The sequence below is a fragment of the Solanum dulcamara genome, chromosome 2, assembly GCF_947179165.1.
Source record: "Solanum dulcamara chromosome 2, daSolDulc1.2, whole genome shotgun sequence".
Taxonomy (NCBI): domain Eukaryota; kingdom Viridiplantae; phylum Streptophyta; class Magnoliopsida; order Solanales; family Solanaceae; genus Solanum; species Solanum dulcamara.
This window is the reverse complement of record NC_077238.1, coordinates 79,877,378-79,948,600: the sequence shown is the minus strand read 5'-3', so window position 1 is coordinate 79,948,600 and position 71,223 is coordinate 79,877,378. Positions and strand designations below refer to the sequence as shown.

General features: G+C 32.7%; 7 protein-coding genes and 1 long non-coding RNA gene across 8 annotated transcripts; 5 read left to right on the top strand and 3 right to left on the bottom strand.

Moving 5' to 3' along the window:
- The first annotated feature begins 8,922 nt into the window (after positions 1-8,922).
- Positions 8,923-10,355, top strand: LOC129878304 (F-box/kelch-repeat protein At3g23880-like). Its single transcript, XM_055953450.1, has one exon. It carries the CDS (start codon positions 9,014-9,016, stop codon positions 10,103-10,105), a length of 1,092 nt encoding a protein of 363 aa, XP_055809425.1. The 5' UTR covers positions 8,923-9,013; the 3' UTR covers positions 10,106-10,355.
- A 2,512-nt stretch (positions 10,356-12,867) lies between these two features.
- Positions 12,868-14,308, bottom strand: LOC129878288 (putative F-box protein PP2-B12). Its single transcript, XM_055953449.1, has 3 exons — positions 14,201-14,308; positions 13,692-13,777; positions 12,868-13,563 (listed from the first exon to the last, which is right to left on the bottom strand). Exons 1-3 carry the CDS (start codon positions 14,201-14,203, stop codon positions 13,155-13,157), a joined length of 498 nt encoding a protein of 165 aa, XP_055809424.1. The 5' UTR covers positions 14,204-14,308; the 3' UTR covers positions 12,868-13,154.
- Positions 14,309-27,534: 13,226 nt separating this feature from the next.
- On the top strand, positions 27,535-35,299 carry LOC129880952 (pleiotropic drug resistance protein 1-like). The gene is made up of 20 exons (XM_055955229.1): positions 27,535-28,134; positions 28,627-28,747; positions 28,851-29,024; positions 29,123-29,282; positions 29,567-29,643; positions 29,775-29,828; positions 29,936-30,328; positions 30,631-30,912; positions 31,016-31,332; positions 31,414-31,574; positions 31,958-32,061; positions 32,144-32,300; positions 32,374-32,546; positions 32,638-32,970; positions 33,087-33,377; positions 33,471-33,554; positions 33,639-34,000; positions 34,095-34,266; positions 34,508-34,762; positions 34,855-35,299. Exons 1-20 carry the CDS (start codon positions 27,767-27,769, stop codon positions 35,110-35,112), a joined length of 4,296 nt encoding a protein of 1,431 aa, XP_055811204.1. The 5' UTR covers positions 27,535-27,766; the 3' UTR covers positions 35,113-35,299.
- Positions 35,300-35,660: 361 nt separating this feature from the next.
- Positions 35,661-44,175, top strand: LOC129880950 (pleiotropic drug resistance protein 1-like). Its single transcript, XM_055955228.1, has 20 exons — positions 35,661-36,139; positions 36,627-36,747; positions 37,052-37,225; positions 37,908-38,067; positions 38,440-38,516; positions 38,609-38,662; positions 38,806-39,198; positions 39,949-40,230; positions 40,329-40,645; positions 40,731-40,891; positions 40,974-41,077; positions 41,160-41,316; positions 41,445-41,608; positions 41,702-42,034; positions 42,141-42,431; positions 42,523-42,606; positions 42,690-43,051; positions 43,136-43,307; positions 43,408-43,662; positions 43,749-44,175. The coding sequence occupies exons 1-20, from the start codon at positions 35,820-35,822 to the stop codon at positions 44,004-44,006; spliced, it is 4,239 nt and encodes a 1,412-aa protein (XP_055811203.1). The 5' UTR covers positions 35,661-35,819; the 3' UTR covers positions 44,007-44,175.
- LOC129880951 (uncharacterized) lies at positions 43,580-45,565 on the bottom strand. Its single transcript, XR_008765510.1, has 3 exons — positions 44,741-45,565; positions 43,776-43,961; positions 43,580-43,660 (listed from the first exon to the last, which is right to left on the bottom strand). It is a non-coding gene; the product is annotated as an uncharacterized LOC129880951 (long non-coding RNA).
- Positions 45,566-46,751: 1,186 nt separating this feature from the next.
- On the top strand, positions 46,752-48,598 carry LOC129873626 (pleiotropic drug resistance protein 1-like). The gene is made up of 7 exons (XM_055948759.1): positions 46,752-46,862; positions 46,949-47,026; positions 47,118-47,201; positions 47,285-47,646; positions 47,730-47,901; positions 48,003-48,257; positions 48,341-48,598. Exons 1-7 carry the CDS (start codon positions 46,752-46,754, stop codon positions 48,596-48,598), a joined length of 1,320 nt encoding a protein of 439 aa, XP_055804734.1.
- Positions 48,599-49,718: 1,120 nt separating this feature from the next.
- Positions 49,719-62,099, bottom strand: LOC129880949 (methionine--tRNA ligase, cytoplasmic-like). Its single transcript, XM_055955226.1, has 17 exons — positions 61,840-62,099; positions 61,626-61,770; positions 57,550-57,703; positions 56,924-57,079; positions 56,333-56,563; positions 56,035-56,178; positions 55,634-55,724; positions 55,387-55,493; positions 55,127-55,241; positions 54,469-54,587; positions 54,208-54,273; positions 53,872-54,000; positions 53,635-53,778; positions 53,416-53,545; positions 51,630-51,868; positions 51,449-51,550; positions 49,719-50,132 (listed from the first exon to the last, which is right to left on the bottom strand). Exons 1-17 carry the CDS (start codon positions 61,955-61,957, stop codon positions 49,902-49,904), a joined length of 2,421 nt encoding a protein of 806 aa, XP_055811201.1. The 5' UTR covers positions 61,958-62,099; the 3' UTR covers positions 49,719-49,901.
- Positions 62,100-64,019: 1,920 nt separating this feature from the next.
- On the top strand, positions 64,020-69,273 carry LOC129878272 (cellulose synthase-like protein D1). Its single transcript, XM_055953448.1, has 6 exons — positions 64,020-64,612; positions 65,041-65,470; positions 66,414-66,791; positions 67,137-67,512; positions 67,592-67,988; positions 68,312-69,273. Exons 1-6 carry the CDS (start codon positions 64,020-64,022, stop codon positions 69,255-69,257), a joined length of 3,120 nt encoding a protein of 1,039 aa, XP_055809423.1. The 3' UTR covers positions 69,258-69,273.
- Positions 69,274-71,223: the final 1,950 nt, after the last annotated feature.

Here is a 71,223-nt window from a genome sequence, read left to right as displayed (position 1 = left end):
GGTGCACCCTCATCTCTACATGAAGGTCTGCCTCTAATTAATTACGAGTTCATATTTACTATTTAAAATAAATTAGTGATTTTTTACACATAATTCTATGCTTTGCAGCGAAAAGTACTAAATTTAGATAAACCTGATACCTCAAAGCTCCATCCAGTACCCTTGCATCACTGCATCGTGATCTTCTTCTTCATTTTAGGGTTCATGAATTCTTGAACCAATATTAGTTCAAATTAAGTATAACAACTATTGTACTATTATTTTTAATTTTGGTTGGACAGAACCCTAAGGTAGGCTACCTACGTATCCAACATAAACCAGACTTATGCTATGCAACGTAATTCATATCCTTCATAGTATTTAAGATTAACCTTAAAAACATCAGATAACGATTAACAATCCATAAGTAAAATATGCATAGATATTTTTACTAGAACCAAATCAAAAAGGATTTATTATCTATATCCATACGCATATATATTATTTTTTTAACAAGGGAAATAGTGATAGCAGCATGTTAACAACACCTCTTCCTTAGTAGCATAATAAACAAGAGAGGCAAATTATTGTAAGTAGTAGTTTTAGGTCATGGTGCTTTAACTAACATACATCATTTTCACATCCATTATGAATAGGATTTGCACCACTTGGAACATCATGAGTATTCACCATATATTGTTGATCACTTGATATTTTGTGAGGATAATTAATTACGATTGTGGATTTTTTATTTGATGATGATAACGAATCATGATTCAAAAAATCGTCAGGACGAGTAGCTGAAGTCATCCATGGATAATTCAAGAGTAGTCCGAGGAAGAAAAGAGAAAGAACAAGAGTTTGTGATTTGATAAATATGGTTGATTTTTCCATGATTGAAGTTGAATTATTAACCAAAAATCTTAGAAAAACTCTAGGGATGAAGATTAGTGAAGAAAGTGATTTGCTAGGTGACAATGTTAGTGGATAAAGACTCAAATTTATAGGACAAGCAAATTAATTTGGTTAGTATGACAAGTAACGTAACTTGTCATGTTTTCAAAGCAATAAATGTTGTAAATATGTAGAGTTGCAAAATTTAGTAATTTAAAGAAAAGTATATGAATGCAAAAATAAAATAAAAATGCAAGGCATTAATTTGTCTTTTATATACATATCTATCATTTAATCATAGTTAAGTAATATATATTCTCGCTTTATCTATTATTATTGAGATTAAATTATTTGATTTGATAAAAATATCGATTATTTGAGTAATAATATCCCATGTATATCTACGTATCCCCGTTAGCATAACCGTGTGCATCTCTCTTTCTCTACTTGTACATCTGAATGTTTAATCAATCAATCCAAATTACCTTTCATCTTTCTCAATATATTTTTGTATTAGCTTTGTCCAGGTGTTCCCAATAAATTTTAACCACACCTATTTTAAAAAAAACGACTATATAGAATTGTTCAATTAATCTCTTGTAAATAAAATTGCTAGGCTAATCGATTGGTTGTTATAAATTTTCGTATAATTTTTGAATATCTAAATTCTAAATTATAATTTTCAAATATTAAAATAATCTCATTCAATTTTTTAAATTCCCCCCACCCCCCTCCAACCCCACCAATCGATCAATTTGTAAAGCTAGCACAAGTAGTGGGTAGGGCTGCTTATCGGACGGATTGAGCGGATAATTTCACTTAACGGTTTGGCCTATAGGATCTCGATTTTTAAATTTACTAATCCGCTAGCCAACCTATAAGATATTAGTTGGTTCCGTAACGGATTAAAAATTATCGGACGGTTATTGGCGGTGTATCGGCTAACCTCTAATTAATTTTTATTGTACACTTTTTTTCAATGAACGCACCTTAAAAAGAGATGACTTCTTTTCACTATTTTAAATGCAGTGAGCCAGAAACTTCTTTACGCCTTTACCTCTTTTAAACCTTAATACTTTTTTGAGTTTGTTGACTTGCTCTCTCTTCTTGAAGGCAAAATATATAATTATAGAAAAGTAAATATGTTTTTCTGGTTTTACGGCTTTAGCCTTTCGGAGTCAGGACTAACAAAGAAAAAATATATAATTACTCTTATATATTATGGTAAAATATTAAGTGAGGCTAATATACCTAAAATAAAAGTGTAAGTATGGTAATTCTTAACGGGTCATCGGTTTACCTTATAAGAAAATTGAATAATCCGCCTCCACACTAATAAGCCGTTAATTATAAAACTTTAATCCGTTCTCCAACCATTTATTCGATAACCCAATACCAATAAGCCAGTAAGCCAATTTTGCGATTGACTTATTGGTTACGGTTCGATTTTGAACACCCCTAATAGTGGGTGACTAATAATCTACATTAGCTTCAAAAATTAAATAAAGTAACTCTCGAAAAGCAAAACATGATAATTCATAATATAGGACGGAGAGAGTACTTTATTTGGTGACTTCCCTAGTTTTAGGGCATTATTTTACTATTTAGTAATTGTTGATCTTCTTCCCTATCTTTCCATGACTTTAAGAAGACTCAAAAGTCAATAAATTAACCCTTAAGAACTTCTTTTTTCCTTTTGGTTAAATTTATATTAGTATCAAATATTCCAAATATGAAATTGAGTATAGACTTTTAGGAATACAACAATTAATTATGAGTTAATTAACACCCATAAAATACAAAACCATTTGATCAACGGTTGTTTATAGGACACTGTTTAAGTTAATAGTCTGTTTTTTAAAAGTATTATATTATAGCACTTTGTTATATCACTCATGACGTATCATTTACATTAAAGTGTTAGGTATAAGTAGGGCTGTTCACAGTTTTGGTTAAAACCAAAACCAAACCGAAAATTTAACCAAACCGAATAAAAAAACCGACATTCAGTTTGGTTTGGTTTGGTTTGGTTTTAAATTTGAATAACCGATAATATTTGGTTTGGTTATGGTTATAGAAAAAAATAACCGAATAAATAACCAAACCAAACCGATAATTATATACTTAAAATTTATAATTATTTATATGTATAATATTAGTTTTTCATAAATAATTAAAGATATTTTATACGTTTTAATTATTAATTTAATATTAATATACTTATTTTTAAGGCCCAACAATCTAAACCCAACTCTCAAGCCCAATTATAAATTCTAATAAACACTAAACAGCGGTCCAAGTCCAACAATCCAAGCTCATTAGCTCAACTCTCGAGCCCAATTCTAAATCCTAAATTCTAAATCCTAAATTTCTAATAAGCACTAAGCACTTGAGCAGTAGGCAGCAACATAAAGTAAAAGTTAAAACTTTAAAACCCTAGTATCTGTTTTCCTTTTACATTTTTGTTCCTCTCACGTTGGTTTCTCACAAAGTCACAGACTCACAGTCATAGACTAACAGTGAAGGCTCAAGAGCAACCTCAACTCCTCAACCCCAAGTATAAGATTGTCAAATTTTGAGAAGGTTTGTAAGGAGTTTTTCAAATTTTAAATTGATTTTAAGTTGTTTTCTTTTTTTTCCGAATGTTTAAGTTGTTTCATTTTTTGTTTTGAACCTCTGTGGGTCGTGAGGAAAAAAGAGCTTCATAAGAATTTGAAGAATGTAGAGAGAGAATATTTGAATTATCTCGGCTAGTCATAAACTGAATAACCGAATCAAACCGAACCAAACCGACAATAACCAAACCCGTGGTTATTATTTTACTTGGTTTGGTTATGGTTTTAGACATTTAATAACCGATTAAATTGGTTTGGTTATGGTTTTAATCAATAACCGACCCAAACCGAACCATGAACACCCCTAGGTATAAGTTTAATATATCAATCTATTCTAATTTTTGTGACATATTTAAGAGTGGACATGATATGTATAGAATTACCATAGTAAAAACAAAAATTTTGATATTGTGTTTCGATATTATGATATTTGATATATATATATATATATATATATATATATAGATAGATAGATAGATAGATAGATAGATAGATATATTAATACAAATAAATTAGTATTAGATATAAAATTAATTATTTAGATGTTGGAACATTTACAACTCTATCTTTATTGAAATGTCATTTTTGTGTAATTGATTAATAAATGAAATTGCTTATATATTTTTTTTGAATATTTCTACATGTTTAAGGTGCTAAAATGATATACTCGAGATTTTTCTTGAAAAAACGAATTCATAATTCTTTATTATATGAGTATATGTAAATCGAAATTGAACAAACTATGTGATTATCGATTTATCATATAAAAAGATGTCAAAATCAAAATTAAAAATATCTAACCATATTGAATTAATTTAATATTATAATTATATAATATTTTAAAAACCAAAAATTATAATTGCCGAACTGAAACTTTCAATACCATATTAACCATACAATGCCTACCCCTAGAGACATACTTGTCTTTTTGGCCGGTTAAATAAAAAAGTGATACATTTCTAAATATGGAAACAATTAACTTTACATTTTACCCTTCATAAAAAGTTTTTATAACTATATAACTAATCATGCTATTTTAAGATGAGAAGTAACAAAATTTTTTATAGACACACAAATATTATGATATATTTAAGGCCATAAATATTAAAATTATACTTTTTTTTTTGCTTTTGTCATACCGAATTGAAGTTGAGGCATTCTCCTAATTCAAATCACACCTCTCTATCCCACAAAAATAGAAAATAAAATATGCGTATAGCCTACTCTACATAGATCTCACCTTGTAAGATTACATTGGATATATATTTGATGTTGTAGTTCTTGATTTCTTGATCGAGAATTTTGTTTTTCAAATGATCACTCAATTTGATAGATTTTAAATAATTTAAATTAAATTACTTTTTTGTTTTGTTTTATTTTGTTGTGATCACCTCTTAAATTAATTTTGACGTTGAGTATTTAGTGGACAATTATTTTTACGGAAAAGGGTCAAAACTATTCTTCGACTATTCGAAATAGAGCACATATACCCTTAAATTATATTCTGACTCAAAAATACTCTTCACGTCATACTATTGGATTAAAAATACCCTTCACATCATACTATTGACTCACTTATACCCCTCTGTTTGACGGAATGAAATGTGGCATCTCGTGTGTATTAATTTACGCCACATAGGATCTCCAAATAAGCACCCCACCACACCCCATCAATTAAAAGACCCAAACCCATCCTTGACTCCCGTAGTTATGGTTTTTGACTCTCATAGTTATGACTGCCACAATTAATTTGCAGCAGTTTTTAAGCAACTTTCGTAATAATTTGCGGCAGTCAGGTACCCCTGCTTGTTGGCCTGACTTTAGGAAGAACACTTCAGCTACTTCCCAAGCATCTATTGATTACGTTGAACGTACGATTATGTTGCTCTGCAGCTAACTTCCAGCTTGACTGCACCCATCTTCCTCCTAGAAAAGCACCTTCTTGATCAGGTAGCAGATTTGCTTAATTATCACTTTGGAAAATTAAACCTATCACCCTTTGTTAGCTATGTCTACTGGATGAAAACTATAGTTTAGCAAATTAAATAGCTAATTAATAGTTTGCTTAAAACTGCTACAAATTAATTGTGACAGCCATAACTACGAGAGTCAAGAAAACCATAACTACGAGAGTCAAGGATGAATTTTGATCTTTTAATTGATGAGGTAGGGTGGGGTGCTTATGTGGAGATCTTACGTGGCGTAAATTAATACATATGAGATGCCACATTTCATTCCGTCAAACGGAGGGTAGAAGTGAGCCAATAGTATGACATGAAAGATATTTTTGAGCCAATAGTATGAAGGAAAGGGTAGTTTTGATCCCTTTCCGTTATTTTTATATGGTAGCAAAATTAGATTTTTTTTATTTTTTCTTGGTATCGAATATTTGTCTCAATTTTATTGTTCACCTCATGCGAAAGGGGTGTTGGAGTCTCCATCGATTGTAGAAGGGTAAATTTGTCTTCTTACATACGTGATTTTGAGCAATTCTCACTCGTTAAGCTATCTTTTGAAGTTAACATAAAGTCCGAATCCCATTTTTCTTTACCTAAACATTTGTATATATAAAATTTAAAGAACTCTATAAAAACAAATATTAATGGTCATATAATTCTATAAATTAATAGATAAATATATATATAGAGAGAGATGGTTTAGTTCGAGTTATTTCCTTGAATACCGAACCAAATGAAATACTGTTGATTTTTTAAATTTAAACTAAACTAAATCAGTAAAAAAATGTGCTGATTTTTTAAGTTGATTTGATTTAATTTCATTTTTTCAGTTCTCTTAAACATTATTTGATTTACATTGGATCGATCCTGAACGACAACAACAATAATAACATATTTAATATAATTAATATTTAAAAAAATTAAAATATACGTAAAAAAAAATTATGAGATAGAAAAATCATTTTCAATTTAGAGTGAACCTACCCTAGTCAACTTTTCGAAAGCAAGATGATTTGAACAAACTTATTTGAAAATTTTGTGATGTTTAGTATCTTCTTAAAATTATTCAACAATATAATAATTATTTACAAAACTGAAATTACATACTCTGAATCTGATAAAATAATCTTGACCATTCCTCTTTCTTTTTTCTTTTGAAAAATTCATCAATAATCAATCACATGACGTCCATGCTGGCGTCACATAGAATTACTATATAAATTTCTACTTTTTTAAAACTTGGAAATTAAGATAAATGACGTAAATCGTACAAGACACTATTAATAGCAGGTGTATATCGGTCGGTTCGGTTTGATTTTATGTATTATTAATTTTTAAATATGCTAAATCAATAACCAAATCAATAAGATATTTCTTATCGATTTTCGATTTATCGGTTGTTGGTCCTTAGCGATTCGGTTTTTGAATTAATCAATAAGAAAATACTCATAAAACAAATATATAATTTCTCCAATAATTTGACGCGACAGAACAATAATATAACTTTACATAATGCTAATAAAATAGAAACACTAGTAACTAACATGAAAAGAAATATACAAGTGCAAGACAAATTAAAGAACTAAAATAATAATGTGAATTAAAGGCTAAAGGACAAAAATAACAACCTATAAGGTACTGATATTAATATTTAATATTTATGTAGGAATAATGTAGTAAATTACTATAGCTTTAGTGGGTTATCAGTTTACCCAATAACCCAATATTAAAACCAATATCGAACCGATAACTCGATAAATTTTTTTATGAAATCAATTAAAATCCGTTAATTTAATAACCCAATAGTAATAAACTAATAGCATTTTTTTCGATTCGATTTGTCGATCGATTCGATTTTTGCATACTCTTAATTAATAGTCAAGATTATAAATATTGTACAGAGAAATTGCTTGACAATCCCATCAAAGACTACTTAATAAAATTCATTTGACCTCTTTTACTTATTATCTGTTAATTTGTTATTCTAATCTTTATTTTTTTATTTTTCACTCGATGTTCAGAGTATGTGGAGCCTCAACTAAATTTGAATTGCGCATTGTAGGGCCCATTTGGGGTGACGCTTTCAACATAATTTTTTTTATTTTCAGGGCTCGAACTCAAGACTCTAATTAAGGGTGAAATAGTGTCATCACTTCACCACAACTCATGTTGGTTGTTATTCTTGTCTATTATTTCTCATTATGTTCATTGGCATTTCAATTAGCATCAAGAACGCGTTATTTGGTCATTATAATTTATGGACCCTTAAACTTTCATTATAAATTCAATTGTTATTTTGATACACTGATTTACGGGTAAACATAAATTAGGTCGATTAATTTTGATTTTTGGTAACTTTTTGGCAAAAAATAAAATAAAAATCCAATTATTGTCTAATTTTGCATGTCATCAATTATGTGACGTCCATGAGGGCGTCAGGAAGGTGTGCTGATAAAAAAGGTCGACTCTTTTAAGAAATTTATTTTAGTGTATGTCAATGTCAAACTTTTATTTAAAAAATAAAAAATAAAAAATTTCATTTTAAACTTTTTGTTTCACCTCTAATAAGATATTTTAAAGTAATACAAAATTTATGGCTTATCATAAATAATAAGTTTTATAATTTTTACAGTCAAACACTGATATAAATTGAAAGTAAAAAAATAATAATTTCCATAACATAAGCAGAAAAAACAAATTTCATAATTTACTTTTATGAATGATTGTATGGTGTGCCTGGATACTCTGGAAGAGTTAAATATATGCAATGAGTTTAATTATTTGAATATTATTATTATTAAAAGTATCATTTTTTGTTAAAAAGAAAAAGCCTGGCGTTCTGCAATTCCATTAAAAATAGGAATATAAGAAAATTCTGACCAAAAAAATTATATCACATGGTAATTTATGGGGTTAGTTGGAATGATTTGACTTTTTAAATTTAAATAGGTTACAAAAAATAATAATTTAACATTCATCTAATCTGTTTAAAATTCAAAAGTTGATTGAGGCATAAAATGATCTTATAATAATTAACTATTTTATAGTGTGTTAAATTTTTTAAAAATATTTTAATAATTTGTAAAAGGTTTATGAGCATATTTTCTTGTGAAATATGTTAATAACTTATTTTAAATTTCGAGTACTTTTATTAAAGTGCATACTTATCTCTACTACCTACTCTATTCTCTAATTGCACATAATATTATAAATTTATTCTTCAGATAATTGATCCATGACATTATAAAACATCGAAAATGAAAAAATATATCCAAACATTATATTATAAAATAAAATAATATGATATAATATAATAAAGGTAAGTTTAGATATAACTGATAAAAGTATTGTAATATGATCAAAAACTAAAACTATAAAAATAGATTCTTACAGAAAGATAAGATTGAACATAATAATCCTTGTAGTCCAATTTTTTCTTGGAACGCATAACAATCATTCCAATAATTACATGTCCGATTTTGCCTATGGACAAATATGCCGTAATCATCCCTCCATTATAAATACCTTAGTAGGTTTCTCAATGAGAGTCACCAACTCATATAAAAAATGTCCCAACAAATGTCTTATCTCCCAATTGAAGTTATCTTTGAAATTCTCCTAAGATTACCTGTCAAATCCATCATCAAATTCAAGACTGTTTCGAAATCCTGGCTTTCTTTACTATCATCTCCCCAGTTCGTCAATACTCATCTCATTTTTTCAAGAAACAACCACAAAAATATCCCCCCAAAACTCCTTTTATCAACCCCTAACCAAAATTTATCTAAAAAAATATATACCCTTTTTCCAGCTCTTTCTAAAACTTTCGTCCGTGTTGATCTTAATTATCTTGTAAAATCCCCTTGTTGTCTTACGCGCTTTATCGGTTCTTGTGATGGGTTGATCTGTTTATCAGTAGAAAATTCACTTATTTTATGGAACCCCTCTACTAGAAAATGGAAAAAACTTCCAAAAGAACCTGTTTTTATGAATCAAGATTATTGTTGTACGTATGGTTTTGGTTATGATGAGTTCAATGATGATTATAAATTGGTTTTAGTCTATAGTTCTAAAATCAAGAATATTGGTAATAATGAGTTTAAGGTTTATAGTTTAAAGACTAATTCTTGGAAAAGAATTAAAGCGTTTGTTAATGGTTATGTTTATAGCAATTCTGGCGTTCTTTTGAATGGTATTATTCATTGGGATTCGCGCCCACATTGCGATTTCAACGTCGATAACTCGAAAATTGTCTACTTTGATTTGGTAAATGAAAAACAGGGGAAGCTAGATTTACCTAGCTATGATGAAAATGAGTATGTTCATTGGGATTTAATGTCTTCTAAAGAATCTTTATTTGGATTTTGTCATTGTGAATGTCAAGGCGCGGTGGATATATGGATAATGAAGGAGTATGGCGTTAAAGAATCTTGGAATAAATTTGCGTCAGTTCCTTATTATGTAGTTCCAGGGATTTTTTATTCGCCCCTGTTTATGAATGAGGATGGTGAAGTATTATTGAGAGACGGGGAACGATTGGTGCTATTTAATATAAGAAAGAATATTTACAAGGATCTTCAGATTCATATACTTGATAATACTCGTCGTAGAATTGATATGGTTACGTATAACGAAAGTCTAGTTTCACCTGTGTTTTGATGATGAAGATGGATGTAAGAGCTTTTGCAAGTTCTCCTCGTGTTTTATTGAGCCGTCGTTGCTATTACGTTCTACAGGGATTTGGCATCGTCTTCATACGTCTCCTAATGCAACGTTTTAGATTGACTTATCAAAAAATGTACTTTTGTTGTGTATGTTTGTACTCTGATATATGAATTATCAATTTCAAATGCAAAAATATTTTGTGTCTTTGGACATGTTTCAGTTCTGCTATGCTGAGAAATTCTTATTTTTACTTTTACCTTTATATTCAAAATATGTATCTTGCGTTGGTTGAGCTATTGCAATTCTCTTTACTTGAGGTTTGGGCGATAAATTTTGAGTTATAATAATCATTGTTTGTCAAGCCCATAAATGAAGTTAGAGGGTTATGGTGCAATGGTAAATATTCCTTCATCCTTAAGCAGATGTTTCGAATTCGAGTCTCCTTGCGTATGGAGTTATCTTTGTTAAAGAGCGTTTTATCCCTCGATGTGGGACTTTTCTGCGTGAATTCAGATTTAGTCGGGCTCCAATATAGGTATCGGACACCGGGTGGGAAACAAAAAAAAATTTATCCTCTTGCACCTTATTGTTTCAAAATAGTTTTCAGATTTTACTTTTCGAGAATTAATTTAATTGATTTCTTAAATAAATTTAATTAGATTAATTTGATATCTAAAATTAAAATTTAGATATTCAAAAACTATAGCTACAAAAACAATTATAAATTATAATTTTTTTATATCAATATGATTAAAAAATATGCTTCAAAATGTTCGTCAATGTTTTTCTAATTGAATTACTATTATGCGCAAGATCCTCAAGAATGAGGAGAAGGATGAAAAACATACATTGAGGATATTTATAGTTAACTAATTGGAAAAATTACCTAATTATACTCTTTTATTTACCATATTTTCCATTACTCCCATCCATTTCATAGAATTTCAAAAAATTCTCTTTCCATCCGGATACATTAATTCAGTAATCTGGAAATATTAATTCAGTAATCTGGATATATTAATTCTGATTCATAAATTATTTCTATGTTCAATGTATCATGCTTTAAATGTTACCTGCTAATACATAAAACCCTAATTAATGTATCCGAATTACTAAATTAATGCATTCAAATTACCACGTTTTAAAGGAATTTCTGTAAATAAAAAAATGATAGAAAAAAAATGATAATTAATCTTTTATGCGATGTGATTTAGGGTAAGTTATACTAACTAATTTAACTATCTAATTACATGTGCCATATTAGTTTATTGGACCATAATTTACATTGGGCCTTACACTTTCATTATCGAGAAACTACCTTATTAGATATATATTATATATTAATTTTATATATATATTCAAATAATTACCTATCTTACCGCTAATTAAGAATTTCTATCATATATTGAAGAAGATACACCTAGATATATGTATTTTTGCTACCAGATACATTGAAAATAGGGAGAGAGGCGAGCGAGATGGGGAGAGTGTGAGATAGTCATGTATCCCAGATACAAGCGAATCACACTAGATACATGTATCTGTATGTATCTGGTGTGTGTCACTTTAGATATATAGGAGAGTGGCGAACGAGGAGAGGGAGATGAGCAAGATTTGTCCATGTATCCCAAATACATGCAAATCCACTTGGATACAATGTATCTAGAATAATTACACCTAATTTTGACCCCATGTATCTCGAGATACATGTATCTGGACGTTCCAAAATCTGATGAGATTTGTAATATTGCCAACTAAAGTGTATCTAAGTATTAACTTCTAAACTAGTGGGATTTCTGTTGGTTTCCCATCATTCTATCCAACAATGGAGTTTAGCGAGAGTAGAGTATACACAAATTTTATCTTTATCTCGATGCAGATAAAAAAGTTGTTTCCAAAGACCCGACTCATTAAGAGGCAATGTACACAATGATTTTATGAGTCCTAACATCCAACCATTTCTTACAAAAAGCACAATGATCATTGTTCATGTAACACAAGTTCATGTAAGATTATTACATCAGAGGTACATTAGCATAACTGGATGGCGGATGCTTCAAGAAAAACATGACAATGCCTACCAATTTATCATGAAAGTATAGGAGATAAAAGAACCTTTGTGTTATTGTCCTATAAATATAAGTTGTCTTTCTCCATGTGTTAATAGGGAATTAATAAATCAATTGAATTCCAAGATGCTCCATGAAGTGCTTTTTCGGAGTTACACTTCCGCTTGTCCATATTTCGATAAAAAGTATCTTGTGTTCTTTATTTCCATACCCATAAATATGAATATTATGATTGGTGTTTTGTACAAGCATGGATACAATAACTATAGGATAACTTCCATATGGAAACTAAGTGTCCTTTTTTTAAAAGATATCTACGATTACTCTCTATTTGTAATCTAATACCATAATCAATTGGTTTTTTTAAACTAGCTATATTTTGTATATTATCAACGATTTCTACATAAAGGGGCCAGTTGATATCTTGAACAGTTACATATTCACGACCCTTGACATGACAAATAGACACGCCAGAAATCTTATATAGATTACTAAATTCTCAATATAATTTATTTCAAAGTCATGTACTAATTCTTGAATGTCCGTTATGAGCATGCATCAGCCTTCTTAGGCTTTATTATTAGCTAAAAAGATAGTAAAAAATTGTACCACGCAATTCATCTTTCTTCTTGAGTTGTATAGGTGCACAAATTAACACTTAATTTTAAAAAAAAACACAGAAAAACCTTCAAAAGCTCTTATTTCTGATTTGAAATTAGATAGAAAACACAAAGGACTTCAAGCTTACTCTTACACAAAAATAGAGACTTAAAAGAAGTCATAAACAACACAAAAGACAAACAAACCGAACACAACTAGGTGAGGAATTAAATTTTTACTGACAAAGTAAAAATTATCGATCACCTGAACTACTAAGATCCCCCAATAGCTAACATCATCACATTGAAAATAATACTTAAACATAGAGACATGACATTAGTCCCAAATAACAATAGTACTAGATGGATCTCAATTTAATTTGGACGAATATCAATCCCCTTAACAATAATCCCAGATTTCCAATTAGGATTTTTGTTCTCCATCAACCTCATTTCAACTTCACCATCTTCTCCAAAGTTGTTGAAAAATTCACCTAGCTTTATTTCCATCCATCCATCGCTTCGCGGATACGCGAATTTGCCACGTTCTCCTTCATGTCCCTTCACCTTTGAGATAAAAACGGTGTAGCCTTCTTCATCCGTGCCCTCGGCTTTTTCCTTCACGAATCTCACCGATGCAATAGCCCTTTCAAGTTCGCAATGATTATCTTTCAGCTTGAACACCAAATATGCCGAATAACTAGTTTTTCGAGCGAGTCGACTTGTGTCTATCTTTCCTCGAATGTCGAGCCAACAAACGTTCAGAAGCTCAACTACTTCTACACTGCATAACCTTGCTGTATTAATTTATTTCTATATATATAGATAGAATCTATAAATTTAAATTCTGAATTCGCCTCTAATTTTTTTTTTCTTTATTTTTTGTGAGGAAGGGGGAGGGGGGTTACGTACCCGGAGTTGTGAATATAGTTCCAAGTCCAATGCTGAGGATTGTCCGCCCATTCAATTGAAAGCTCTCTTGCACCTAACCACGCACTCTTGATATTTAAAACACACTAATTAGAACAAACATTGGAGGAAAGATCACATAAATCTTGATAATCCATTTATTCTTTTTGTTTTAATTTGTTGGTCTGATTTTAACGTAGTACAGAGTTTAATAAAATAAAAAAGACTTTTAAATCTTGTGGTATTAAATTAAATATATATATAGATCTATGTACAAAAATGTTTGTTAATCTTATGATCTTAAACATCATGTAATGTGTAAAATTAAAATTAAAAAGTTGTCTAAAAAAGAAAGAAATATTTTTTAAACATATTAGAAAAAAAAATAGGACAAACAAATTGAAACATACAGAATAGTTTACCAAACTCAATGGAACTTGTAAAGAATCCTTAATTCAAATAACAAGACATTAGTGGTCATAAAATTCAAACGCCAAACTCCCATTACTTACCATCTCTCTTTATTGTTGCTATAAGATATGGTTTCAATGTATGAAATCCCTTTGCAATACATATGCTTGTTATATATAGGGGAAAGAGAAGGTTGTTGAACTACCTAGTTATGGTATTTGCTTAGTTATTAAGCTAATATAGAGTACCATCCAATTAAGTCATGCTTTGTAACAAGTGATGCCAGTTCACATTGAAAACACACAATTACTAGCTTTTTTATTGTCCCATTCAACATACTCCAAAAAAAGACAAAATAAATGAAGTATGTACTGTTAGGTTCGTTCATTTTTATTTGTTCAGTTTAGATTTTACACGCATTTTAAGATTGAAATAACACTCCATTCCTCTCAATTTATATGATGTAGTTTGACTTGATATAAATTTTAAGAAAGACATTTGAAACTAGTGATCTAAAATAAGTCATAAATGTTTGTGCGACTATAAATAATTTCATTAAGAGTAAAATTAGTATTTTAAAATTAAATTATTACAAAATAAAAACGTGTTTTTCTTTTTGGAACTGACTAAAAAAAAGTGATGAGTCATATAAAATTATAAATTGTGACAGAGGGAGTGATTGATATGAGTATGTTATCATAATATATATTCACTCCCTATTCATATTATTTGATGTATAGTATTAAGTCTTGAAATAATTTGGGGAATAAGTAATTAATGCTAAGAGGTAAAACATGAAAACAATTATATTTATCAAATCCAATAAAAGTCGCAATATATTTAATCGATTTAGTTTAATTTTTGATTTAAATCGGTTTACGACCAAACAATACGCACCCTTAGGTAAGAATGAGGTGCATTGGATGATGGGGAGGAGTCGATCAATATAATTTTTTTTCTATTTTCACAATAAAGCATATGGTCATTCATTCATAGAATCTATATTTTTATTATTATTATTTTTAAAAAGAATTGTGAATAAGTAGATTAGACTCCTAGATTCATCGAATCTATATAAACACTAGTTGAGGATAAATTTTACTGTCCAATTAAAATTCTATATTTAAGGATTAGTTTATTTTATTAACAAAAAGGCCTCTAGATACTCTATCTAGTGGTATAAATTTATTTTTTTAAAAACGTGAATTAAAAAGACGATAAAAATAACAGTGTGAAGATCCTAGCAAAAAAAAAGTCAAATTTTATATGAAAAACTCGATTTATAATTAATCTACATACATTTTACATAAGTTATTCAATTTGGTTTCCTTGTAACTACATTAATTAGGACAATAACAAAAATAAAACAAAAATATAGGTGACGAAAAACGTATAGTATAATTAAATCAATATATTAATGAGAATCAAAGAGACAATAACATAACCAATATAAAGGACGAAAAGCCAGTTGCTAGTTGACCCAATTTCTAACTCCAGTCCAATTAGCTTTATCATAACTTTTATAAAAACCACGATCTCGAATAGACAATAACAAAAATAAAAGGGTATTTTACTTAAATTTCATACTGAAAAAGCTTAATTATAATTTTTTCTGACTTTTTGGGTAATTATCCGAATTTTCTCTTCTTTTTTTTCAAATTTCTGATACATACGAATGACGCTGATACATCGCGATTTGATACATAAGTCCTTTTCATGATACATCGCTAGTTGATACAAACCAAACATTGTAATATCAATAAAACTTATAAATCAGTTTATAACACCTAATATATCATGAACACAACAAAAATAACAGTAAAACTTATGTTTTACTGATACATTTTGTATTTGGTTTGTATCAACTCGCGATGTATAATGAAAAGGACTTATGTATCAAATTGCGATGTATCAGCATCATTCCTATATATCAGAAGAGGAATTTTTGAAATTTTTACAAATGGTAGGGAATAATTGAAAATATAGGAATATAAGGTGTGTAATTTGGTAATTTTTTCAAAATAAAAGAAAAATGTAAGTGACAAAAAAAAAGTAGTATAAAACCAATATATTAATGTGAATCAAAGAGACAATAATATAAATCAGCAATCCCCTTGACTCATACACAAATTACATAATCCTAATAATGACTTATAGAGCAAATTCAAAATTTCAATCTTGACATGATAAAGGACGAAAACTTAGTTACTAGACGACCCAATCGGTAACTCCAGTCCAAGTAGCTTTATCATAACTCTTATAAATACCGCTATCTCGAAAAGAAAAATAGACAATGGGTTGGCCTTTGTCTTCCTTAAGTGGATCATATGCATTAAACCAAGCATAAAATACACCCCATTCAGCATAACATACATATATATCATTAATAATACCAGCATCAAATGGAAAATCTTGACCTAGTACTAAAGTTACACTAAGCAAAGGGAGCACATGTTGTAATTTACAAGTAACTTGCATAGTTGGTGTATGAGTAGGAGGCAAGTTGTTAATGAGGTGAACAATTGGTGTGGGGTTATCACCAAAAGAAAATGAGAATTGAGACAAAAATAAAGACACAATAAGAATGAGAACAGAAAAAGTATTAGAAGCCATATTGTTTTGTTTATTTTTTGTTACACTATTGATGCCCTTTTTATAGTTTAGATTTTCTAGTGTTTGACTGTACTAAATTCAAATTTGATTTTGTGTGGGAAATTTTTTTAATGTTTGATAAGTATAATATTAATTCAGTCTTGACTTTGTGTAATTTAGGACAAACTTTTAAGAGTTGTTTCCTTTTTATAGATTAGATTTTCCATTGTAGTGTATAATAGCAATGTGATAAAATATTTTTCCTTTAATAATTGAGCAAATTAGTAAGATTAATTAATCACTATTCTTTCTAGTCCATACTAAGTGAATCATTGTGTATGATACACCCATTAAGAAAAATATTAAGTGAATTGTTGTCCATATTAAGCGAATCGTTGTGTATGATACATCCATTAAGAAAAATATTTAAGGACATAAATTAAAGGTTACTTTCCACTTATACCCTTTTGATTATTTTCAAATTAATCTCCTAGAAAAGGTAAAGTAGTTAAAAACCTCATTAAATAAATGGTAAATATGAAGCAAAAAAAGTCTCAACAATTTTCTTTAACTTTGAATAATTCACTTATTTAGAACTATGAAAAAAGTGTCGACAATTCACTTAATATAAACTAAAGGAGTATTTAATTAAGATACATTTCTGCATTAATGATTTTACACTATATATTAAATTCAAAATATATTAACGCAACCAAATATTAAAGGTAGGTAGAAATTGGATTAATTCTATAATTTGGGTACATTAATTTAAGTGCAGTCCAACTTCAATTGGGTTGAACACTTGAACTAGTGATGTGGGTTGACAAAATAAGTGTGTTTTATTAATTCAAGTCCAATTTTCATTTGTGCAGAGAAGCAGATATAGAATTTGAAATTTATAAGTTTTTATAATAATATTAAATTAGTACATAATAATAATTAACTTGATAATTAAATGTTTAATAATTTTTTTAAATGAGGTTTGAATTTGTTAAAGTGCTCCTAATGAGTAGTGGCAAAATTAATTCCGACCAATTCACAAATAAATAAAGGTAAAAATAATTAAGAAAACACACACATAGGCAATTAGGCATAATGCAAAGAGATAAACTTTAGATAAAGATGATTAGACTCAATTAAGCCTATTCTTTAGGATAACCTAATAAAGCAACAAAAAATAATAACTTTTTAAATAAGAAATATCTGAATAGAAACCACTCTCGATGTTGAAATGTAAAAGATATACCTCTCTTTTTTCTTTTTCTTCTTTTTTTTTATTTTATAATTATTGATAGTTATTGATTTAACTAATTTAAATTTATATAACACAAAAATCTTTTGCTATATTAATAATAATAAAAATTTGTTGAACTCAACATGCTACACATGCATCCAATGGCATAAGGCCTCTTTTGAGTAAGTAGAACTTCAACAAATTTTAATGTGATAGAAAATAAAATGCAATTACGAATAAAATATAAAGAAATATAATTTCATTGATAAAATAATATGGGTACAATTCTATTCCTCCCTTAATTCTTCTCTCATAAGATTTTTCGTAATTTGAGGACCGTTAGTGGCGTGTTTATAGAACTAAGAAATTTAGATTTGATATTTTATGAATATTCCATAAATTTGCGGAATATTTGAGATGCCTATTTAAGAGAATATAGTACCCTTTATATAGGCATAAATTAGGGTTTAGGGTAGAGTAACCTCCAAAAAATCCTAACTGAAATAGAAATTGTCTTGTAGAGTTCTACAAAATTTTAATATCTACAAAAGGTTTTACAATAAATTGTCCATATAATTTAATTAATAATGAAGAAATAAGAGTCTCACCATGTTAATTAAAGTTAACCTGCTCCTCTACCTTCATCATGTTTGTTCAACTCTTCGCACTCAACCAACAAAGGTTGTGGCGGAGTGATAAGTACTCCTTCATTCTTAATCAAGAGGTCTCAAGTTCGAATCTTCTTGTTAAAATATGAATTATATGAGATAAATGTACCAATAAGATTAGGCAACATAATAAATAAATATTTCATGATTTTACTTTAGGAAAGTTGTTTAAAATAAGTGCTAATATGAGTCAAAGGTTAATATCGAGGGTAGTTGAGTGTCATTTTAGACCCTTTTCCATTTAGATTAATACTCAATTAATAATTGGGGATCCATCTAAAATCCGCGCATGAATGTCATTTTAAAAAATATTATTATATTTTATTAATATAAATTTTCTATTAATTATCCAATTGTTTTGTTCATTCCCTCTTTTTATTCCTTTTTAATCTCTTATTCTTAATTAGTATATCAAAGACTCAAACTTGAAATGATCCTAGATGTTCATAGGAGAAAAGATTATTTTTATTCGTTTATTTTGAATTTTTGGGTACACACAAAAGAAAAGATGCTATTAAATTATCTTCTATTGAACTAATTATTTCTATATGAATGTCCTCATTATTTTCTTTCTTTTTTCTCCCTTATTTTGTCATAAGTTTTAAAAAAATAAAAAATAAAATTATGAAAAAGATTCTAAGAAGAAAAAAAGTGGAAGAGAGATGAAGTGGAGAGTGGAAAGATGATTTTACTATTCAATGGATAAGGGCCTAAAACACCCTTAAACTATGAGATTTGGTACAATATTGCCCTCCCATCTACTTAATGAGTATGAGCTTTAAAAATAAGGGTATTTTTGAGCCAAAAGGTTGGCATCAGGGGTAGGGGTGGCAATTAGACTGGTTGGGTCAAGTTTGGACGGATAATAATGTATTAAGATAACAATTGGGTCAAGACCCAACCCAACCCAAATTAGTTTGGATCAAATGGGTTAGGTAATGAAATATATAACAGGTCAAGATCCAACCCAACCCAATTTTTACTAAGCTTAATTATTTTATTTGTTCTTTTAAGCTATTTTAGTTCCTAATAAATTTTTTATTATGGCTATATATAACAAACCAAATTGAAAAAAAAAATAAAAAATATTTTAACAAAATTTTTCATGAGCCGATTCGGGTTACATATCAATCCAATTTTTTATGGGTTGAGCTAATGAATGGGCGGGTCAATAACTAACCCAAACTTAAACGGATTGGGTTGGGTTGGGCGGTTTGGGTTTGATTTTGCCACCTCTAATCAGGGATATTTGGAGGCCAAAAAGTAGATGATGAATAATTTTGTACCAATTGAAATAATTAAAGAATATTTTAGGTCATTCTCCGTATTAATAATAATAAATAGTTATTGCTACACATGGGAGGAAATGTTAACCTGCTCCTCTACCTTCATAGTCATTTGATCGAACACCTTACTTTGTCATAACGTTTGTTCATTATATAATGAAAAAAAAGAAAGGGCTTATGATGAAATATATGAGTGTGCCCTATTTTAAAAGGACCATTTAAAAAACAATATCGTAAAGAATAAAATGATTTTTTTTAAAAAAAAGAATAAACAACAAGTGGGTCAAAATTTGTTGTCCAAGTGGATATTTTCTAATACATTAAATCTATAATAATTGATCATTTAGTCTAACTAACTACACTAAGATGGAAACTCTAAGTGTTGTTGTTTATCTTAATTGATGAGACATGTTGAGTCACCTCACACTAATATGTTTTTAAGAGATTCTTACAAGCTAAAAAAATAATTCTTATTTATAGAAAATTTAACCAATATAATCATTGTATAAGTTTGTATTTAATTAATGTATATATAATCATGGTATAATTTATTATACACCTTGTATAATATTTAATTATATATTAAGGAATCGCTTAATAGTTGATTTGGAAATGAGTTATACATCATACATGTATTGAATCCAACATAAATAGTACCACATTTAGTAATTGATTAGGAGGTAAGTTATTAATATATAAAATTAGTATGATTTTTTATTTGTAATTTAGAAACCCGCATAACTAATATATATATATATATATATATATATATATATATATATATATATAAGTTATTAGAGAATTTATATTTATTATTTTATACAAAATAAAAGATGGAATAAGCAATAGAGAAATAATTCGACCCTTTATAATTTATCTCGCATAAACTAATATATAGATTCATTCATAAACTAATTTATTTATTACTAATTAATACTTGCATATATAATTCTAACAAATAATATACTTGCACATGTTATAAATATTTTGTTTTACTAGAGGGCATAAATATTTTTAATTGTATGGATATTTGTGTGAAGTTTTTTTTATTAAACCATCTGGTATTCAATATTTATCAAACAATTACGCTTAATAATTTTAAAAATGAATGATTTTAAATCTTTGATCCCCGCTTGATTCATGTGCAAACGTCACGGACAAAAGTCACCGATATCCACAAAGCTGATTTATCAAGAATATTTTGCATGTAGAACTAATAAAAAAGGAAAGACTTCTTATAACGAGTTTCTTCATTTATCGATATTCACTAGACGAATTAATCTAGATTATTGCCATATAAAACTAATAAACAGGAAAGCACTTCATATGATATTTTTTTATTTTTTTAAAAAAATTTAAGCTCAAGACTTTTGATTAAAAATGAAGAATCACGTTCATTCCCCTAGCAAGCTATGATTAGAAAAATAGTACTTCCTCCATTCTATATTAAGTAAATTTTTAAGTATTTTTTATTGTTCAAAATAATTGAATTGTTCAAAGTTCAAGATAGATGTTTAAATTTTTTTCCATATTTGTCCTTTTATTTATTGAAGTTTTATATATTCTAGGAGATAAATTACACTACTTGTAAAGTTATATTTATGATTTTACAAAGGGCAATAGTGGAAAATATAGTTCAAATTATGTCCTTGAATGTTTTTCTTAATATGTGTGCATTGCCTCACAAATTCACTTAATATGGAATGGAGGAAGTATTTTTTTAAAATTATTATTATTATCATCATCAATCATTGTAGAGCCACACAAAAAATGGTTGGAAAATGAATATTTTTTTCTTCTAATAGTTTAAAATATTATCCATAGCCACCTGCCAATCTGTGACATTATAGAATATATCCATTATTGGTGTGATTTCCTTGACTAATTAAATATTTGTGTAGCAGATTTCATATGTCTGAGGTGGTTCCTGTAATATGTTTCTCTAGGCATGTTAGACGCCTCTGTTATGATGTAATTATATATAATAGTCCTCCGATGACAAATCTATTAAATTTTATCCGTAATTCATTAAATTATTCTTTCGTGTGCTTTAACTTATAGTTTAGAATCACTAAAAATTAAATTTTGACTTATTTTTATTCAAAACAAAATTACTAAACAAGCAAAAGAGATGGATAAAAACGTACATTTATGCTTTTATTTAAAATTAAATGCATTAGCCATAAGTGTAGATTTGCGATTTTAGTTTTGTGAGTTCAATCTTAAGATTCTTAGCATGAACTCATTATATTTTTAAAGTTATAAATTTATATCTGTTATTTATTGTAATTTAATTGATTTTTTATACATAAATTTATATTGTTTAGATGAACCAACTATTTGAAAAATGGATTTGCCCCTGATTAGCTGAGAGTCCATTTGAAAAAAATTGAAAAACACTATTAAGAATTAAATAGAAGCACGTTAGCTAGGTTCAGAAATTATTAACAACGATTAAAGATGGTAGGAATCGAATTCTCATCTATATATAATATAAAGTTAGATAAAAGAAAAGTAATGTAACATCTCTCTTTGGCCAAAGATTCTATTTATCTTTTTTTCTCATTTTTAAATAATTTTTTCTATTTATTTATTTATTATTATTATACAAAAATGAATGTGTTAATTACTATTCCATTTATTCATATTCTTTAATATAAAAATTTAATTGTCTTTATTTCCATTACTCCCACGACTATTGATAATCATAACTCCTAAATCATATTAATGGTCATATTCATGATATAACTTGGTATTCCATATTATGTCCTATAAATAGAGGCATGAGAAAATTTTGTTACAAAAGAAATGATCAAATTTATATGTATAGTAAAGTTATGGATGAACTAGGTGAAGCCTGCTCATCTTTTTGGGCAAGAATCGTAGTTTTTTTTATAACTTTATAAAATAATAATTTATAGCTGATATATTGCTTTTAGATTTTTTTACTTATATGAGATTTGTTTATTTTATTGTAGATGTTGTTTTTGTTGAATGAAAATTTTTCACCTTCTTCATGATATTCTTTTGATGGATAGATCGAACTTCAATCTAGCAATTTAATGAGAAAATCTAAACAGGCTCCCGCAATATTATTGGCAAAAAGGTATAATTATTTTTTTATTAACATGTAAGTCGTATTTTTTTATTATATGAATTTTATTGTAAGAACTTGATAAGAGTTTCAAGTGATGTAAATTTTAGAGGACTACAAAAAGTAAGACTGCGTATAATAGACCCTTGTGGTCGGGCCCTTCCCCAAATTCTGCGCATAGAGGGAGATTTAGTGCACCGGACTGTCTTTTTTTATTTCCTATAAATAGAAATATTGTAAGACTTTGAAGAAATGAGCACATTAGCCTATTAATTTTGTATTTTTTCCTTTTTTATTTTTTTTAATAATTAAGATTATAAGAATAATGTTGCATTATTTTTTTTTTGTAGTTCTCTTTATGATTTCTCTTATTTTGTTTTTTACATAAAAAATTTATTATTGTAAGTTTGTATTTTCTTTTGGTCCATAAATAGTATTTTGGTCCGTAATAGTAACTTATGACTTTGTTGGAAGTCATCTAATTACTGACCAAACACGTTTCTCTATGAAATCAATTACATGTCTAGATAAATATATATTGACATCTTATCATCTTTCATAACCGTGCGAAGCGCGGACAAATTCACTAATTATTAATAAAATAAAAATTTACATAACCAACCAACTGAGTTACTAAAATTCTCTACATTTAAGATTGTATAAGATTTTATATAATGTCAAAATGTTTACAACATCGAAGAATGCCCCCAACCCCAGACACACACCAACCAAACCCCAAATTGGGTCAAATTTACATTGGCATAATACATAAATATAGTGTATTATTTATGTATTAAAGTTGTTGGTAAAGTTGCTGTCATGTGATCAGGAGGTCACGGGTTTAAGCATTGAAAACAACCTCTGGTAGAAATGCAAGGTAAGACTGCGTATAATAGACCCTTGTGGTCAGACCCTTCCCCAGACCCCGCGCATAGCGGAAACTTTAGTGCACCGGACTGCCCTTTATAATACATAAATATGTCTTTTAACTTGGCCTTAGCTGACATCTATATCTGCCAACTTTGAGTGTTCACAAATAGGCACTTAAACTTATATAAAATTGAATAAGTAGACACACGCATTTTACGTGGTATGACATAGGATGCCACATAGGTCGTGAATGGCCACATCAAACGCCAAATATGATATGTATGTCTACTTGTTCAATTTTATACAAATATACGTATTTATTTGGAGACACCTAAAATTAGAAGACATAAAAATCCGATGGAGTCAAATTAAGTGACATGTTTTTCATTTCACACACCACCCAAACCCCAAATTGGGTCAAATTTATCATTTTCTCCATTTGTTTTTCTATCTACCACTAATAATTAAAGTTGTGCTAATTTCAAACATAGTTTACAAAGAATTAGTAACTTTCCATTTTCTTGGAGCAAACGTGTTGACAACTTTATTTACTCTATAAAACTCAAAAATAATTCTAAGCACGTTCTTTTCATATGTCATATTTGACCAAAAAGAAGTTTCTATAGCAAAGAATCATTAAAAGGAAATGAGAAGGCAATTATAGAAGTTCCTTACAACCCAAATTAATTACTTGACCGGTCACGAAAAGGTCTAAATACACCGACTCCTTAAATTTATTAGTAAATTTTATTTTAAATGTGGTTCTTAAATATCTTTAAATACTTTCAATTCAATCTTTTTTAATTTTAAATATATAAAATTCATCATATCCTTTAATTATATATATCAACTTTATTTAGAACAAATTTGAGGTTTTACGACTTATTGAAACTAATGCACATATTTTAAATGATTAACTTATCTACGTAATGAGCGCTTGAGAACACCCGCAAAAACTTTTACAAAACTGAGGTTGAGATTATCTAATAAAAATATTTTATCATGTGTTCGACTGCTTAATAAGAACATTCATAAGTTTGAGTGTCTGATACCAATTTTGAGGTCCAATTATTTAAATATTCACTAAAAGTCATATTTTGACGATAAAATGCTTCTCATCAAAAATAACTTTATCATCAAAATTTAAATTCGAGATATATGATTAAGAATATAATAAACAGTTACTTACAAGTTACAGCCACACTATAAATATCCACCTGCTTATGACCTCGTCTACTTTCTAAGAAATAGTTTCTACTTTTTCTCAATGGTAGTATTTGGTTGAATGAATAAAGTTATTATAATAAAAAACGAGTTTTAGACAATTATTTAGCATTGACAAAAAATAATAACGAAATGAAGCCTTCTAGATTGGGGCACATAAAAGACTGTTTATAATGACTAATAAGTACGTTTTTCAACGCTTTTAGCCCCCGACCCCCCGTTTAAAACGCCTCAACGCTTGTCCAACTTATCTCCCTTCGACATCGTCAGCATCAGTCTAAGTAGCTTAAGTTTTTGAACAAAAAAATAGAGAAGTCAGAGAATGTTCTAACTTTAAAATATCTTTCGAATCGGACCTAACATATTTTTAACTTATCGAAAATATGACTTTAGATAAAAGACTATAGAAAGCGTATATCATGTCATGTCCGAAAGATATTTTGCTATAGTCTTTTGGACATGTCGTGTCATGTCCATTCTACAGTATTTTATCTATAACTATGTTTTCGATAAGTTGAAGATATGTAATGTCTGAAAGACATTTTGCTAAATAATTATTGTTATATTATATTTTGCGATAATAATATAATATGAATATTCATAACTAACACTTTATATAGTGTTGCATATAATGACATTGACTCATCTACCATTAAATATTTTTATGCTAATATTAAAGAAAATATATTGTCATGAAATATTTCTTTTGTTGCAATAATAAAAAGTTAGTAAAAAATTAAACATTATCTCACTTATCTTTTTATACTAATAGTCATTAATTAATTATTCAAGTTTTAAAAAGAAAAGTAAAGAGTAAATTGTGTGCATAAACCTTAAAAACAAATAATTTGAATGGGAGGGACCAGGCAGAACAAGAATGAACAATAAATGCTACGACATTAATTCCTTTCATGTTTAAAAAGGATTTGTGGCATAATTAATTAATCTAATAAGTTCGATCTGAATATATTATTAAGTTTTTTTATTTGCTACTTTCGATTTTTTGAAGCTTCAGTAGATAAATTAATCATTTAAAATATATCATATTTTTTAATTGTATACGTTGGTCTAAAAAAGCTATAGCACCTCAAGTTTGTTCCAATATATGTTGGTGTGATAATTAAAAGATGAGATATATTTTTATATCACTCTGGACGTTGAGAGAGTACACAAAAAAGAAAATTTCAAAAATATATAATAGGAACATTTTAAATGTAATTTACATACTACATTTACATTTTAAATATAATTTACATAGGTAAGTAATGTTTTTTTGTGTGGTGAGTCTCCTTCCCCCCTAGGAGAAAAAGTATAAAGTCAAAAAAAATTCAAATATGTACATTTTCAAATGAAATTATAGTTAGGCCATGTTTGGTATTTGACATTGATTTTTGCCTACTTATGTTACTATATTAGAAGATATTAGGTAATTTTCAAAGTCATAGGAATGGTTCATGATATTATGAAATTTCAACAAATACAAGTGAAATAATCTCAAAATTATTTGAACAACAACAGTTTCGTCTTAATCCAAAACTAATTTGAATCAGTTATATGAATCCTCAATATCATAAATCTCAAAAATTTTGAACAATAACAATTACATCTTAATTCAAAATTAATTTGAATCGATTATATCAATCTTTAATATCATAAATCTAAAAAGTTCTAAAAATATAACAGAAAGTACTTTTGGTATATTTTAACTCATTCAATTTTTTAATATTTTTAAATTTTATATTCAATTAAATTAATTGGTAGCCACCTGTCGGGCTCATATATATATATATATCAAATCAAATGAATCACCCCTCTATTATTTTTTTTTTAATAATTTGCACATCTGCCTCTTTTGTTTATTCATTCACTTTAATTATACATTAGGAAACTTCCAAATTCAAAGAAGGAAAGTCAAACAAAGTGGTCTAATCTAAATAAAAAAATTCTCACCTTTTTTTTCATTCTCCACCTTCTCTGGGAATAATCACTACTATATTATATTTACCACAACCCCTTAATCAATCATTCATATTATATATTCCCCCGTTTCTATTTATTATTTATTTTGATTTAATACACAGTTTGAAAAAAGTAATTAAAATCTTTGAGTTTTGTGATCTTCAATTAAGAATGTATAAAAAATATATTAAAATATCTTTTAATTTTATAATTTTAAATATACCACATGCAACAATAACAATAACATATTCAATGAATACACAGACCTTAAACATGTCATATAAAAAATTAAAATTAATGAGTTATCAAAAAAGAAAAAAATATATTCCTTTTGACAAACAAATTGAAACGGAGGGAGAGAATATTATACAATAAAGAAAAGTAGTGTGGAAATTAAAAAGAGTATTGTACATTTTCTTTAATATTTTGAATAATAATGTTCAGTATACAATAGCCGCCTATTATGAATAATGTTGCTATATAAGTCCTCTGCTTTTATTCTTTTTTTGTCACCAACTCTTAAACTTTGCCTTTCATTCTTTTGTTCTTTAAAGGCATAATAATTTCAAGAACACAATTTGTATATCTCTAAATACTCTTTTAACGTTCATTTGAAAAAGTTTAACGAATTCGAGCCCTCGGGGCATTAAAAAAAATATAGTATTTGCAATAGTTTACGTGTTCTGCTTAGAGATTAGCCTTTTGATCGATCAAGGTGAGTGAACGTTGGATCGTTGAAGATGGAGCCGGTGAATTTAAATAATATGAGAGGGAGTAGTATGAGAGGAAGTGTAAGAGGAAGTATGAGAGGGAGTTTAAGGGCAAGTACTAGTAATTCAATATGGAGAAACAATGGTGTTGATGCATTTTCGCGATCAGCGAGAGATGAAGATGATGAAGAAGCACTTAAATGGGCAGCATTAGAAAAATTACCAACGTTTGATAGATTGAGGAAAGGTTTATTGTTTGGATCACAAGGTGCAGCTAATGAAATTGATGTAAATGATCTTGGATTTCAAGAAAGGAAGACTTTACTTGAGAGGCTTGTTAAAGTTGCTGATGAAGATAATGAGAAGTTCTTGATGAAACTCAAGAATAGAATTGATAGGTAAAGTGAAAACAACTTTGTCTTTTTGTTCATCTTTTAGGAAATCTTGGTGGAATGGTAAGAGTTGTCGTAGTGTAGTCAGAGGAGCCAGGATTTTAAGTTTAATAAAGTTCTGAATAAATTATTTATATAAATATAGGGTCTAGGTCAAAGTTATGTAGACACTCCACCTCCAGTCTTCGTGTGAACAGGGCTAATGAGTTTAAGCAGTGAAAATAACCTTCTCTGATAAAAATACAAGGTAAAGTTGTGTCTAATAGATCCAAACATGGTGCGGTACTTTCAAGTACCAACTTAGTGCATTACAGTCTCTTGTTGCAGAGATACAAGGTAAGATGGTGTACAATGTGGTTCGGCCTTAGCCAGATCTAAGCATAGCGGGAACTTAGTGCATCAGCGTTTTGCCTTTTTCTTTCTAACAATGAGTAAAGTTACTTTTTCCCTAATTTTACTTGATTGGTATTTAACTCTTTTTTTTTTGAAAATTTACAGAGTTGGAATTGATTTGCCATCAATAGAAGTGAGATATGAGCATCTAAATATTGAGGCAGATGCATATGCAGGAAGTAGAGCTTTGCCTACTTTTTTGAACTTCATGACCAACTTTGTTGAGGTAAAAAAATAAAATATGAATGAAAATATGAACACTTAAGTACTTCTAATTCTATTTATATTTGAAACTAATTGTTTTTTTTTTCAATTTTTTTGTTCCAAAGACATTATTGAATTCTCTTCACATCCTTCCAAGTAAAAAGATGCAAATAACAATTCTCAAAGATGTAAGTGGTATGATTAAGCCTTGTAGAATGACTCTACTTTTGGGACCTCCAAGTTCTGGAAAAACTACTTTGTTATTAGCATTGGCTGGAAAACTTGATCCTGATTTAAAGGTGAGATTTTTATATCAAAATATCATAGATAAAATTATTAAAATATAAATAAGATAGAAAAAATATACTAAAGTTTTAGATTTTTTCTGTGAATTCAGGTTACTGGTAAGGTGACTTATAATGGGCACGAACTACATGAATTTGTGCCACAAAGAACAGCTGTTTATATCAGTCAACATGACTTGCATATTGGAGAAATGACAGTAAGGGAAACTTTGGAATTTTCTGCAAGATGCCAAGGAGTTGGCTCTAGATTTGGTTAGTATTTTCTTGTACTTCATGCATTTTCGATTTGTTTGTCCGGATTTGACTTGGTATAGAATTTAAGAAAGTAAAGAACGACTTTTGAATCTTGTGTTCTTAAACTTAATAGATGTAGAATGTCCGTTAATCTTGTGGGTCTTAAACACTTCATGATGTGGAAAGTTAAAATGAAAGTAAAACAAGCAAATTGAAACGGAAACGGAGGAAGTGTCAGTTTTTTTGGTGAAAACATATAAATATTCATTTCTTAAGTCTTTTTTTGCTTAAAATTTGTATAGAGATGTTGGCTGAACTGTCAAGAAGAGAGAAAGCAGCTAATATCAAACCAGATCCTGATATTGATATCTACATGAAGGTAAGAAAAGCGATTTATCATCTTTAATTTAGTTACTATTATTCTATTGATTATTAGGGGTGCTTCATTTTACGTTATTTTTGTCGTCATGGAGAATAATTTAGAATCTTGTTCTTTTTTGGGAAATGTAGGCTGCAGCAACAGAAGGACAGGAAGCCAATGTTGTTACAGATTATGTTCTTAAGGTAACATTTACGATATCCAATTTAATCTGTTGTCGGAGGTAACCTGCCTTATTTTGTGGACTATTTATCTTACGGTAACAATAATTGCTTCTGGCTTCAATGTGCAGATATTGGGACTTGACATTTGTGCTGATACTATGGTGGGAGATGAAATGATAAGGGGTATTTCAGGGGGGCAAAGGAAACGTGTAACGACGGGTGAAATGCTTGTTGGACCATCAAAGGCGCTTTTCATGGATGAAATCTCAACTGGATTGGACAGTTCAACTACTTTCTCCATTGTTAACTCTCTAAGACAATCGGTGCAACTCTTGAAGGGAACTGCTGTGATATCTCTGTTGCAGCCAGCCCCCGAGACTTACAGCCTGTTTGATGACATTATTTTGTTGTCAGACGGGTACATTGTCTATCAGGGTCCTCGAGAAGCTGTTCTTGACTTCTTTGAGTCCATGGGATTCAAATGCCCAGAGAGAAAAGGTGCAGCCGATTTCTTGCAAGAGGTATGTCTTACAATAAAGTATAAATAACAAAGATTATAACGTTAAAGTAGGTAATCATCTCATCTAAACGTTTAAACCTGGTGAAAGCTCTCAATTACGTGTTCGTGTAATTCTTTTTCCATGGGTTGGCAATGTGACTCAACCAACGACCTCTATCTATTATGATACTACGTTGAAGAGTCTGACCATAAAAACTTAACTTGTTAGATGGAAAAAACTTTTATTATGGTTAAATATGTCTTTTACATATAAGAATGAAGTTTAGGTTCTAAAAGGTGAACGTTTTTATTTGTTTCTTGTAGGTAACATCAAAGAAGGATCAACAGCAATATTGGGCTAAGAGGAATGAGCCTTACAGGTTTGTCACATCAAAAGAATTTTCTGAGGCGTTTCAGTCTTTCCATGTTGGAAGGAAACTCGGTGATGAGCTTGCAACTCCATATGACAAGACCAAAAGCCACCCTGCTGCTTTGACTACTAAGAAGTATGGTATAGGGACGAAACAATTGTTGAAGGTCTGTGCTGAACGAGAATTCCTACTAATGAAGAGGAACTCATTTGTTTACATATTCAAGCTCAGTCAGGTACCTTTTACTTGGTTTATAAGAACTATATCTCTACATGTGCCTTGTCTCGTAACTATGTTCAAATTGTAATAATCGCTTTGTTTCTGTTGTGTTTTCTCAGCTCGCTATAATGGCACTTATAACGATGACTGTCTTTTTCCGAACTAAGCTTCCCCGAGATGATATGGATGATGGGGGGATATATGCTGGTGCTCTCTTTTTCGTGGTCGTTATGATTATGTTTAATGGAATGGCTGAGATCGCCCTGACAATTTTCAAGCTTCCGGTCTACTTCAAGCAAAGGGACCTTCTCTTTTTCCCTTCGTGGGCTTATGCCCTTCCCACATGGATTCTCAAAATCCCTGTAACATTTGTTGAGTGCGGATTGTGGACATTCCTTACATATTATGTCATGGGATTTGATCCAAATGTTTCAAGGTAAGCGAAGAAAATACACTAAAATTAATCAGGTGGCCTTCACAATTAATCCTTGATTATTAATCGACTATTGCTTTGCAGATTGTTCAAACAATTCTTGCTTCTCGTACTAGTACACCAGATGGCATCAGCATTGTTCAGATTCATTGGAGCAGTTGGGAGAACAATGGGAGTAGCTAGCACTTTTGGAGCATTTGCTCTGCTTTTACAATTTGCACTGGGAGGCTTTGTCCTTGCTCGAGGTATATTTTTTGGTGTTTGAAACTATTATTTAGTCATTCATGTGCTTTCATTTGATCCGTCCATGCCATGTGTAATAAGAACTTTTCCACAAGCTTAACGATCATCTGGATAACATGTGTAAAGTAATACAAATGCTAATCATGTGCTCATGTGACTCTGACTTAACGGTCCAAAAGATAAGCATAACATATACAGAACAGTAAGACATGGCAAGTGATTCCATAGGATGTTTCATAGTATTCATTTGTTTCCAGTGGATCTTATTGATGTCTCTTTCACACGAACTTCATATGGTTGACCCTAACTTGTTTTGGGACTAAGGCATAGTTATTGTTGTTGTAATCCAACCTTTATTTATTTTCTATTTTGCCTGCTGCTGCAGAGGATGTGAAGAAATGGTGGATTTGGGGTTACTGGACCTCACCACTGATGTATTCCGTGAATTCGATTCTTGTGAATGAATTTGATGGAAAGAATTGGAAACATGTAAGTGCTTATGCGTAACACATTGTGCATATAGTTAAATTTCTCATATTTGGATGCTGATATCCACTTAAAATTGAAATAGATTGCGCCAAATGGAACCGAGCCCCTTGGAGCTGCAGTCATAAGAGCTAGGGGATTCTTTCCAGATGCATACTGGTACTGGATAGGTTGTGGGGCACTTCTCGGATTCACGATGATCTTCAACATCTTCTACAGTATTGCACTCGCTTACCTGGACCGTGAGTATCTCTGATGTCTATACTTTCCGTTTAAAAAGAAAATTGCTATGTACTAACAAGTATATAACTGCAGCATTTGGTAAGCCACAAGCTATGATATCAGAGGAAGGTGAGAATGCTGATAATGTTGAACTCACGGAGAGAAGTGAAAATGAGGTTCAGGATAAGAAGAAAGGAATGGTTCTTCCATTTGAACCCCATTCCATCACTTTTGACAACGTTGTATACTCTGTTGACATGCCTCAGGTAATTTTCCACAACTCTTTGAATAATATTCGTGCCTCGTGAGGCTATTCTTTTCTATGAATAGTTGACTTAACATTCCAATTATTTGCAGGAAATGAAGGAACAAGGTTCCGCTGAAGATAGATTGGTACTTCTGAAGGGTGTAAGTGGAGCTTTTAGGCCAGGTGTTCTCACAGCTTTGATGGGCGTTAGTGGAGCCGGTAAAACAACATTGATGGATGTGTTGGCCGGAAGGAAAACAGGAGGATACATTGATGGTGACATCAAGATTTCTGGATATCCAAAGAAGCAAGAAACGTTTGCACGTATTTCTGGATACTGTGAGCAGAATGACATCCATTCACCTTATGTAACAGTTTATGAGTCCTTGGTTTACTCAGCTTGGCTGCGTTTACCACAAGATGTTGACGAAAATAAGAGAAAGGTCGGTTCATCTAAATTCTTTCTCCATAGTGATAATCTATACTACAAATTAGTCGAACCTTCTAATGGAGCGTGCGTGGCTGCCAATAACATTATCAATTGATTACCTTTCTGCAGATGTTTGTTGATGAAGTCATGGAACTTGTGGAGCTAAATCCATTAAGATCAGCCTTAGTCGGACTGCCTGGAGTCAATGGTCTATCAACCGAGCAACGCAAAAGGCTGACCATTGCAGTTGAACTGGTAGCAAATCCCTCTATCATTTTCATGGATGAACCAACTTCAGGGTTGGATGCAAGAGCAGCTGCTATTGTAATGAGAGCTGTTAGGAATACTGTCGATACAGGAAGAACAGTTGTCTGTACTATTCATCAGCCTAGCATTGACATTTTTGAAGCCTTTGATGAGGTGAGTTCATTAACCTTCCAAGACAATGAAACTAATAACATGTTTCTGTTTTCTTTTGCTTCCGAATACTAAAAGTGAAACATGGCTTTGCAGCTATTTCTAATGAAACGTGGAGGCCAGGAGATATATGTTGGTCCTTTGGGTCGCCATTCTTGCCATTTGATCAAATACTTTGAGGTGAGTTATCAGAACAAACAAACTAGTTTTCTTTTTCACAAAATTTATAATCAAATATTAATATTTGATTTTTCTTGAATTCAGTCAATGCCTGGAGTTAGTAAGATAAAAGAGGCTTACAATCCCGCAACTTGGATGTTAGAAGTCACCGCCTCATCTCAAGAAATGATGTTAGGGGTTGAGTTTGCTGATTTGTACAAGAATTCTGACCTCTACAGGAGGAACAAAGCCTTGATTGCTGAATTAAGTACGCCTCGTCCTGGTACAAAGGATCTTCATTTTGAAACTCAATTTTCACAGCCTTTCTGGACCCAATGTATGGCTTGTCTCTGGAAGCAACACTGGTCGTATTGGCGTAATCCAGCTTATACTGCAGTTAGATTCATTTTCACAACATTCATAGCAATTGTCTTTGGCACAATGTTTTGGGATCTTGGTACCAAAGTGTAAGTACAAATCACAATGACAAGTAAATATTAACTTTAATAATAACATCTTATAGTATTTAAGCTAAATTATTCGAGCTTTGTTTGATCACAGGAGTCGGAGTCAGGATCTTATCAACGCTATGGGATCCATGTATGCTGCAGTTCTCTTCCTTGGTGTACAAAATTCATCATCAGTCCAGCCTGTTGTAGCCGTTGAGCGTACTGTATTCTACAGAGAAAAAGCTGCTGGAATGTATTCTGCCATACCTTACGCCTTTGGACAGGTAAACAGACAGTTCAATTTATCACAATTTATACATATTTCTGAAGTTAATTTCTTAGACGGTCACCCAACTAACAACTTTTATCTCAAAAAGTCACTCAACTATTGTCATTTCATCTATAAAATTGAGTGACTTCCTGAGATAAAATATTGTTAGTTGAGTGACCATCTGAGAAATTAACTCTGTATTTCTACCTGAAAAAAAGATTCATATTGATCCATGAAACTTTACTTTCATACAGGTTGTCATCGAACTACCTTATGTATTTGTACAATCGGCTTTCTATGGTGTCATCGTGTATGCAATGATCGGATTTGAATGGACTGTTGCCAAATTCTTTTGGTACTTTTTCTTCATGTACTTCACCCTCTTGTACTTCACCTTCTATGGCATGATGACTGTGGCTATTACCCCCAACCAAAACGTTGCTTCTATTGTCGCGGCCTTCTTCTATGCAGTATGGAATCTCTTCTCTGGATTCATCGTTCCACGACCTGTAAGTTCTTGAAAATTCTTCATTTTATCAATGTAAACATTACTGAAGCTCGAAAAATGACATGTTATGTTCTTTTTTTCCGCTAAAAACAGCGTATTCCAATATGGTGGAGATGGTACTATTGGGCATGCCCTGTTGCATGGACCTTGTATGGTCTTGTTGCATCACAATTCGGAGATATCCAAACTACTCTTACAGATGATGAAAGTGTTGAACAATACTTGAGACGTTATTTCGGATTTAAGCATGATTTTCTTGGTGTAGTTGCAGCTGTGATCGTCGCGTTGCCTGTTATGTTTGCCTTGACATTTGCATTGGCCATTAAGGCATTCAATTTCCAGAGAAGATAAGAGACACATTGACCTACACAAAAATTATGTATAGGTCACAACTTGAAGACTATTTCTTGTAATTTTTATTTTTTTTTAATTATTTACTATGTATGTTTTTTTCTTTTTGTAATTTTTCCTATTGAATTCCAAGTTTTGTGTAGAAATAATTTAGTACTAGTTAAATAATAAATGAAAATTTTATATACCATCAACTTACTTCATGTATTTTGGCCTTATTAGCTTCTCTTTGACCTTCTCCACCATTCATATATTAGCATTACGTAGATACGAGATATAGAAGTTTGACTTCCATGCGTGTAGACGAAAGAGACCGTTTATATTGAATGGTGACATTTGATTATTCTAGACTTTCCACAATATTTAGTCATAATCTAATCAAGTCAAAAAGAGACTACATTTGCGTTAATATATCCTGAACTTGTTGCTATATAAGTGCTTTGCCTTTGACTCTAATTGCCACCAACTATTCCTTTTGTTCTTTATAACCACATCATCATACAAGTGAAAAAAAAAATTCAAGAAAATAATTTGGGTATCTCCCAATACTCAAGTTATGTTCATTTGGACAATTTTTTCATTTTTAGGCACGACCAAAAGTTATCATTTTACATAGTTTACTAATTCTGCTGAGAGTTGATGAGAACTAAAAAAAAAGAAAAAAAAAGATTACCTTTTGATCGATCGAGTGGACATTAATTGAATTCATGATGGAACCAAATCTTAACAATTTTAGAGGTAGTATGAGGGGAAGTTTAAGGGCAAATTCTAGCAACTCGATATTTTCGCGTTCAACAAGAGATGAGGATGATGAAGAAGCTCTTAAATGGGCTGCTTTAGAAAAATTACCTACGTTCGATCGGATGAGAAAAGGTTTATTGTTTGGAAAAGAAGGTGAAACTGTTACTGAAATTGATACAAATGATATTGGACATCACGAAAGGAAGAATTTACTTGATAGGCTTGTTAAGGTTGCTGATGAAGATAATGAGAAGTTCTTGTTGAAACTCAAGAACAGAATTGAAACGTAAGTGAGATAATTTTAACTTTTTATGTATATATAGTTTGTTTGTTTTTTCATTTTGAGAAAGAAATCATGAAACAGCCACTCTTGCAGAGATGCAAGATAAGATTGCTATAATGGACCCAATGTGGTCCAACCCTTTCATGAACCCGTGCATAATAAGAGTTGTGGTTGTGTGTTCAGGGGCTAAGGTTTAAGCTGTGATAACAATGTGATGATGTCCTTTCGAGAGGTGGAGCTAGAATTTTTAGTTTATGGGTTCTGAACCACGTTTCATTTTACTTATTGGCTTCTGAAAAGATTATCATTTTTATATATTAAATGAAATTTTAAACATAAAGTTAACCACAATTGTAGCGCCGACCTTGGCCCTTACTCAAACCTAGGCATAGCGAGAATTTAGTGCATGGCTTTTTCTCCTTTTTTAATTTTTTATTTAATTGGTATTTAACTTGTGTGGCTGTTTTTTTTTTTTTTTTTTTTTTTACAGAGTTGGGATTGATTTGCCATCAATAGAAGTGAGATATGAGCATCTAAAGATTGAAGCAGATGCATATGTAGGAAGCAGAGCTCTGCCTACTTTTATCAACTTCATGACCAACTTTGTTGAGGTAAAAATATGAAATTAAAAAAACAAACATTTTAATATTCAATTTCTTTAATTGAAATTAAGGAGGGGAGTCTCAGAGTAACGATAAAGTTGTTCTCATGTGACCTATAAGCCACAGGTTTGAGTTGTAGTAGCAGTCATTAATCCTTGCATTAGGATAATGCAAGACTGCCTACATCTCACCCCTTGAGGTGCGACTCTTCCTTGAACCCTGCTAACGCGAAATTCTTTGAGCATTGGACTGTCTTTTTTTTTTTTAGTTGAAACTAACTTCTTTTTTTTCTTTCCAATTTTTTATTCCAAAGACATTCTTGAATACTATTCACATACTTCCAAGTAGAAAGAGGCAAATAACAATTCTCAAAGATGTAAGTGGGATGATTAAGCCTTCAAGGATGACTCTACTTTTGGGACCTCCAAGTTCTGGAAAGACTACTTTGTTATTAGCTTTGGCTGGAAAACTTGATCCTACTCTCAAGGTGAGATTTTTCCAAATATATCATAGATAATGAAAAAAAGATTAAATTTATCCTTGTACTCTGAGAAATCGGTTATATGAAAATCGTTTATATTTACTCTTTGTCTAAGTTTTCGAATAAATCTGCACCTATTGTTAGCCTTTGAATCACATATTACCCTTCCACTCTAACAGAACAAAGGTCCTACACAAAATTTAAGGGCAAATTTGGTATTTTCCTATTCGAATATACTATGTATGTTTTCCATCGGAAAAAAAAACTACTCTTTTTTGTAACTTTTTTCTTTTTTTACTCTTTACTCCATCCTAGGAGGTTCCAACTTTTTTGCTCTCGTGGTGACGGGAACTTTACCATTTGAGCAACCTTTTTACAAAGAATAAAAAACTACTTTCTTTTGTAAACTAAGGTAAAAATTATGTAATTTAAAAAAGGTAAAATTTTAAAAATCTTCAAAAAAAAAATAATACTTTTTCACCTACTTTCTTAAAATTTTAAAATATTTATCTTATATTCTCTGATAATATAAATTGACTATTTCCACAATCATTACAAGTTGACCTACTATAAAATATTGCTCGTCTTATTTTAAGTTTACACTAACTAAGAATAATTACCTTTAATTACCTTTAAGATTTTTTTAAAAAAAGTTTTCCCTTTATTTTTTATTTTTTTTGGAAATCAGGTTACTGGGAATGTGACTTATAATGGACATGAACTACATGAATTTGTTCCACAAAAAACAGCTGTTTATATCAGCCAACATGACTTGCATATTGGAGAAATGACAGTAAGGGAAACTTTAGAATTTTCTGCAAGATGCCAAGGAGTTGGCCCTAGATATGGTTAGTAATTGCTTCTTCTATTTATTTTTTCTTATAACTAAGAATCATTTGGTAGAGTGTATACAACTAGTAATGAATAGAGTGTATTAGGATTATTTCTTATCCATTGTTTGGTCTGGTGCATTAAAGACAGTTCTGTCTTTAACTATGCTTCTTCATGTATTAATAACCCTTGTATCACCAATATTATATTTGCTCTGAATTAGTTATACAATCTATAACAATGGATAGGGTGTGCATCAGTTATACATAGGCTAAAAATCCTACCATACAAAGGATTTAATAATATCACGACTAATACATGTATTATTTTCTCTAATACATCATATAGACATTCATTTAGTAATTATTTTTTTCCGAAAACTTGTATAGAGATGTTGGCTGAACTATCAAGAAGAGAGAAAGCAGCTAATATCAAACCAGATCATGATATTGATATCTACATGAAGGTAAGAATACAACTGAAAGACATGAAAGGGAATAATACTAACTTTTAGTAAATTTACATTTATAGTTTTTTATTGTTTTTTGGGAAATGTAGGCTTCAGTAACGAAAGGACAGGAAGCGAATGTTGTTACAGATTATGTTCTTAAGGTAACATTTACAATATCCAATTCTTTCGCTTAATAAGGATTTAATGTATATAGAGTTTTTTAACTTGTTGTAGCGGATAACCTATCTTATAGACGTTACCTATTGTTATCTTCCAGTAACAGTAATTTGACTTCCATTTGCAGATTTTGGGATTGGATGTCTGTGCTGATACTATGGTGGGAGATGAAATGTTAAGGGGTATTTCAGGGGGGCAAAAGAAACGTGTAACAACGGGTGAAATGCTTGTTGGACCATCAAAGGCGCTTTTCATGGATGAAATCTCAACTGGATTAGACAGTTCAACTACTTTCTCCATTGTCAATTCGCTAAGACAATCTGTGCAGCTCTTGAAGGGAACTGCTGTGATATCTCTGTTGCAGCCAGCCCCTGAGACTTACAACTTGTTTGATGACATAATTCTGTTGTCAGACGCATGCATTGTCTATCAGGGCCCTCGGGAATCTGTTCTTGACTTCTTTGAATCCATGGGATTCAAATGCCCCGAGAGGAAAGGTGTGGCAGATTTTTTGCAAGAGGTATGTCATACAATAGAGTATAACCTGCAAAGTTTATGACGTTGTGCTGAACTGGGCGACTATCTCATCTAAAAGTTTAAACAGTTAAAAACAGTGCACTTTTATATGCACTTTTATATAGTTCACTATGTCTTCAACGTGTCCCTTCACGTACCACTCTGATTTATTTTCATGGATAGTGATAAGACTTAACCAACGACCTATTATGATACTATGTTAAAGTGTGTGACCACCATAAAAGCTTAATCTTAATCTGTGTGTTACCAACATTATTTCTAATCATCATTGTCACAGTTTAAAGTCTTGAATCATTTTGGGTTTTCATCCTTTTGCCCAATGGACTTCCACACTCATCCTAGTCCATTTAATTAACTTTTGACTTTAAAAATCCTTGGGTGGTCCCCACGCTTCCGATCTTGGTCCGATTTAAAGGTTTGAATTTTCTCAGTTATGCATTATCTCCCCCTTGGGAACATTCATCCCCGAAAAAGATTCATAGCTCAAGAAAAATCTAATTCTGGGATTTTACGGAAATTTCAGCAGGGGACTATCTCAAAACTCTCAAATACTTGTCAAACATATATACGAGCCTCACAAGGCGTCACAACATGTTTAGCATAAAGGAAATGAGCAATAAGCATACGAAACATGAAAACAACATTCTCTAACATAACCTACCTTTCTGTTTTTTCGACATACAAGAATGAAGTTTAGGTTCTAAAAGGTGAAAGTTTCAATTATTTCTTGCAGGTAACATCAAAGAAGGATCAACAACAATATTGGGCTAAGAAGGATGAGCCTTACAGGTTTATCACATCAAAAGAATTTGCTGAGGCATATCAGTCTTTCCATGTTGGAAAGAAACTTGCCGATGAGCTTACAACTCCATATGACAAGACCAAAAGCCACCCTGCTGCTTTGTCTACTCAGAAGTATGGTATAGGGACGAAACAAATGTTGAAGGTCTGCGCTGAACGAGAATTCCTACTAATGAAGAGGAACTCATTTGTTTACATATTCAAGCTCTTTCAGGTACTTACTACTTGGTTTATTAGAAATATGTAAGTGTTTGTCATTTCATTACCTTGTGACAATTGTTAATTCTCTTCCTTTCTGTTCTGTTCTCTCAGCTAGTGGTAATGGCACTTATAATGATGACCGTCTTTCTCCGTACTAATATGCCCCGAGATAATATGGATGATGGAGGGATGTATGCTGGTGCTCTCTTTTTCGTGGTCGTTGTGATTATGTTTAATGGAATGGCTGAGATCAACCTGACGATTTTAAAGCTTCCAGTCTACTTCAAGCAAAGGGACCTTCTTTTTTATCCTTCATGGGCTTATGCCCTTCCGACATGGATTCTCAAAATCCCAATAACAATTTTTGAAGTTGGTCTTTGGACATTTCTTACATATTATGTCATGGGATTTGATCCGAATGTTTCAAGGTAAGGGAAGAAAAAATTATAGTGCAGAGTAATAATTTGATGGCCTTCATAGTTTCATGATTATTAATGGACTACGGCTTTGCAGATTGTTCAAACAATTCTTGCTTCTCGTACTAGTACACCAGATGGCATCGGGACTGTTCAGATTCATTGGCGCAGCAGGGAGAACAATGGGAGTTGCTACCACATTTGGAGCATTTGCACTGGTTTTGCAATTTGCATTGTCTGGTTTCGTCCTCTCGAGAAGTATGTTTTATTATGTTCGCAAAAATTCATTTTCTTGTTCAATCATACTTTTATTTATTTTCTATTTTGCATGATGCTACAGATGATGTGAAGAAATGGTGGATCTGGGGTTACTGGATCTCACCATTAATGTATTCTGTGAATTCAATTCTTGTGAATGAATTTGATGGAAAGAAGTGGAAACATGTAAGTGTTTTTATTCCAAAACACATGCAAATAGCTAAGTTTCTCGTTTACGGATGCTAATATCCACTCTCAATTCAAACAGATTGCGCCGAATGGAGCTGAGCCACTTGGACATGCAGTAGTAAGATCTCGAGGATTCTTTCCAGATGCATATTGGTACTGGATAGGTGTTGGGTCACTTATTGGATTCATAATAATCTTCAACCTCTGCTACAGTATTGGACTCGCTTACCTAAACCGTGAGTATCTCTGGTGCCTTTACATTCCCCTTCAAAAGAAAAATGTCATGTACTAACATAAAATGAATGATGCCATATACTACGACCAGAGAAATGGGGCTAATACCATATTTCTTAAACATCTTCAGCTTTTGGTAAGCCACAAGTTATGATATCAGAAGACGATGAAAATGTTCGACTCATTGAGGGAACTGAAACTGAGAGCCCGGACAAGAAGAGGGGAATGGTTCTTCCATTTGAACCGCATTCTATCACTTTCGATAACGTTGTATACTCTGTTGACATGCCTCAGGTAGCTTTCCAGAACTTTTCACAAGGAATATTCGTGACTCGTAAGGCTTTTATTTTCTATGAACAACTAACTTAACATTCTAATGAATTGCAGGAAATAAAAGACCAAGGTTCCACTGAAGATAGATTGGTACTTTTAAAAGGTGTGAGTGGTGCTTTCAGGCCAGGTGTTCTCACAGCTTTGATGGGCGTTAGTGGAGCCGGTAAAACAACATTGATGGATGTGTTGGCCGGAAGAAAAACAGGAGGATATATTGATGGTGACATCAAGATTTCTGGATATCCGAAGAAGCAAGAAACGTTTGCACGTATATCTGGATATTGTGAGCAGAATGACATCCATTCGCCTTATATTACAGTTTATGAGTCCTTGGTTTACTCAGCTTGGCTGCGTTTACCTCAAGATGTTGACAAAAACAAGAGAAAGGTCGGTTCCCCTAAATCCTTTCTCCATAAAATTGGTATTGGTTGAACATATTAAAGAAACATGTATGGCAGGGCAATAACATAATTGATATATCACCTCTCTGCAGATGTTTGTTGAGGAAGTTATGGAACTTGTGGAGCTAACTCCCTTAAGATCAGCCTTAGTCGGATTGCCAGGAGTCAATGGTCTATCAACCGAGCAACGGAAAAGGCTGACCATTGCAGTTGAACTGGTAGCAAACCCCTCTATCATTTTCATGGATGAACCAACTTCAGGATTGGATGCAAGAGCTGCTGCCATTGTAATGAGAGCTGTTAGGAACACTGTCGATACAGGAAGAACCGTCGTCTGTACTATTCATCAGCCTAGCATTGACATTTTTGAAGCCTTTGATGAGGTGAGCTTATTAACCTTCCAAGATAATTAAGCTCATATTGTTTCCTCTTCTATTTGCTACCTGATACTAAAAGTGAAATACGGCTTTGCAGCTATTTCTAATGAAACGAGGAGGACAGGAGATATATGTTGGTCCTCTGGGTCGCTATTCTTGTCATTTGATCAAATACTTTGAGGTACGTTAACAAAGAAAAATATGTGTTTACTTTTTCCTAGTTTATATAATCAAATACTAATCTTAGTTTCGTCTTGAGCTCAGTCATTGCCTGGAGTTAGTAAGATAAAAGAGGCTTACAATCCAGCAACTTGGATGTTAGAAGTCACAGCCGCATCTCAAGAAATGACGTTAGGAGTTGACTTTGCTGATTTGTACAAGAAATCAGACCTCTACAAGAGGAACAAAGCCTTGATTTCTGAATTAAGTACGCCTCGTCCTGGTACAAAGGATCTGCATTTTGAAACTCAATTTTCACAGCCTTTCTGGACTCAATGTATGGCATGTCTCTGGAAGCAACATTTGTCATACTGGCGTAATCCATCTTACACGGCAGTTAGATTCATCTTCACAGTCATCCTAGCACTTGTCTTTGGCACATTGTTCTGGGATCTTGGTACCAGAGTGTAAGTAAAATCACAATGACAAGTAAATATAAACTTTTTAAAAAAGGTAACTTCCCTAAACTTTTCGAGCTTTATTGATCATAGGAGTCGGAGCCAGGATCTTTTAAATGCTATGGGATCTATGTATGCTGCAACTCTCTTCCTCGGTGTACAAAATTCATCATCAGCCCAGCCTGTTGTAGCCGTTGAGCGTACTGTATTTTACAGAGAAAGAGCTGCTGGAATGTATTCTGCTTTACCTTATGCCTTTGGACAGGTAAACTTTTCGAGCTTTATTGTCACAATGTTTACATATTTCAGCTTTTTAAAAGAAAAAAGAGTTCACATTTATCCATACGATATTTACTCTCTTGCAGGTTGTCGTTGAAATACCTTACGTATTTGTACAAGCAGCTTTCTATGGTATAATTGTGTATGCAATGATCGGATTCGAATGGACTGTTGCCAAGTTCTTTTGGTACTTATTCATCATGTATTTCACTCTCTTGTACTTCACCTTCTATGGCATGATGACTGTGGCTATTACCCCGAATCAAAACGTTGCTTCTATAGTCGCGGCTTTCTTCTATGCAGTATGGAATCTCTTCTCAGGATTCATCGTTCCACGACCTGTAAGTTTTTGAAAATATCTTCAGTTTTTAAACTAAACTGAATCTCGAAAAAATGACATGTTATCTTTCTGATTTGCTAAAAACAGCGTATTCCAATATGGTGGAGATGGTACTATTGGCTTTGCCCTGTTGCGTGGACCTTGTATGGTCTTGTTGCATCACAATTCGGAGACCTCCAAAATATGCTTAGCGATGATGAAAATGTGGAACAATTCTTGGGGCGTTATTTTGGATTTGAGCATGATTTTCTTGGAGTCGTTGGAGCAATTATCGTTGCATGGCCTGTTGTTTTCGCCTTCCTGTTTGCATTTGCCATTAAGGCATTCAACTTCCAGAAAAGATAAAGAGAGTTCACTTTCCTAACAACTTGAGAGAAAGAAGAGGATACAGAACTACAATGTACCGTTCACTTTTTGAAGATTGTTTATATACTTTTTGGTTTCTTCTTTAATCCCAAGTTTTTTTATACAAACAAATAATTTGCTTAGTAATATATGAAAATATACAAGGAATTTACTCCGTTTGGATTTATTTTCTCCTTACTTTCCCTCAACAAATTTATTCTCAATGTTGAAAAGTACTGCTACTAGTTTGTACAATGCTGAATGGTCCTTTAGCTCTTGAACTACTATTGGTAAAAGGCACCTGAAAAGAGATGACTAGTGGCTATTTGCCTATTATTAGAACTCAACTTATATAAGAATTTGGAACTTGGGCCGTAGAGGTTTTAAACCTTTACTTTTCATCCCAAATTGATGTCCATTTTGCATTATTTTCCAATCGTCGGAATGACAAATGTTTTGAATAGTTAAAAACTAGACTTGAACTCGTACAATAGGTTATTCTACCCTTGTAGATTCCTGAAACTTTAACCTTTATTTAAATAATGCCTCCAACGCATGCATTTCATCAAGCATTTCACCAAATCATCAAGGATGATTCAAAGCCTAATTTACTGTTTTGAATACAGAAATGGACTCTATAGAAGCAATCAAAGATCTAGATCTAGATACAAAGGATAAGTGGTCATAGAAAATAAAACTAGCAATGAAATATGTGGATTTTCAAGTACGTGTACCTTTGGAAAGAGCAATAGATAGGCCAAGGTTTTTGGAGGATCCAACAACAAAATTTGTGCATGACAAGTATCATCAATCTTTCGCCTCCTTGAGTAAATTTGAAGAATTGGTGGTCTTGCTACCGTGGATGGAACAGATATTGAAGATACAATAGTTGGGTGGTAATTAGCAGAAGAACCGTGAAATAGAGGAACAACATCTGATTGCTCTATCAAAATATGAGTGACTTGCCAGACTAACCACTCATTTTTCTTCCCCCAAACTTGTAGAAATAAGAGGTGCATAGAAGAATGATGTAGTCTCTGAAAATACCACATCATCTGATCCAAGATATTTGTCAAGTTCATTAGAATAACATTGATATCGATTTTGAATGCGAAAATAATACAGAAAAAGCGCACTTTAATGAAAAGGAATCTAACTTGATAATAGATGGCCGAACATCTTGATCATAAGTATGTGCTTTCAAATACCTTAGATTTCATCAAAAATAGTGATTTATTTGAAAGAAAAATAAACACTATAAGACGTATTATCAATAAGCACAAAAGATGACATGAGATTAATCAGAAAGCAAGTCGTAAAGACTGCATCAACCCAAAATTATTTAGGAAGCTTTATTTGAAACTAAAGTGCCCAAATTGTCTCAAGTAGATGTCTATTCTTCCTCTTATATAATAACTCCATTTTGAGAGGATGTATTAATATATGAAGACTATTGGAGAACAGTGTGTTATCTCATGTATGACTGAAGCAATTCTAACATATATTCTTTAACATTATCACTTCTTTGAATACATATAGAAACATTGAACTGAGCTTTAAATTCAACACAAAAGGCACAAAATTGAGTAAACACTTCAGCGTGACTCAACCCGCTTATTAATCCTTTGAGATAATGAGATGTGTTTTGCGAATCGACATGATTCACAACCCAATGAAGAAATATTATGAAACATAGGACAAAGCTTCATCAACAGAGGTAGAGAAGATGTTTCAATCGAATGTGCTTCAATAGGAGATACAATACTGGAGCAGACAACATACCGAGAATCCCATTCATCAAGGATGTAGAGGTCATCATATACATGTCGTTTATCAATAACTTGATTCGGATCACTAAACAAACAATGATCGAAAAAGAATGAAATATAAAACTTAAAGGTGTATGGTAAGTTTACTAACATAAATTAAAGGCATAATACATAAATATATACTTTAACTTGGCCTTAACTGACATATATGTCCATTAACTTTGAGTGTACACACGTAGACACTTAAACTTGTATAAAGTTGAACAAGTAAACATAATCGTCCTACGTGGCATAGTTGCACGTAAGACGTCACATATGATGTTACATAGGACGCATGTGTCTACTTGTTCAATTCTATACAACTTTAAGTGTCTACTTGTGTACATCCAAAATTGGAGGACATAGATATCAGATGAAGTCAAGTTAAAGTGTGCATCTATGTATTACGCCTAAATTAAATTAAATATCAACTTTGATAGATTTAATACATATGACAAAGTAATAGTGTTGGTTTAACAGCCTCAAATTTAATATTATTACAAGTTGATCCCTCAGCTACGAACTGGACAGGGTATTTGTGTGATCGAAATTTCGAAAATATATTACAAATCATAATATATAAATATGTTCAGTAACTTGACTTCAATTGACATTATGTCCTCCAACTTTGAATGTGCATACGTAAGCTCTAAAGTTTGTATAAAGTATAATAAGTAGACACGCATATCCTATATAACCTCCTACATGACAATTCACATAAGGGGTACACCATGTAAAACATGTATATCTATTTGTTCAATGACTTGTACATACTCAAAGTTGAAAGATATAAAAATTAGATGAGATCAAATTAAATTGTACGTTTATATATTATGTCATTTATATTAAGTGAATCACTCATATTAAGGAAACATGTATGGCTGGGCAATAACATAATTGATATATCACCTCTCTGCAGATGTTTGTTGAGGAAGTTATGGAACTTTTGGAGCTAACTCCCTTAAGATCAGCAGCCTTAGTAGGATTGCCTGGAGTCAATGGTCTATCAACCGAGCAACGGAAAAGGCTGACCATTGCAGTTGAACTGGTAGCAAACCCCTCTATCATTTTCATGGATGAACCAACTTCAGGGTTGGATGCAAGAGCTGCTGCCATTGTAATGAGAGCTGTTAGGAACACGTCGATACAGGAAGAACCGTCGTCTGTACCATTCATCAGCCCAGCATCGACATTTTTGAAGCCTTTGATGAGGTGAGCTTATTAACCTTCCAAGATAATTAAGCTCATATTGTTTCCTCTTCTATTTGCTACCTGATACTAAAAGTGAAATACGGCTTTGCAGCTATTTCTAATGAAACGAGGAGGACAGGAGATATATGTTGGACCTCTGCGTCGCTATTTTTGTCATTTGATCAAATACTTTGAGGTACGTTAACAAAGAAAAATAGGTGTTTACTTTTTCCTAGTTTATATAATCAAATACTAATCTTAGTTTCGTCTTGAGCTCAGTCATTGCCTGGAGTTAGTAAGATAAAAGAGGCTTACAATCCAGCAACTTGGATGTTAGAAGTCACAGCCGCATCTCAAGAAATGACGTTAGGAGTTGACTTTGCTGATTTGTACAAGAAATCAGACCTCTACAAGAAGAACAAAGCCTTGATTTCTGAATTAAGTACGCCTCGTCCTGGTACAAAGGATCTTCATTTTGAAACTCAATTTTCACAGCCTTTCTGGACTCAATGTATGGCATGTCTCTGGAAGCAACATTTGTCATACTGGCGTAATCCATCTTACACGGCAGTTAGATTCATCTTCACAGTCATCCTAGCACTTGTCTTTGGCACATTGTTCCGGGATCTTGGTACCAGAGTGTAAGTAAAATCACAATGACAAGTAAATATAAACTTTTTAAAAAGGTAACTTCCCTAAACTTTTCGAGCTTTGTTGATCATAGGAGTCGGAGCCAGGATCTTTTAAATGCTATGGGATCTATGTATGCTGCAACTCTCTTCCTCGGTGTACAAAATTCATCATCAGTCCAGCCTGCTGTAGCCGTTGAGCGTACTGTATTTTACAGAGAAAGAGCTGCTGGAATGTATTCTGCTTTACCTTATGCCTTTGGACAGGTAAACTATTCGAGCTTTATTGTCAAATTGTTTACATATTTCATCTTTTTTAAAAGAAAAAAGAGTGCACATTTATCCATAAGATATTTACTCTCTTGCAGGTTGTCTTTGAAATACCTTACTTATTTGTACAAACAGCTTTCTATGGTATAATTGTGTATGCAATGATCGGATTTGAATGGACTGTTGCCAAGTTCTTTTGGTACTTATTCATCATGTATTTCACTCTCTTGTACTTCACCTTCTATGGCATGATGACTGTGGCTATTTCCCTGAATCAAAACGTTGCTTCTATAGTCGCGGCTTTCTTCTATGCAGTATGGAATCTCTTCTCAGGATTCATCGTTCCACGACCTGTAAGTTTTTGAAAATCTTTCATTTCCATCTTTCTTTTTATCTAGAAAAATGACATGTTATCTTTCTGATTTGCTAAAAACAGCGTATTCCAATATGGTGGAGATGGTACTATTGGCTTTGCCCTGTTGCGCGGACCTTGTATGGTCTTGTTGCATCACAATTCGGAGACCTCCAAAATATGCTTAGCGATGATGAAAATGTGGAACAATTCTTGGGGCATTATTTTGGATTTGAGCATGATTTTCTTGGAGTCATTGCAGCAATTATCGTTGCATGGCCTGTTGTTTTCGCCTTCCTGTTTGCATTTGCGATTAAGGCATTCAATTTCCAGAAAAGATAAAGAGAATTCACTTACAACTTGAGAGAAAGAAGAGACTGCTATGTACTGTTCACTTTTTGAAGATTGTTTATATTTTTTTTGGTTCTTCCTTGATCCCAAGTTTTGTTGTACAAACAAATTATTTGTTTATTAAGAAATGAAAATATACAAGGAATTTAATCCTTGTTTGAATTTATTTTCTTCTTAGCTTTTCCGGAGCCTTAGTGTAGCTGGTAATCTTGTTCTCATTTGATTAAGAGGTCACGGATTCGAGTCGTGAAAAGACTCTTACAAAAATGCAGGGTTAAGTCTACATACAATAGACCCTTGTGGACTGGTCCTTCCTTGGACCAATGCATAGCAAGAGCAGTGCACTGAACTGCCCTTTTTTTTTTTACCTTCTCCATCACAAATTCTATTCTCAATGTCGAAAAGTGCTATTACTAGTTTGTACAATGCAGAATGGTCCTTTAGCTCTTGTTTGTCTATACACAATTGTATTTGCATCTACAACCCAAAAAGTGTTGTTATTCACATTTAGTCGCACATGCAAAATTTTGCATAACTGGTGTCAGCCTATTATCACCATTCGACTTATATAAGAATTTGAAACTAGGGTAATAGTGGTTTTAAACCTTTACTTTTTGCTCCAAATTGATGTTCATTGTGCGTTATTTTCAACTATCGAAATGACAAGTTGTTTGAACCGTTAGAAACTACTCGTTGGCACACAACAGGGTGTCCGACCCCTGTAGCTTCCCGAAACTTCAACCTTTATTTAAATAATCTCATTTCAAACCCAAAGTTCATTTTATCATTTTGGGAGCTAGAGACCTCCGATGAAAAAATTGCAAAAAATCTAATTTGAAATTCATTAATGTACATTTTATGCCTCGGGTCTTTATCGCAACCTCTCTCACATGACGATGTTTGGGGTGAATAGACCATCGTATTTACATAGCTCTATTATATACTCTATTTCAATTTGTTTAGCTTGATTTGGAGTATGAAAGTCAAACAGTTTGAACCATCATTGTTGTAATAACATGGGACGCCAATGATGGATGACTCAAAAGTCAAAATCAGTTCCACTGTTTTTTCAACATTAAAATGTAAAAAAAGTTGAATCAAATGATTAAAATTTGAGAAATGAAAATAGTGTTACTAGCTTGTTTAGTAGAATCAAAACTTGCTATTGTAGTAATAATTGTGAACAATTGATAACAGTAAGATGATATATTACTATCAGAGCACTAAACAAAAAAAAAAGAACTTTAAATGTGTTGCATTATTTTCTTCTAATAAATGAACCAAAAAAATCAGCCTACCTTATTGTTCCTTCAGAAATAGATGCAACCTTGCAAATACCAACTGATGTGGTGAATGGCACATCTTTATAACAGGCAACCAACTCCTTATTGGTATGTAAATCCACCTGAACGGTTTCCCAAACTTTCTTCTTCGGGTTCAAGACATCATCTGGCTTGCCATCAAACCCGAGGAATGTAACTCGCTCCCCAATCACAGCATCTTTTGGTGGCTCGACCAGTTCAACCTGACGTTGTATATCAACATCCGTATAAATTATCGAAGTTATCCAAATAAAATCCAATTAAAAAATTAAAATCGGCAAGGAGATAAGTCCCAATAGCCAGCAGTCATGTAATGCCTGTTCTACAATATTACTGTTGTCTACTATCAGGAAAACATTTTTTGATGCTTCTATTGAGTAACAAAACAGAGAGAAAGCACATATTCTTAGCCTCTTTTCCTGTTCTCCCTTTTCCCCATTCTGTCGGATACCTTTCCAAGTTTTGATCTTGTTTGCTTAACTCGACATTTCCATTTGAAGAGAATACACCCACTTGTTGATATGTTAGATAGTAAATATGCTCCATTTTCGAGACAAGCAGCCTCCATAAATTAATTTAACTTTCCATATTTCCATTTCAGAATTAAGCAAGTAAAATGTAGTTCCACAAAAACACAAACATACACAAGGCACATAAAATACTTGGTCCTAGCCACCTAATGTGAAGGTCAAGAATCCCCCGAAAACATCTCACTACAAAAGCTATAACATGCTAACACACATTTATGTATATAGTTTTGTCCTAGAAAAGCTATATTGGCCTTGCAAATTTCGTGCGACTGTTCTTGTATAATGGAAAAATGTGAGATATCGAGAACCTCTGGTTTTAGTGAACTCTTAATTTGCCTTAAAGACAAATCATTAAGCATCGGAACAAACAGAGCAAAATGGATACTAACTCCAACAAGTTTGGGATCAAAATACTTAATTGGTTGATTGATTGACTTTACTGTATAATTATAAATGCTAAGCAAGGTTCCAAAGTCATTTCTGCAGATACTTGGAACATGCTTCGATATTTTGACATCATCTCGACTAGTTCCACAAGATACTTGCCACTTGAATAAGAAGTTTTTACACTAAGATTCTTGTTTTCCAACGGGTGGAGTTATTTTGGCCTACTTTAAACTAGAATTCGTCGTTTATAGAGTAAAGCTGCAGATTTAAGAGGCAATTTTAGGCTCTTTCTCAGCCAAGTCGTGCCAATAGTTATATCCGCGCTTACCTCTTTGCCAAGACATTTTACAGTGGTTCCAGCTAAAGCTCTAAGCTTCGTATGAAAAATTAGCCTAGCAATGCTAATTTTTTTTAAAATCTGCTCATCTTATTCAATTTTTCCTTTCTTTTCTGGCCTTCAATTTTCTCCTTTTGAGTATTGTTTCTAAGTGTGGGGGTAGTAGTCATAGCATTCAGAGTTGAATATGAAGAAATTAATCATGGCAAGACACAGCAATTTTCCAGAGATATGGACAGAAGAGATGAGCACGCTTGCTGTTTACCTTAGTGTGATCACTATTAGAAGTGGCAAGAACCATCGCCTGTGACTTTATCCCCCTCATGCTAGCTGGTTTTAGGTTGCATAGAACACAGACCTTCCGATTCTGAAAGGGAAATATCACTGCCAATAAATTTCACCAGGTCATTTTATATTTGGAAATTGCAATAGTGTAGAAGCCAAACCTGCATCTCCTCAAGAGGAATATATTTTACAAGGCCACTAACAACAGTTCTGGGCAGAGCTTCACCAACATCAATTTCTTCCACGTACAATGAATCAGCATCAGGATGTTTCTGCGCTTTGGTTATGAGGCCAACACGAATGTCAAGTCTACTAATGGAAATTTCTCCTTCAACAGAGGCTGGGGCCTTAGATTTGGTTTCAGAAGATTTTGTTGCACGTTCCTTCTTCTTATTACCATCTGATACACAATACAAAAATCGAAGTAAGCCAAAATCCATATGATACTCAAGCAAGAATAGAGCTAAACTGCAGCCACCAACCATGGCCGACTAGACCTAGAACTTAGATTAGAATCCGACAGGATCCCAATACTAGATGCATAAGGGTAGATGATTTACTTGTCTCTTATGAAAGCATAAGGATCTGTATGTATTCTTGAAAGCTTAAAATATTGGCACCAAACGAGAAATCTTTACAGGAAACTAGGATTTACTATTTAGAGGTGTGGTATTAAGAAAACAAGAGAACCAAAAGAGAGGTAGTAATCAATATCTTGAAAGGAACAGTTGAGAAGTGCCTCGAAGACAGATTGCTAAATCATTTCAGGGAAGACTTTGCTTGTTGGGGGGCAAAAGGTTAAATTCATTTTTATAACCCAACATGATCCTCCATCGCCAAAAAAAGAACAGCACAAGAGGAACAATTAGCCACTTTTCTCTCAATCCTTTTACAAGTTCTTTTTGTTTGATGAAGTAATATTATTATTGATAAGTCCATGCGGAAGAGGTACTGAATGAGATGCAGCACAAAAAAGGGAGCAGGGAGAAGGGGGAGAAAGAGAGAAGAAAGAAAAAAAGGGAGACAGAGGAATATAAGAACAAAGGAAAAAGAGGGATAGATCGGAGGAGAGGATTTTAATATCAAATTGATTCCTATTATTCTAGAAAAATGCCTATCTAAAGAATAAGGAGCCCGAAACAACTCAAAAATAGGAGAAAGGGAGAGAGAGAAGAGGGAGAAACGGAAAGATAGAGAAAGAGGAAGAATAAGGGAGAGGGAAAGACAAACAGGAGGAGGGATTTCAAGACTCCCTCCGTTCACTTTTACTTATCCACTATACTAAAAGTAAATTTTCGCTTTTACTTGTCCACTTTAGCATATCAAGGGAAAGAATATTTCGCTAAATTTGCGTGAATTTTAAGAGATTGTAGGTCTTTCAAAACAACTTCTTTTCCATCAATCCTCTTAGCAATAATATAGCATTCTTATATCGACCAGGCATAAATCCAAACTAGTTTTCTGTCACTTTTGTAGCGTCCCTAAGTCCACATTGTATTACTCTTTCACAAAGTTCCAACATATGGCACTCTGGTTCATAAGTTTAATGTTACAATACTTCACACAACTTCAAATATCTCCTTGTTACTCTTTCTCCATTGTCTGACATCCTACCACTTCTTAGTACCATTAAATAGCTTGGTAAGCCATATTACTACAACCTCCCCAAGACACTTCCAAGCCTCCATGGGGATACCACCTGTACCACAATACGTTTTCACTCTTTTCTTTAACTAGTAAATAAGATTATATTATACTGCACCATGGTTGCATCCCATTACCACAACAAGTACTGCACCTCATCAATGCTCCAAAAACCATCAAAGCAATTGCTCAAGAACTTATGCATAAATAAACTAGAAGGTGCTCCTTCCTTAAAACCTTAACACGCCTGCCCTAGAAATAAATAAATTCATGACAGAAAGTCCAACAAATGGAAACTCTAACCTGATATTTTTGTTTTGTTCAATTGTTCAGCCATCTCTTTGGCCTCAGTTTCTGCCTTCAGAACCCTATCTGCTCTATCTGCCTGACTTCCAGCAAACTTATTTCTGTAGAATTCAACCTCTTCATCTTTCTGTATATTATCATCAGCATCAATTATAAACCAGCAAACAAATGAAAGAATGAATAAACATGCATTAAAAAGAGACTGAAATGCATTACCAGCTCCTTGAACAATGGTGCTGGTGTTCCAATTTTGTGACCTGCAGGTAGAATATCCCATGGTCTTTTGCTATTTTCAATGTCACCTCCTTCATCAGACAGTGAAAATTGTGTTTCCGGAGGCAAGTTGAGCTGCTTAAGCACCTGTGAATCAAGAGGGGAGAAGCATCAAATCCCTGGCACATAGATGGCATAACACAAAGTTCTATTTCGCCATGACAGCAACAGAAATATTACCTCTCGTGAAAAAGATGGCATAAATGGCTCTAAAAGACATGCGAGAAGATATACTAGACCACAAGCAGTCCTCATCACTATCGAACAGGAAGGCCTATCTTCCTTGTAAAGCTTCCAAAATTGGCTCTCCTGCAGAAAGAAATTTGAAGTGATGAACCTCGACAGTTTGAGATTAGAGCAATCATAAGAATGTACGCACATGAAAAAGTCAAAATTTCAGTTAGTTAAAATAAAATGAGATAAAAGTTACTGTTTTCAAAAAAAAAGAAGAGATAATCACATCACATTGCAGTTATTGATCAAAAACTAGAGAGCTGGAAAACACTTGACAATTACCTGCAGATAACCGTTTCCTTCACTAGAAATAGACATAGCAACCTTCAAACCTTGCTTTAATTTAACCTAGACCAAAAAGCATCAAAGAAAAGAAGAGCACAAGTCAACATAGAGTCGGATGCGAGAAAATGTGTCACCCATGGCAGATGAGTAACCTTATTATCCTAGCTTCCTTTTTTTTTCTTTTTCTTTACTAATAAAATAAGATCACACTACTTATAACACTACAACTGGGAAACCCAGGAATAGTTGTTAAACCACCTTCTCCATGGCTTCTATATATTGCAGGACACAACTTCTAACTTTTTCGCCTAATGCCTTTGTCAAGGAATGTGATTCTGCTCCTTCAGCGTCGGGAATAATCGAACCATAACCTGAGGCTGTATGAGGGCATTGTCAATCAGTTAGATATATAAGAAAAAGAGGATAAGACGATTTTCCATAGTAGACATGATGGATTCAGACAATCAGCAAAATATACTACTTTCACCCAACCATAACCCTGCATCTTCTTCCTCGAGAGAAATATTCTCCTACGTCTTTTTCTGCATTCTACTATATTTTCTTTCTTGATAAGTTTTCCTGCTTTCTGAAATACCAGCTTCCAATTCGAGGAGGCCTAGTGAGAGACTTTGTGTTTATTTTTTCATTTCCAAAAAATAGAAATACAGATTTTCAGCAATCAACCAGATATGTACAGAATACTAACAACAGGAAACATGAACAACGTAGCAAACCATGTCATTTAATATATAAAACATAGGAATTATAGGAAAGATAAATAGACAGCAAAATAAGCTTCCAAACTTTTTCAAAGCCTAAATGACACAAATATCAACAGAGAAGCAACCTTGACAACTACGATAGCCCATAACAGGGAAAAACTATGTAATATCCAAAAGCCAGCTAGCTGAGGTACCTGGATCTTTTGCGATGAAACTCAGGACTCTATTGACGAAATTGCCTAAGTTGCTTAGCAACTCACTGTTTAACTTTGCTTGTAGGTCTGCCCATGTAAACAAAGTGTCTGAGACCTACAGTAACTGAAAATATTTAGTGATACAATTCCATTACACAACTTGGAACTTTTTTTTTTCTGGAAACATGTTAGGATTCTGTAGATGACAAAAAAGCAAGCACTAAGACAACAAATAACATTGTCAAGCACCATCGCCCCACCTCTGGCCTGTTTGTCAGCAAGTAATATCTCCATACTTCTACAGGAATATGTGTATCTTTAACATCATTACCAAAAACTCCTATACCCTTGCTCTTTGAGAATTTGCCTGATTATGCCAACCAAAAAAGAGAACAGAAAAAAAGATCAAATCAGTAACATGGAACAATGTATTATTGGCTAGAATCTCCAAACTAAAGTCTCAAGCAGCAATTATACATTGCAAAACTCAACTAATTTCTAACTAACCTGCTTCATAGTTCAAATATTCCGTTACACTGATAGTTTTCATAAGCGTCCAGCTTTCACCAGTTCCAAGAAGCGTAGATGGGAATATTACCTGGAAAATACAACACTCATGGTTGGTACATAACTTAGCCACTCATTCCCTCACATATAACCACCTAGGTATACATAAACTACTCATAATCCCGATATAGAAAAATAATAATACACGTAAAAATCACAAATTGGAGAACAACACATCAAAAGATAAGACTAATGACAATGCAGAACGCATGTGCCCCCTGCTTTGGGGCAATTAGTTGTCACTATTATCCTGCGTTCAAAATAAATTTAAAAGGCCTAATATCACAAAATTAGAAGTCTACCAGCTAACACTTGGTGATTTTAAAGTTTCTAGAACTTACAGTGTGAAAAGGCACATTGTCCTTGCCCATAAACTGATACAGCTCCACATTATCTGGATTCTTCCACCACTTCTCCCACTCAGTAGTGTAGCCAGAGGTGATTGACACATATCCAATAGGAGCATCAAACCATACATAGAAAACCTAATTACCAATCAATAAAAAATGTCATGAAGCCAAGATCATAGGTAACAATTTTTGTTAACTTCAAATTAAATTGACACAATAAAATTGATAGTTGGATGTGGATCAATTATCAGAGTTACAAGTTACAATCAACTGTTTTCACTCAACCAACCTTATCCTTGTATTTTTCATGTGGTACTGGAACTCCCCATTTCAAATCTCTAGTTATACACCTTGATTTAAGTCCTTCTCTAAGCCATGCATGTGTTGTATAGATAGCATTCTGACTCCATCCCCCGGACAATGACATGTTGTTGATATATGCTTCTAACTTATCCTTCAGCAAAGGGAGCTCAAGAAACAAATGATCTGTATCTCGGATACACGGGGTGTTGCGACAAACCTGTTGAGTAAGCAAGCTAAGATTTAAGCAGTTTGTAAAACTTTTTACCACATCCAATGTACTCTTAGTCCACAATATGAATTAGTAGAACTTTTAATACAAATATACTCCCAATCCAATAAATGAACAAGATTATGAGTAATTTTTGTGCTCCCAATCCTTCATATATTCGTTTATATTGCAAGACAAAGAATACTTTGCAAATTATGTGATTGGGCTCAAACAAAAAATCAAGTGTCTCACTGAAAGAATCTGCATTCATTTTCAAGAAACTAATATTTGATTAACTAACATGAGGCTTATTAAAATAAAACCCAGAAAGGAATACACATCAAACTGAAAATGAGAGGACAAGCGAACCTTGCATCTTGGCTCTATTAGTTCTGTGGGATTTAATAGTTTCCCACACTTCTCGCATTGATCTCCTCGTGCAGAATCGTAGTTGCAACCTGGTGTTGGACAGTTACCCTCTACAAGTCTATCCGCTAAGAACTTTTTGCAGGTGTCACAGTAAAGCTGCATAAGAGATTGAACTTCAGTTGGAAAAATGTCAACTAAGCTCCAGCTGTAGTTCTTGCAACTTTAGTTGAAGAAGCGCATTTGAAAGCTAAATCAAAATGTCTAGATACATAGAAGCACACAACAGTAGCAACGACCTGTTCGCCAGGGAAACAATTTCTTCTTCTTCTTCTTCTTTTCTTTGGGAGAAAGATGATTGACATGCACCCCTAAGTGTGGTCTAGTGGTCAATGAAGTGGTTAAGACCCATGAGGTCTCAGGTTCAAATTCTAGAAGAAACAAAAACACTAATTGATTTTTTTCTCATCTCTCCTAGCCTTAGTGGACAGAATTACCTGGTACCTATTGCTAGTAAGAGGTGACAGGTATCACGTGGAATTAGTCGAGGTGCCCGCAAGCTGGCCCGGACACCACGGTTATAAAAAATTTTGATTGCCAGGTAGATAGATCGAACTAGAACCTGATACCTGCTGCATTGTATTCTCAGAAAGCCAATCATTTTCCCAGAGCTTCTTGAAAATTGCTTGACAAACTTCTGTCTGTTGTGGTGTTGATGTACGTCCAAATTCATCAAAGCTTATATCAAACCATTTATAAACTTCTTTGTGAATTGCATGGTATCTGCAAGTCAATAAGAGGAGAAAGAAATTGTGAAATGGGGTTGGGTTCATGCTATTAACTGTATAAAGTAAAAGGATTAATTTACAAGGACTCAGAAGAAAACACATCAACTTTTTTATTTTTCAAAGGGAATGTTACTGGTACAAGTGTACAACATGCATCCATCTCTTTGTGAATGTGTACAACAAGCATCTATCACGGCTAAAAAAAAATCTTAAACTGCTTTCCTGGAGGTGTCTTGACCACGACACCAGCCAACCTCTTCTGCAGCTCTAGATACAGTTGTCTGAACAAGTCTACAGGAATTTATATAACTGCTACTTTTCCTTATATAGGCCTTACAAATTTCCATCGGGTATCATCTGTTGTCCTCTGGACTTCCAATGGATTCACATATCTTAGCTCTGTGAAGCCACCACTTCAATAAGCATCAAAAAATGGATGACTTGGAGGCTTAAAACCTAACAGACTTAAACGACTTTCCTTGTTCAGTTGGCCCAAAACATAATAAGTGGATCAGGAAAGAAAACTGAGCCAACTAATTTCATTTCTGCCTCGTGATTTTTACCAAAATAAGTAATCTACGCTGTACTTAACTTCATAAAAGATCACCGCGTTCAACATATCTTATATGAAAATCTCATGTTTTAATATAACCATTTGTTGATCTAAGGTCTGTAGGAGTATAAGATATAAGCAATATGTTTGACAAGAAATTCATCTCTGGCAAAGTAACTACCAAACACACTCTTTCTCTCTCAATGGTTCTTATTTTTCCTTCCTGTTGTTAACTTTAGGGTATTACCTATGTACATATACCACTAAGGGTCATTTGGTTTGTGAACAAGTTATATTGGGATTATAATGTGGTAATTATAATACGGAAAAGCAGCTGAGAAAGTTAGACATTGTTCTTACATTGCAAAATCACTGATCAATTGTGGAAGCTTTCCATCAATCTCAGAGGCATTCAGTGGACAATGCCTAGCAAGATTGTTGACACTCTCTCAAGTCGGGAGGAAGCAGGAATTGGGGCAAAGAACAGAAGTTATTGGAGGACCATTCCAGCATGCATCTGGTGGACCATTTGGAGAGAAAGGAATGCTAGAAGCTTTGAGGATAGAAGTAGATCCCTACAAATGATCAAAACAGATTGTATTCTGTTATTATGTTTTTGGTGTACAAAGAGTTCCCTGTTTTTGTTCTTACATTTTCGTACTTTTTTGAAAAGGAGTTTCCAGTACTACCCAAGTACTGATTTATAATACAAATTGTTACCTTCTCAAAAAAAAATATGGGTGATAAATAATAAGGGATTATTTAGTAGATATACTTTTTATGAGAAGACTAGATCATTGGACTAAAATTTGAAAATGGGATACATGAGTACAATATAAAACACGTGTTTGGTTTTACACTAGATAAACTTCCCTTTCCAAATTTAGCCTTGCTTTCTTAAAGAACTTTGGGGGGAAAGCTTTGGAGAAGTGAATTTTATTATTTTATCCCCAAATCAATAATCGAGGAATTGCTTATACTAGAATAAAAAATTCAACCAAATGCAAAGTAAAATAATCTCATATTTACTTGAGGATTGTTATCCCTTATCTTTGTAATAATACAACAACCTCTACGGGGTGGTTTGGTTTGCGGTCTGGTCATGCAGGGATGACACTATGGAGAATGTTTCCGTAGTGAATAATAACAAAGGTGATTGTTGTGTGGTGAAAAATATTGTTTGGATTGTCATGAGATGAATAATAATACAGGAAATGTTATGCCCCGGGGACTTACTTCAAGTGGCAAAGATTGAGGAACTTGTGACTTAGGTCACAGGTTCGAGTCGTACGCCAAGTGAACTAAGCCTGGTATTTAAGTGGAGAAGTGCATAGGGACAGGTCCATTATCCCCAAGTACCGGAAGCTATGAATGGTCCCAATGTTTGACCCAAGATATATTTCTCGGTCATCAAAAAGATAAATTTAAAAAAAAAACAATACAGGGAATTTTATATAAGGATTACCTACTACTGGCATTTTTGTCTTTAAAATACTTTTAACTTCGTATTGGTACTACAAACATTTTTATTCCATATTCTATCTTGCATAACTTAAATCCAGATATTGTTTAATACCGCCAACCGTATGATGTAGTAGTTATTTGGGATTATATTTCTTACATGAAAAATAAACACTGTATATTGCTTTCCCTAATCTCTCTAACCAAACATTCTAAAAAAAAATCAAAAATTAGATGATGATGCTGTCTAGACCAATATTTCTTTGATAAAGGATGGTGTCGCATGCACCTTGACTATTTCACTGGAAACCTGCTACCTTCCACCCTCACAGATACCTAGTCTTATGGAAAGATGCCCATAGTTGCATTCCTATAAGACTATTCTTGGTGCTAATGATGTCTTAAAATTTCAATTCCTTGCCGCATAGAATAAAACATTGAGCAAATCCACTAATCTATAATTTTAGCTACAGTAAAGCACAACTTAATCATAACAAACAGTTAGTCGCATCTTGAATTTTCCCAATTTCATTTATTGATAAGACTGTAGTTCAATAATAAGTTACAACGAAGGAAACGTTTTGACCGTAATAGTTAACACAATGTTATTAAAAGATCATCTCTTTGGCGATTAAAGTGATGAAGTGATGTGACGCAATGTGTTATTGCTTAGAAGACATGTGCTTTAGAGACATATGCACTTCAATCAATGACACGCAAAGCAATACTAACGAGAAACATTATTTCTTTGAATATCAACTTTGAGGAGTTGGATCAATATCAACATTATTGTATATTGTATGCCGAAATTAATTATTTTAGTTAAAATTTGCATATTAAAGTACTAAATTCATATGTCAGTGGCTTCACTTCTCGCTTTTTGCTTCAACCCCTGTGGATCTTGTTGTTTTTTTGTTCTGCTTGCTTTTTAAAACACTGAGCTAACAATATTACAATTAATATAGTAGGACCCTACTCGTTTCTCAATAAACCAAATCAACAATAAAGTCATGTGCCCGCTTAAACAGCCTAATTGCATATAGGTACTATTGGAAGAGCAAAACGGAAGCAATTTTCTTTTGGTATGGCAAAAAATGTTTTCCTCAATGAAGTCGTTTTATATGTGGAAAATGATTTTCCAAGAAAGATATTTTTCCACCACAAGAGAGAAAATAACTTCCCTCACGCTTTGAGTATACTTTCATCATTGTCCTTTACAACTATCCTAAGTCCCAACTATTACTCCTTCCTGCTTCTTAAAAGAACAATTAGACATTATTATTAAACCTTTAGGGGACTTCTTGTTGTTGGTTAGAGTTATGCAGGCATTAGTAATGCAATGATTAGTTATTCATGTATTATTAATTCATGCATGTATTATTACATCTTTTACTCTGTATTGAATCATAACTTATACATGTTTTAGTTATGTGGGATTGTAAACTAATAACCAAATACCATTCTCGGTGTGCTAAATTTTATACATAGCAACTAAAATGCTACCAAATATGGTACTCCCTCTGTTTCAATTTGTTTTTCTGATTTTAACTTGCCACGGAGTTTAAAAAAGAAAAAAAACTCTTGAATCTTGCGATCTTAAACTAAAGATACATAGAATGTACTAAAATAACGGGTCTTAAATATGTCATGTGGAAATTTAGGATTAAAGAGTTGTCAAAAAAGGAAAGAGAAGTTCTTTTCGAAATGGACCAAAAAAGACAGTACAACAAACAAATTGAAACGAAGTACTAGTTATGCTAGTTTTAATACGTAAATAATTCACTTACTAACCAAAAAACAAAAGATCCTTCAATCCTCAATAGTATCATAAAAGATGGTAGTAGTAATACATTTTAACACTCTCCTCCATACCAAAGGCAAAGATCAAAATAAATTAGCTTACTTGTCGCAAATTTGCTTTGGAGTACAATTTTCCTCCAAAGCTTTAGTCTCAGTTGCTGTCCCATACTCATCTGTACCACACATGTATATTGCATTGTATCCTCTTATCCTACAGTACCTCGCAAACACATCCGCACTCAACACACCTACAAAACACAACAAAAAACTTCTCAAAATCGTTCAAATCCAAAAATTCAAAAAAAAATTGTACATACAGCCGATGATGTTGCCAAGATGAGGAACGTTGTTGACATAAGGCAAAGCACTGGTAATTAGGATGTTTCTTTTGCCTTCGATTGGGACTTTCGGAGTAGCCTTACAATTATCGCCCATTTTTTGAGAGATCTGCTAGGGTTTAAAAGAGGTTTTTTTTGGTCGATTGAAAGGCAGCTGATGAAGGAGACGAAGTATAAAGAGAGAAAGAGAATGTTAAAAGTGTGTGAGGAGTGGTGTGTGGGGTGAGTGGGGTGGCGTGGGGGAGATGGAACGAGGTTTTGGTGTAATAATTAGATGTAAATTTAAGCATAGGTAAAAACCGAACCAAAAAAAATATTATTGACTTATTGTTATTGGATTAAAGGTAATTTAATGATTTTATAAAAAAATATATTGGGTTATTGGTTCGGTATTAATTTTTTAATATTGGATTATTAGATAAACCAATAACCATTAAGAGTATAATAATTTACTATTTTAATTTTTCTCATACATAAATATCAAAGTATCAAACAAAATATATTAATATAATCACTATATTAGACCATTAGTACCCTACACAATTCACGGTTCACCATACATTATAGTTCACACTGTATATACCCTTTAAGCTTTCGTATTACTTTAGGTTCACAACGTTAAAATCTAAAGAACTAAGAATGGTGACGGCTACAGTTTGTAAAGACAACGGCAAGGATTAGGCGATGATTAGGGTTGTGAATTGTGAGTATTTACAACAAGAACGTTTGATTTACTTATTTCACTGTATGTCTGTATCGCGTCAAATTGTTGTGGAAGTCGTATATTTATTTTGAAAGTGTTTTCTTATTAGTTAAACCGAAAATCGAATCATTAAATATCAAAAGTCGACATATCAAAAATCGATAATAAATATCTTATTGGTTTGGTTATCTACTTAGCGTATTTAAAAACGAAAAAACGATAAACCAAACCGATGATGCACACCCATAATAAAATTTGTGTACATTTTATCATCTTCAAATCCTACTTTATGAAATTTTACTGAGTATATTGTTGTTGTAATATTTTCAAAATAAAATGTTATGAGTATTTAGTAATTTTAAAATTATTCATTTCATTACTTGATGAATCAATTATCTTTTATATATATATATATATGATGAGATGAGATGAGATAACTATTTACATGAAATCTCTAGTACCAGACAACTTCTAAGGGAATTAGGTTCTTTAGCTAGTGGGATTTGTGGGAGAATATAAGCGGTCCTTTGGTTTGATGACAAATCAGATTAGGATCAGGTTATATTGGAATTGGTTTTTTTAGTTAATTTTTTCGTTTTAGTTTATGTGATAATATTTGATTTAACATAAAATTTAAGAAAGACTTATGTTGGATTGGATTAATTATATTGGGATTGGTTATTCTAGTTAACCCCTAGGTCTCATTTTATGTGGTATTATTTGACTTGACATAATAAGAAATACTTATATTAGATTAGTTAACGACTTTTGAAATTTGTGGATTTTTTTTGGCATGGACTAAAAAAAAAGTGTTGCATAAGTATTATAAATATATCCAAAATTACTTGATAATTACCATACCAAGAAAGAATTGATTAAAGTATAATTTTACCCTTACAATTAATTTATTTTTGAAAGTGTAAACAATTTTGAAAAGTCACAAAAAAGTTTCTTAAGGGGTAAATTAGTAAAACTACACATCTTATTTCTGAGTTCTTATAGTGCGGAAAAAGTGGACAACTAATATGTAACTGAGAAAGTAATGATTTAACATGTTAGATGATTCATTAATATAATGATTAGGCAATAGATTGTTTTAATAAACACATGCCATACGTCTAGTAATTTGTCGTAAATAAATAAATATGGAGAGAAGGGAAGAGAAGAAGAGGCTAAGAGTAAAATATGGATTGATGTTTGTTGAAAACTGATAAGTAACTTTGGAACCACTGAAAATCAAGAACACATAATTTTAGGAATATCAAGAATGCACTGTTTTCCCTTCTACAATTTTACCATGACCTAATAGGATCATCTTATTGGAAAACCTTTCACTTGAAAAAACTTTCTAATATAACAGTGCATTTTCGCTGTTTGTCATAAATCATTGCATGAAATGGCCATGGAGATGTCAATGCACATAGCATAGTAAAAAAAAAATTGAAGAATATTTGTAATGGCAACTTCTTCGAATCCAAGAAAAACAGATTCGAACCGTCCACCACAGGCGGTGAAATTTTCACGACGAACGTCCAGTGGACGCGTCGTGAGCTTATCTCGGGACGATGATTTGGATGTCCCAGGAGATAGCCAAAATGATTTCATAAACTATACAGTTATGATGCCACCGACCCCTGATAATCAACCAGGGGCCTCTGATGCTAGTGGTGACAAGCCAGATGGTCCTGGACCATATGGCTCGTCGAGATCCAGGACAGAGTCCCAGAGGAGAATGGGTAGTCGTGGAGGTGAAGATGATGATAGTGGTGCAAGAGGGGAAAATGCCTCGGGTTTGGATCGTAGGGTGTCTGTATTGAAGTCGAATAATAATAAATCAATGTTACTAAGGAGCCAAACTCAAGATTTCGATCATAATCGTTGGCTTTTCGAGACTAAAGGAAAATATGGTATTGGAAATGCATTTTGGCAACAAGATGAAGATTCATATGATCATGATACTGGAATGAGTATGTCTGATTTTATGGACAAACCATGGAAACCTCTTACAAGAAAAAGCAAAGTCCCCCCTGAGATCATTAGCCCCTACAGGTTCGAAATACCTTATATATATATTTCTTTGTACATCACATTCATGCATTTACAGTTTATGAGACGGTATTGATATTGTTGAAAGCAGGGGCAGAACCAGGTAGGACCGAGGGGTTCATCAGAACCTTCGTCATATATATAATAGATGTTTAATACCTTTTGAGTTTGACCCCTTAGTGAAAATTCTGGCTCCGCCTACTGGTTGAAAGGTGTTATATTTGCTCGTATTTCCAATTTAATACTGAATAAAACAAATCTTGTTTTTGTTTTTCTCGTGATGAACTTGAAAGAAAGGGTACATAATGATTTTAGCAGTCTTTTTAAGGTTTCTATCATATAAATTGTTCCAAGATTATGTAACCTCAAAATGTTGTAAGCATTTACTATAATTGTGTTTTCTAAATCACACATTTTTGTCTAATTTTCAGATTGCTTATTCTTATCCGGTTAGTGGTGTTAATCTTCTTCTTGACATGGCGTCTGACTAATCCGAATCCAGATGCAATGTGGCTATGGGGAGTATCGATAGTATGTGAATTGTGGTTTGCATTTTCATGGCTTCTTGATATCCTTCCAAAATTCAACCCTATAAACAGATCAGCTGATTTAGCTGCACTTAAAGAAAAATTCGAAACACCGTCTCCTTCTAATCCTCATGGTAGATCTGATCTACCAGGAGTTGATGTGTTCATTTCTACAGCTGATCCTGATAAAGAGCCTCCTCTTGTCACTGCTAATACTATACTTTCGATTCTTGCTGTCGAATATCCTGTTGAGAAAGTATCTGTTTACATCTCTGATGATGGTGGTGCTATCTTTAACTTTGAAGCCATGGCTGAGGCTGTGATCTTTGGTCAGGTTAGTTTGTCTTCATCTTGTCTTTCTCAATTTCGACTGGATTTAAGTTATATACACCGAGGGTGTGAACATCTTTTAGACTATCGGTGTATTAGCCAGTTAGTTACTGTCTTATCATGTTACCAATTATGGCTTTAGCTCATCGTAGTGATTTACGTGTAATTATCTTATGAGCGACCTTATTATACATATTTTTTGCACTGTTAGATTGGATTTCATATATCTTGTCGCTAGATTGAACGTTCTTAGAACATTATTCAACAACAACAACGCCTCTGTTTCAAGCAAGTTGAATATGTATTATGAAAATTCATCATGAATTGACTAGTTTTTGCTGGCTGCTAGCCTACTTAAACCACCTTACTTTGTCCGGACTTGGGACTATAAATGTGAGCAAGCTCACTCCGACGGAGTGTCTTATAACACTAAAATGATTCTCTTTATGTAACACACAAATATCTACCGGATTATTTAGTCGTACACAATAGCAGAGTAAAGATCTTTTAGACTATCAGTGTAGTTAAACTTGGATTGTATGTTATAAGGTCATGTAAAAGACGATTATAGGTAAATTATATTAAACACGGATTGGTAACTTGCAAAACATGGTAAATGACGAGTTGCACAATAGGTAAAGCTACGATGATACTGTAAAATCTTTACACTATCGGTGTACATAATATAGTACGGTTAAAAGAAAGGGCACGTTAGAAGTGACAACAACACTTATTTTTCAGTATATATGAACTTCTCCATAGTTTTATTAGCTTCAGCTTTATTACTGTAGATCCTTGTTTTGTTAGCTTAAGCCTTATTAATTGATTTTATGAAATATGCATTAAATTCTTGTTCTACTTCTAGGTAGTACGAAAATACTTCTTGTAGTATCTTATAGCCGGAGTGTATTAGTACTAATCCTAGCATTTTGTATTGTTCACCAAAGCTTTGGGTGCCATTTTGTCGAAAACATAACATTGAGCCAAGAAATCCAGACAGTTACTTCAATCAGAAGACAGATCCAACAAAAAACAAGAAGCGCCCTGATTTTGTGAAGGATAGACGTTGGATCAAGAGAGAGTATGATGAATTCAAGGTTAGGATCAATGGTCTACCAGATGTCATACGCAAAAGATGCAAGATGCATAACTCAAAAGAAGAAAAAAAGGGAAAGGCACTTGCAAAGGAGAACAATGGAGGGAGTCTTCCTGAAGATTTCAAGTTTCAAAAGGCTACTTGGATGGCTGATGGCACACATTGGCCTGGCACATGGTTTGATCCTATTGCTGATCATAAAAAAGGAGACCATGCTGGGATTTTGCAAGTATTATCATGAACTTCATTGAAATATATGTTTGGCATAATACGTAAACAAACACTCAAACTTGGCATCAGCTGACAAGTAAGCATTCCAACATGTCTCAACTGACAACTAAACACTCCAACTGGTCCCCACTTTGCTCGTGGATATCCAATGCTGACATGACACAAAAAGTTGGAGTGTTCAACTGACATAGTGGAGATGAACTGAGGTGTATAGATGTGCAAGCTCAAAGTTGGAGTCCTTATTTGCTAGTTGAGGCCAAGTTTGAGTGTCTGTTTATGTATTATGTCTACTTGTTTTCCAAGTTACTTTTTTTGACATATAGAACTTATGTTATCCTTGTAGATAATGAGCAAGGTGCCGGAAAATGATCCAGTAATGGGAGGTCCCAATGAAAAACAATTAGACTTCACCGGTATTGACATCCGACTTCCAATGTTTGCATATGTCTCTCGTGAGAAGCGTCCAGGTTATGATCATAACAAGAAGGCAGGAGCTATGAATGCTTTAGTGAGAGCTTCTGCAATTCTTTCAAATGGACCGTTCATACTCAACTTGGACTGTGACCATTACGTCTACAACTCCATGGCCATTCAAGAGGGTATGTGTTACATGATGGACCGTGGTGGTGATCGTATTTGCTACCTACAATTCCCTCAAAGATTTGAAGGAATTGATCCATCTGATAGATATGCTAATCATAACACTGTGTTTTTTGATGGTAAGAAATGTCCAATTTTCCAAGTATCACAATGTTTTAGCATTAAAATCCTAACTTGAAATATATGTTATGATAACAGGAAATATGAGAGCTTTGGATGGTCTACAAGGTCCTGTATACGTCGGGACTGGATGTATGTTCAGGCGCTATGCACTCTATGGTTTCCACCCACCACGAGCTAATGAGTATACCGGCTTCCTTGGAAAAAACAAGAAACAAGCTAAAAATGTTGCTATGCCATCAGACCTAGACGACGATTCACAACCTTTAACAGGACATCCTGACTTAGACTTGCCAAAGCAATTTGGAAATTCTACAATGTTTGTTGAGTCAATAGCAGTGGCTGAGTTTCAAGGCCGACCTCTAGCCGATCACATCACTGTTAAAAATGGAAGGCCACCTGGTTCCTTGCTCATCCCCCGTCCTCCTTTAGATGCACCAACTGTAGCTGAGGCCATTGCAGTCATCTCTTGCTGGTACTTCAAACAAATCTTTATACAATTCTACTCCCTCCTTACTTTCCTTTTAAGTCTTTTCAAAACGAATGTTTCTTTCCCTTTTTGACATCACGTGACATGTTTAACACTATAAGATTAAAGGATAATTTGGTACATTCAACATATCTTTAATTTATGACCACAAGATTCAAAAGTTTTCTTTACTTTCTTAAACTTCGTGCTAAGTCAAAACCAGACAAGCAAATTGAAATGGAGGGAGTACTAAATTTAGGATTTTTATCAACTTGTTAACTATTTGTTTTACACATACTTCCACTTATTAATGTCTTTATTATTGACAGGTTTGAGGACAAAACAGAATGGGGAGATAGAATAGGATGGATTTATGGATCAGTGACAGAGGATGTGGTGACAGGATACAGAATGCACAATCGTGGATGGCGATCTGTCTACTGCATTACAAAACGAGATGCATTCCGTGGGACTGCACCTATCAACCTGACTGATCGTTTACATCAGGTTCTCCGTTGGGCAACTGGTTCAGTCGAGATCTTCTACTCTCGTAACAATCCCATCCTTGCTAGCCCTCGCCTCAAGTTCTTACAACGCATTGCCTACTTCAACGTTGGTGTCTATCCTTTCACCTCAATATTCCTTGTTGTCTACTGTTTCATTCCAGCCTTCTGCCTCTTCACTGGACAATTCATTGTACAAAACCTCAACGTCTACTTTCTTTCATACCTCTTACTTATCACGGTCACTCTTGTCCTCATTTCCCTCCTTGAAGTCAAATGGTCTGGTATAGGCATTGAAGAACTATGGCGTAATGAGCAATTTTGGCTCATCGGTGGCACGAGTGCTCACTTTGCTGCTGTTATACAAGGACTCTTGAAAGTTATAGCTGGTGTTGAGATTTCATTCACATTAACGTCAAAGTCTAGTGCTGAAGATGAAGAGGACATATATGCTGATTTATACATTGTGAAATGGACAAGTCTTTTTATACTTCCATTAACTATAATGGTTGTCAACATAATGGCACTTGTTATTGGCATATCAAGGACAGTATATAGTATACTACCACAATGGAACAGGCTATTTGGTGGTGTGTTTTTTAGCTTTTGGGTATTGTCACATTTATATCCATTTGCTAAAGGATTGATGGGAAGAAAAGGAAGAGTGCCAACCATTATATACATATGGTCAGGGCTTATTGCTATTACTGTTTCTTTGCTTTGGATTACTCTTCAAAATAATGTTGAAGGAGGTGGGAACTTTAATATCTAGAGCCAACATGATGATCCTAGCAACGGAACGAAGAATGGAACTTATGACAGCAGCACAACAGAACGAAGAATGGAATTTTATGACAGCAACACAACAAAGACGAATTTTATTGTGTCATTTTTTAGGGGGCAACTTTTTATTTTTTGCTACCATTTCAAGAAAGTTGTTAAGTATATCAATTAGATGTAGTGTTGTAGGGTTCCCATATTTTGTTTATGTAAAGGAGGAAATTAAGTTGATAGCTAAAATGGTATTTCTTTATCAATAAAGAAAAAAATAAGGAGAATTACACATAGTACTTCTCCCCTGTCCTTTTGTTTTGGTTACCTTTGTATCCGTTTTACGACTCGATTAAATCTGGACTTGCGCCCATTTTTGGAGATAGTGCTTCCAATGGGATATTTTATCATTTTCAGGAACTCGAACACTTCTTATTAAGGATAAAGAAATTCCAACCATCTTACCACCAATCCATAGTGATACTTCCTCGATCATTTATGATGTCAAGTGTAACATATATAGTTTGTGTTTTTAATAAAAATAAAAATAAATACATTATTTGTTCATACTTTGTGTAACAAAACTATAATTGTCCCATATGTATTAATTATATATTTTTCGTTATATTTTCTGCAAAGTTTTACCTTATTATACTCTATCCTTTGTGAAATATAAAAGATTATTCATCATAGCATAGTTCTAGTAAATCCGTCACTTCAGCAATTTTCTACTTTTTGAGGCCTGAGTGAAGAGACCTTAAGGGCCTTTTATTTTAAATAGTTATTCGCTTCACGATGCACGACAAGCCCTTCGATAACTCCGACCGCGATGTCATCTACTTAAAATATGCATTTATTTGATATTACATGCCACTCAACTGATTCTAATTGCATTTATACTTGCATAAACTAAAGATAGAAAAAAGGATGAGAAAATGTAATATGATAAACTACAAAAAAAGGAAAATTATTTCTCCACTTATTTTAATCTTTTCTTTTGATCTATTTTGCAATCTTTTTAGTTTCACTGTTTTTTTTTATTTACTTTTCAAGTGTACGAAAATTATTTAAAGACGTTGTGCTATAAATAAAGTAAAACAAAAGAAATAAAGTAGTTTATTACGATTATATTGTATATACATATATATATTAGTAGGGTGTACATAGGCCGGTTTGATTTGATTTTTCATTAAAAATAACTAAATTAATTATGTCGGTTTATTAAACTTAGGAAAAAGGCATAAGTACCCCCTCAAGCTATGTCCGAAATTCCAACTACACACCTTAACTTTACTAAGGTCCTATTACCCTCATGAACTCATTTATTTTGTATTCCGTGCACCTTATTGCATACGTGGCACACCCCGTGAATCCACAGTTGAAGTGCGTTTGCTGATTTAGTGTGCCACGTATGCAAATAAGATGCACGAACTTACAAAATAAATGATTCGAGGGTAATAGGACCTTAGTGAAGTTAAGGTGTGTAGTTGAGATTTCGGGCATAGTTGGAGGGGGTACTTGTGCATTATAAACCAAATCAAACCAACCTAACATTGATTTTTTCGGTTTCGATTTTAGTCGGTTTTTTATTTTTTTAGGTTTTTTTACAACTATATCATGATTGAAAAAGCGATTAAATTAACGAGGTTGTTTCTTTGATTATGTGATTTGATGTAGAATTTTATTGGATTTTTCTTTAATAGCGTACACAACAACTTGGTGACTTACTCTAGTAGCCCCGGCGGCGCTTCTACGGCATTTAGGAATATTTTAGGGGCGACGAAACAACAATTAAGTGATTTTGCCAGTTTTTCGTGTGTGTTAGCCCATGAATTTTTTAGGTGCCGGAGGTTCGGATCGAATTTTCTTGGATTCTTCTTTAGTAGCGTCCGCAACGACCTGAAGAACGACTCCAGTAGCCCCAGCGGTGCTTCTATGGCGTTTAAGAGCATTTTAGGGGCGACGCA

Excerpts from the sequence above, each read along its gene's own strand:
- LOC129873626 (XM_055948759.1), top strand. The coding sequence starts at position 46,752 with ATGGAACTTTTGGAGCTAACTCCCTTAAGATCAGCAGCCTTAGTAGGA. Across the intron at positions 46,863-46,948 it reads TGACCATTGCAGTTGAACTG|GAACACGTCGATACAGGAAG; the intron begins GTAGCAAACCCC and ends GAGAGCTGTTAG. Across the intron at positions 47,027-47,117 it reads TTTTTGAAGCCTTTGATGAG|CTATTTCTAATGAAACGAGG; the intron begins GTGAGCTTATTA and ends ACGGCTTTGCAG.
- LOC129878272 (XM_055953448.1), top strand. The coding sequence starts at position 64,020 with ATGGCAACTTCTTCGAATCCAAGAAAAACAGATTCGAACCGTCCACCA. Across the intron at positions 65,471-66,413 it reads AGGCTGTGATCTTTGGTCAG|CTTTGGGTGCCATTTTGTCG; the intron begins GTTAGTTTGTCT and ends TGTTCACCAAAG. Across the intron at positions 67,513-67,591 it reads TAACACTGTGTTTTTTGATG|GAAATATGAGAGCTTTGGAT; the intron begins GTAAGAAATGTC and ends TTATGATAACAG.
- LOC129880950 (XM_055955228.1), top strand. The coding sequence starts at position 35,820 with ATGATGGAACCAAATCTTAACAATTTTAGAGGTAGTATGAGGGGAAGT. Across the intron at positions 41,317-41,444 it reads TGGACTCGCTTACCTAAACC|CTTTTGGTAAGCCACAAGTT; the intron begins GTGAGTATCTCT and ends AAACATCTTCAG. Across the intron at positions 42,035-42,140 it reads TTGACAAAAACAAGAGAAAG|ATGTTTGTTGAGGAAGTTAT; the intron begins GTCGGTTCCCCT and ends ACCTCTCTGCAG.
- LOC129880949 (XM_055955226.1), bottom strand. The coding sequence starts at position 61,957 with ATGGGCGATAATTGTAAGGCTACTCCGAAAGTCCCAATCGAAGGCAAA. Across the intron at positions 57,704-61,625 it reads CCAAAGCAAATTTGCGACAA|ATACCATGCAATTCACAAAG; the intron begins GTAAGCTAATTT and ends ATTGACTTGCAG. Across the intron at positions 50,133-51,448 it reads CTAATAGTGATCACACTAAG|GTTGAACTGGTCGAGCCACC; the intron begins GTAAACAGCAAG and ends ATACAACGTCAG.
- LOC129880952 (XM_055955229.1), top strand. The coding sequence starts at position 27,767 with ATGGAGCCGGTGAATTTAAATAATATGAGAGGGAGTAGTATGAGAGGA. Across the intron at positions 30,329-30,630 it reads CAGCCGATTTCTTGCAAGAG|GTAACATCAAAGAAGGATCA; the intron begins GTATGTCTTACA and ends TGTTTCTTGTAG. Across the intron at positions 30,913-31,015 it reads ACATATTCAAGCTCAGTCAG|CTCGCTATAATGGCACTTAT; the intron begins GTACCTTTTACT and ends GTGTTTTCTCAG.
- LOC129878288 (XM_055953449.1), bottom strand. Across the intron at positions 13,564-13,691 it reads AACTATATTCACAACTCCGG|TGTAGAAGTAGTTGAGCTTC; the intron begins GTACGTAACCCC and ends AAGGTTATGCAG.
- LOC129878304 (XM_055953450.1), top strand. The coding sequence starts at position 9,014 with ATGTCCCAACAAATGTCTTATCTCCCAATTGAAGTTATCTTTGAAATT.